Source organism: Abramis brama (genome assembly GCF_963993115.1).
Source record: "Abramis brama genome assembly, chromosome: 14".
Classification (NCBI taxonomy): Eukaryota; Metazoa; Chordata; class Actinopteri; order Cypriniformes; family Leuciscidae; genus Abramis; species Abramis brama.
The window spans coordinates 15,071,586-15,139,970 of NC_139976.1; the positions used below are offsets into that span (position 1 = coordinate 15,071,586).

At 37.7% G+C, this 68,385-nt stretch overlaps 5 protein-coding genes across 5 annotated transcripts in view; 3 read left to right on the top strand and 2 right to left on the bottom strand.

Annotated features, from left to right (window-relative positions):
• The window catches only part of calm2b (calmodulin 2b, (phosphorylase kinase, delta)), a 3,865-nt gene extending 307 nt beyond the window's left edge, over positions 1-3,558 (bottom strand). Inside the window, exons 1-6 of the mRNA XM_084134882.1 lie at positions 3,427-3,558; positions 2,367-2,397; positions 1,033-1,176; positions 748-854; positions 499-634; positions 1-382 (exon numbers count right to left, since the gene is read on the bottom strand). The exon at positions 1-382 is cut by the window's left edge and continues 307 nt beyond it. Coding sequence (XP_083991008.1) covers positions 354-382; positions 499-634; positions 748-854; positions 1,033-1,176; positions 2,367-2,397; positions 3,427-3,429 — 450 coding nt within the window. The 5' untranslated portion in view covers positions 3,430-3,558 and the 3' untranslated portion in view covers positions 1-353. The remainder of the gene's footprint in view (positions 383-498; positions 635-747; positions 855-1,032; positions 1,177-2,366; positions 2,398-3,426) is intronic.
• Positions 3,559-13,520: 9,962 nt separating this feature from the next.
• On the top strand, positions 13,521-24,383 carry msh2 (mutS homolog 2 (E. coli)). The gene is made up of 16 exons (XM_084135139.1): positions 13,521-13,755; positions 13,930-14,078; positions 14,163-14,450; positions 16,307-16,453; positions 16,534-16,683; positions 16,778-16,911; positions 18,134-18,333; positions 19,069-19,178; positions 19,291-19,414; positions 19,498-19,648; positions 19,734-19,831; positions 20,835-21,080; positions 21,218-21,422; positions 23,351-23,598; positions 23,721-23,890; positions 23,993-24,383. The coding sequence occupies exons 1-16, from the start codon at positions 13,548-13,550 to the stop codon at positions 24,173-24,175; spliced, it is 2,811 nt and encodes a 936-aa protein (XP_083991265.1). The 5' UTR covers positions 13,521-13,547; the 3' UTR covers positions 24,176-24,383.
• A 1,203-nt stretch (positions 24,384-25,586) lies between these two features.
• fbxo11b (F-box protein 11b) lies at positions 25,587-38,602 on the top strand. The gene is made up of 22 exons (XM_084135208.1): positions 25,587-25,884; positions 28,025-28,152; positions 28,275-28,356; positions 28,501-28,645; positions 29,571-29,700; positions 29,957-30,040; positions 30,163-30,295; positions 30,422-30,528; positions 30,688-30,799; positions 32,651-32,757; positions 34,000-34,137; positions 34,229-34,446; positions 34,619-34,799; positions 35,540-35,662; positions 35,758-35,843; positions 36,014-36,090; positions 36,281-36,424; positions 36,716-36,826; positions 37,089-37,196; positions 37,303-37,411; positions 37,501-37,599; positions 37,852-38,602. Exons 1-22 carry the CDS (start codon positions 25,797-25,799, stop codon positions 37,979-37,981), a joined length of 2,640 nt encoding a protein of 879 aa, XP_083991334.1. The 5' UTR covers positions 25,587-25,796; the 3' UTR covers positions 37,982-38,602.
• A 2,972-nt stretch (positions 38,603-41,574) lies between these two features.
• foxn2b (forkhead box N2b) lies at positions 41,575-60,114 on the top strand. The gene is made up of 6 exons (XM_084135209.1): positions 41,575-41,954; positions 51,768-52,351; positions 54,948-55,072; positions 56,801-56,856; positions 57,189-57,257; positions 57,779-60,114. Exons 1-6 carry the CDS (start codon positions 41,945-41,947, stop codon positions 58,138-58,140), a joined length of 1,206 nt encoding a protein of 401 aa, XP_083991335.1. The 5' UTR covers positions 41,575-41,944; the 3' UTR covers positions 58,141-60,114.
• A 4,408-nt stretch (positions 60,115-64,522) lies between these two features.
• The window catches only part of fshr (follicle stimulating hormone receptor), a gene marked incomplete at both ends in the record, with an annotated part of 9,065 nt that continues 5,202 nt past the window's right edge, over positions 64,523-68,385 (bottom strand). Inside the window, 2 exons of the mRNA XM_084135868.1 lie at positions 64,523-65,645; positions 68,039-68,224. Coding sequence (XP_083991994.1) covers positions 64,523-65,645; positions 68,039-68,224 — 1,309 coding nt within the window. The remainder of the gene's footprint in view (positions 65,646-68,038; positions 68,225-68,385) is intronic.

The window sequence follows — 68,385 nt, forward strand, 5'->3', positions numbered from 1 at the left end:
AAAAAAGTCATGCCAAAATTGTTGAAAAGACGCCACACTGTCAGTCAGCTGGACCCTTGATGTCACCGTTCGTCAGGTGGGCAGGCAGACAGAGCAACAGAAGGGGAAAGGGGCCTGTGCGCAGTCAGTATCTGTTGCCTATACGCATCACCTGGTCCCATAACTGCTCCTTCTAACAGATTGTTTACAACGGTTAGGAGTTTGGGGGAGGCATGAGCACTCAAATCTTATAGTATACATGCAAATCCTTTGGACAGCAGGAGAGGATGGGGGAAATTAAAATGAAACATTTTACAGAAATTAAAAACAAGAAAAGGCATATAATTTTATACAAGAAATTCTGTACAAGGCCTTCACTTCGCTGTCATCATCTGTACAAATTCTGCAAAGAAAGAGAAAAGGGGGAGTTTTAAGAGTCACCACAAACAAACAAAACAAAACTCCAAATCAAGTGCAATTCAAAAAATGGATGCAGACTATTTGAATTACAACTTTTACCTTCATAATTGACCTGACCATCTCCATCAATGTCTGCTTCTCTAATCATTTCATCCACCTCCTCATCTGTTAATTTCTCCCCCAAGTTTGTCATCACGTGGCGCAGCTCAGCAGCACTGATATATCCGTTCCCATCCTGACAAAGACCAGTGAACAATGATCCATCCAAATTATTTTAAGTCTAGGAATGTTACCAGCAAAGCCTTAATAGCAGGTTAAATGAATGCAACAGTTCTTCAGAAGCCTTACCTTATCAAAGACACGGAAAGCTTCTCTGATCTCCTCCTCGCTGTCGGTGTCCTTCATCTTTCTTGCCATCATCGTCAGGAACTCAGGAAAGTCTATTGTTCCATTACCTAATTAAAGGGCAAAGTACACAAGCAGATAAGCAACACAGCACTTTAAGTGAATATAATTTCGAATCGTGATAAAATACTTCAGGGAAATGGTTTCAAGTAATATGCAAATTGGACCCTACTCGCAAGAGTTAACATCATGCTGATGGCTAATGTAGCAGCAAAAATGTGTCCTCACCATCTGCATCCACCTCATTGATCATATCCTGCAGCTCCGCCTCTGTAGGGTTCTGGCCAAGAGAGCGCATGACAGTGCCCAGCTCTTTCGTGGTGATGGTACCATCCCCATCTTTGTCAAATAGCGAGAACGCCTCTTTGAACTCTGTGAGAATTAACAGTGGAGACAACTCAGTTTGAGTCCCATAACCACATTTTTATAAACATGTCAATCACTTGTGAGCATTATGATTCCACATAGCTTAAGGCATTTTGTAGATCCTATATGCAATGTACTACATGTCAGAAAAGGCTCAAACTTTAAAACAAGTCCCCAAAGCTAAAAGTAGCATAGTCGTCTATAGCCAAGACCAGTAACAACAAACGCCTTCATAGATAAATGACTAAGATGACAGGGTGCCGAGGAAAACACACAAACACCCCAGAGCCATGGCAACAACTGACCACTAGTACTAGTGTTAGGCCTTTGAGTTTAACCTGACCCGCCGAGCACCAGTAGTTAAATGCAGACATGCAAAACAAGATCACTTTGTGTAGATGCCTCAAGTACCATCTACACTTAATTTCACAAGATAACATTTTACAAGAAGGTCCAGCAAGAGTCAGCACTGTCACTAAATAGTTTAAATGGGGAGAATTGATCCTTTAAGGCATAGTCGGGACAAAACTATAGTGACAAGTGAGACTGTATTTCAGCAGTGCATGTTTTTGCCCAGCGTTCTGAACACTAAAGGGTAATACAAACTCCCCTCTGTGCCAACACTGTTCATTGAGTAGAGCTGATGAGACTGTTTGATACTCCCTTTGATATGACATCAGACATTACAGATGCACAATCGGCGTTCCTCTGTTACACAAAACACTGGCCCATTTCAAATGTTTTACTATAAACATGCAAAATAATACTAAAGTTTAAGGAAATGCATTAGGCTCACTTATTTCACTGTATTTTTAATGACATATATATATATATATATATATATATATATATATATATATATATATATATATATATATGTGTGTGTGTGTGTGTGTGTGTGTGTGTGTGTGTGTGTGTGAACAAAAAATGTAAAATAAGAAAATTACAGTTATACTTATTTGTACAGAATCTGTTATTGTTTAGGCTCACTTTTTTCTTGATAGAAATAGCAAAAGTTATGCACAAGAGTTTGCACATTCAAGGAGGCGATAACCCATCCATGCCCACAGATTTGACTCAGATACCACCTTAAAAGGCAAATTATAACAAACTAGAACAGCCAGGCTATTTCAAAACGCTTCAAGCCAATGCAGAAACTGAAGGGGTGTGTAAGCAAAGAAAGTAAGGGACCTTACCGGCTATCTGCTCCTCTGTGAGTTGATCGGCCTGGGGATGTGAAGAGATGCAAACATCGTATTAATAAATCATGCGTACAATATACTCACTACGAATTCGTAGTGTTTTGGTACTCTTGACATGTCTAGCAACCTGTGTGAGACCAAACGAAGACCTCAGATTCCCTCCCAGCTAAATGTTACGACATCAGCTCGAGAGAATAAAGTCTCAACACAAGACACTCCTAACAACAGCAGTTCATCCACCCACCTGATTCATTTGGTGAACTATTCTCTCGTGGCACTATAGACAGTCATTTTAAAAAGTAATGTAACCCTTTTACTGTTGTTGTAACGTTAGTCCTGTGCTATAACGCTCGAGTAACCCGAGTAACTTACTGCAGGCTATTTCACAACGAGCCAATCTGATCACTACGTTGTAACATGCATGCACTTAAAGTAAATGGATATAGGAGCAAAATGTGTGATGCTGAACATTAAGATGGTTCAGGAATTAGAAAACATAAGTCCTCCACGACTTAATGCTAAAAAGCACAATACACAAGTTTTTTTTTGTTTAGTTTTTGTTTAACGTTAACCGGCTACGCTTCCCGTTATACAGCCCACACGTGACCAGAGAGTAAAGAAAATAAGCAAATTATGTTAAAGGTTGAATAAAATGTGACTTACTGAACCCCATTACCAAGCTTTGTAATAACTAACTTACGTTACGATGTGAATAGGAAACTGAAAGTGAAGGGGCTCAAGCACACCCCTGAAGTTTAGTAATACTCCCTTCGCGGAGTATCTTAGGTTTAGCCTGTGATATTTAAAAACCCGAAGCGAAATATAGCACAAAGTACATCAAAAACTGAAGATTGCGGAGCGGCGCGTGTATTCCTTCATTCAGTCCATCCCCTGTAGTCGTAAATTTGGCGGCACATTTCTGTAAATATTTTTTTTTTAAATATTCCTTTTCTGTTGCTTGACTTCCTTACTTCCGCACAAATAGTTGTAAAGATTACATATATTTTCATTAACGCATATCCATCATTCATTAGAAATATTGGTGTGCACTCACCATTTTCTCTTTTTCTCTGTCAGTCACCCTCCGTCTCCGTGAAAGATTCACAAATGGTGGTCGGAATATTGGTATAGACCCGCCTTAACGGTCGTACATAAACACCTCCCATCTTCCTGTATTTATCCGCCAAAACGCACTGCATTCTGGCTAAGGGTGCGTCGGAAATGCCGCAATATTTGTCCACGGACATAAACAAAGCTTGAGCAAACGTTATTTATGTCATTCTTCATAAACAAAATAGTCTTTTTATTGTGCAATCGGCATATTGACGCAAAAGTACTTGAGGTACTATCTGACGGCGGAAGAATACTGTACGCGTTTCGGTTGTGCGGATGACTCTGATTGGTTCGTTTGTACCTGCAATGCGTCACTCCCTGGTCACACACTGTAGAATTTGCCCGGTCGTAAATGCCATGAGATGAAATAGGGAATCACCTGAGCCGTTGTGAATTCCACCCTTAGGGTGCCAAAATTATAGTGTTAAAATGTTAAGATTTTTTCAATTACATAACACATTTCAATTACATGTGGGCCTAATATTACAATGCATCACACAGATGATAAAACTTATTCAGTAAAGGTTTACTTTGTTGGGCTATTGCCTAATTTATGTACATATTGTGCAATTCATGGGCATTTTTAGATTCATAGAACTTTAAATGCTTTAAATGTGTATTCAAAGAAAAGTTGTACAACTTATGTGTAATTAGGCCCTATATGCACAATAAGGCCCATTCACATCAAAAACAATAACTAGCCTATATAATGATATTAACTATTAGATAAACTATATTAGCATATAAATTTATAACATTCTGTTTATTGTAAGTGCACGCTGCAGTCTGATGCTTTAAAATACCATTTGAAAATAAATTATATTACTTTGTACTTTCGATATTTCGTAGAGCTTGTAAAACGCATGGTAAAACCCATGCACATGGAATATATTGATAGAAGGGCCACTGTAAAACACAAGGATGATAACTGTAATGATAATTGTAATATTTGTTTTAAAACTATGAGAATAGGGAACAAAACAGAGGAACAATATCATTGGAATCACTTTCAGAATGATTTTTTTTCCATGAGCTAATGAACAATAAAAGCATTGACAGCCATTCAGAATCTTTAAAGCATTTCAAGTCACCATCAAAATAGTTTTTTATGGAATATTGCAGTATTTATAGTAAATGATTTATCCGTGGCCATCATTATTTTTATTTTATTTTTTTATGTGCCCCTGTAATCTTAATCTTTCCCTATAGACAAAATCAAGTCCCGCCCTACACTTTGTTCGAGAAGCCTTTCACTCGGATATATGTCAGAATAGGGAAGGAAAGACTATCACAGCTTCTGTTTCATGATGACTTTAAGACACAGCAGATTATTGCTGAAGTGAAAGCACTTCAAAAAATGAAAGTATAAAAAAGTTATGGAAGTTTACATTTACTGTAAATCAAATGTACTGTACTAAAATATTTTCATTTTATATAAAATATATATTTTACAAAATAATTTTTACTCTAAAATTACTCTAAAAACAAAGCCATATGAACCAAGTTGTCTTCCAAATTTGAAGTTGATATCACAAAAATTGAAGTTCCTATGAGATTTTGTTTACCCACATATTCCATTGAATTTTGTTTTGATGCATTCTCCTGTGAGAATTTAATAAATGTCTGTCCGAATATGACTTCTATCACAAAATATGGAACCTTGAGACTCAGACTTTTCTGACGATGTTTTGTCAAGATTAGAAAAGGTTTGATAAAGTAATCTAGTTAAAATAAGTTTTGTAATATGAAACCTGACACCACCCACTAGGGGAGGAGCCCGCTAAAATAATTTAGAGTAGCGTTTCCATGGTAACGCAACGTCCAATTTCATAACGGTTTACACAGAATGAATTTTGAGTTTGTAAGCTTTTGAATGATACCTGATTTATGATGAATACAAAAATAGAATGCCAGTTAAACAATAGGTGACAGTTAAACAGTATCTGCTTTAGTTATCATTTAACAACCAAAACAATAAGGAAAGCAAACCAAGGTCTATATCAGTGGTTCCCAAACCTGTCCTGAAGGACCCCCAACACTGCACGTTTTCTTTGTCTCCCTAATCAAACACACCTGATTCAACTCATCAGCTCATTATCACATGGGTTAATGAGCTGATGAGTTGAATCAGGTGTGTTTGATTAGGGAGACAAAGAAAATGTGCAGTGTTGGGGGTCCTTCAGGACAGGTTTGGGAACCACTGGTCTATATGATTAAGAAAGTTTGATTAATAAGATCGTAAAAAGCCAGTAATAACAACAGCACCAAAAGTAGTGATGCCGACAACCAGATCCTGCCTTGTTTCAAGGCCTATAAGCTTCTAGCCAGTTTCTCAATGCTTGACTGCCTTAGCTCCAGGCCACCTGTCTCTGGCCATGTCCCAGGTCTGTTGGATATTGAAGGGATGAGAAGACAGACTGTTGCTGAGAGGGGTTCAGGCATTTTTATACTAAAAGAGCAGCAGGAGCAACTGAGATTATCTACTATGAGTGAACAACAGTCCTCAATATTGTAAATGTGATACAATGTTGGATCATGGAGTTCACTATTTATTTTTTTCCATGTCTCTGGACCCCCTCACCCCTAACCACCACCACTCCAAAAAGGAGATGACTGAATCAAGCTTCCTTTTAAGAAAACAGTTACGTCTAAAACATGAACTTGGGTGGTTCCTGTATACTTGCCTTCCCAGAGGTTGTAAAACTAAGGGAAAGAGTGAATCATGCATTGGTTACACACAACACAGGCAACATGTGTGCTTAATGCCTCTTTCAGGTTACCAACAGTTTCCGCCCTGTCTGGAAGGGTGTCTGGTATCTTAAAACCTTATTTGTTAACTGGAATAAAGTAAGTTTAAACTGAAGTGCTAAAATTACTAAAAACAAAATATTAACTAGTACTATAATAGTATATAAATGATACTAAAATTACTCTTTTTACACATACATTCATACTGTCTTGTGCTGAGAATGTTATATGGTTTGGACAACATTGTAGTGTCATAAAATATCATGACGTTATTGTATACAGATATATGAATATGGCATTGTGAAAAATGATCATTATCATGATCATGTTCAAACGAATTAATTCACTCAGGATTTTAATCTAGTAAAATGAGTCCAGGTGAACCATGTGTATGCGTTTAACTATGCCAGGAACTTTGGTAATAAGATGCCAATGTCTGTGAATGGGTAATCGAGGACATAAAAAGCCATGTGAGACACAGATGGTTGATAATCACTGGTATAAAGAGCCCCTGACCACTCAGGTGTTTACTCGGAGTGAGGGCCATGAAACTGAAGACCTATTCATTCTTAATGCACACTGAGGCTTTGTAGCAAGCACTGGCAGACTTTGCAACACCAGGCTCCGGTTTCCCAACATAGACCTGTGTGTGCCATGCACAGCACGCGTGTCTGTGTATGTGTATGTGTGGTTGTGTTCACGAAGCTGTACATAAAGGAAAAAGAGCGTAACTGAGATTGTCTTTCCCTTTCTGAGTGTCCATCTCTTTCCCTCTCTCTTTTTTGAATGACAGCCAAAAATCATGTAGTTGAATAGTGAAGGAGCAGTTATCAATGTTAGGCAAACGATACATGGTAATTATGGTCAGGGCTTATACCAAACTGACATAGGCTGTCCATCGAGAATGGAAGGAGGATGTTTCAAATTCAATTCTGCAAATTAAATTCAGATTTTGCCACAATGGAATTCACAAAGGCTTGAATCCTGACTAATAATAGATAAGCTCTGGATCTTTGGCAGTAAAGCCGATTTAAAAAGGGGATTTACATTCATATAATCTACCACCTCTGTGAGATTTCTCAATAAGAACAATAAATAAATCAGAATTAAATGGACAGAAAAAGAGTGTTTTGTGGCAAACGCAGGCTTTTTTTTAATTAACATCAGGAGCTTTAAGAGATTAGTGGTATAAAAAAGCTTAATTATGGATGGTTTTTGGAGCTTAGTGTTCAGAGAGGTTTGGCATCTTCAATTTCAATCTTTGTAATTCAAATTATTATATGTACTGTATTACATAATGCAAAAGTTTACATTATTCTTCATGTTGACGTGATATATCTATAAAGAGGCGATATAATAAACTGCCTGAATGCATATGACAACCTTTGTGTAAACAAAACAATACATTCAATAATAAGATCAAAGAATACATATCTGCAGCACTAAATAAGATTAGATTTAGAAGCACAGATTTTCTATCTACAAAGGACATAAATTATGTCACGTCCTTCTTTATTGCCCTTTGCAGATATGCAGAGCTCCACGGTTAAAACAAACCTCAGCCATAGCTTTTATTGCCGCAAATAAAATGCACAAACACGGTGGGTTAAAGTGCAACTTAACTGATACTGCAACAAGGATTACTGTAAAACATTTCAAGTCATGTAACAATGGTAAAAAAATAAGTAGTGACCTTAAGACATGGCTTTATAAAGGGAACAAACATATGCTCAAAAAGCAAACTGAATATTTATATAATATATTTACCCTAAACTTTCTTGGTCAGCATAGTTGTGTCTCTAATACATTGTAAAATGCTACCTGTAATTCAAGTACAGCAGAGGCTTCAGTTTCACAAAAAGCATTAATATTTAACCACATATTTAGTGAGACCTATATTTGACATCACCGAACCCTCCAGATAATTAACTCTTTAAAAAGGAGCTTTATATGTATATAATATTCTGTACAATTATCCTGTTCTTTATTAGAGGCTGTATATCTGTTTATTAACATTATAAACATGCAGTTATAAGCACATTCAAAATTCAAAATGAATTCTATATTGTATTTAACCATATACTTAGATTCGCTCTCTGTCTTTTTTTTGTTGACTCCAGATGGCCCGGTTTTAGACAGCTGATAGACTTGGCTGTTCTCACACACAGACACCCTGTTCAGTACTTACTGATGGCCAAGTTACTAAGATGCCATTTAGCAGATAACAACGAGAAGACTAATATGAACATACATTGTGCTGACAAGGGCAATTACTGACATATGACCGAATGAAGTAACAACTGATAGCTTTTTTGGGCTGGTCCTCGTGTTATCCCAGAAATCATTTTTTTATTGCTTTTTGTTGCATTTTGTGCTGTATATGACCTTATGATTTACAGTTATTGATACCACAATTGCTATATATATATATATATATATATATATATATATATATATATATATGTATATACAGTATATATATCCTTTTTCAAGATACTGTATTTTAAAGGTAATTTAGTAAAATCCAAATAAGCTTTATTGGAAAGGGTTTAAACAATGTTCAATTAACCATATTTGCACACGCTCCTGTGGAACAGACCTTAACACACTAACAGATAACAGGTGGTATTAAAATCACAGTTCTTAGGACACTAAGAAAACTTAGGACACTAAAGAGACCTTTCTACTCTGAAAAACAGCAGGATGAAGATGTCCTCATGAAGATGTCATAGACCTGCTGCTGGGAGGCATGAGCACTGCAGATGTGGCCAGAGCAATAAACCGCAATGTCTGTGATGTAAAGCCAGGTGCACACGATTTATAATAAACAGTCCTTTATGACTGTTGCTTGTCAGACTGCATGAACATGATCCCTGCTGTAAGCCATGTCACACTGTGGGATCTCAGTTGTCATTAATGTCACACTGTAAGACCGATAGCAGTGGTTTGAGAGGGCTACAAACGTTATTCCCTGTTTATATATATATAGCCTACTCTTAATCTGGAATAACTTCAATTTTGTTCTTTTTTTAGTGTGCAGATTACATTTATTTCTTCAATTTATGTGTACATTGAATCAATGGCCCCAACAAATATTTGAGTGCATGAACTGGCACATTACTTGTGTATTTAAAAATTTTGACAGTATGTACAAATTTCTGTTCTATGAAGTAGAATTAAAGACTGATTTTCAATGCAACAGTGGGTACTTTAAAATATGTCTGTCCATGTCCTGGTGATTTAATCCTCTGCAGTGCTCCCAGTTCTGCCCCGTCACAGCAGTAAGAGTCAGACCATTGCATCTGGCCACAGTCCAGAGCGCTGCAGCAGGCTGCCACCCCCTTTAAAGCAGGCCATCCCACCGCGAAAGGCCACTGCAGAGAACAAACACTCTCTCACTCGGCCCATATGGAATTAACTGAGAATCAATAACACTAATGGCAATGCAACAGTCATGGGTTCTTTACATACATACTTTGGCAATACACTCCTGGGTAACAAAAATGGGCCAAGCCAAAAATGATATATATGTGCAATTCTTGCTAATTTCCTGACCAGTGATTGGAAAATGGTTCTCCAGCATTTTTGGCGAGGCCCATTTTTACAGTATACAGTAGAGTAATGTATAGCACGGAATAGCCTTCCCCAACTTGCAGACAATTTTATACAAGAAAGAAGAGTCAGTGTTGTTCCACTCAATGTTAATGGCTTCAAACTAGGGTTCTAATGGATTCATTAGAGTTCAAATCTGGACTCTGACCAGGCCAAAACATGAGCCTGATGAACTTGATCTCAAGCCACTTCTTGGTTGTCTTTGCAATTTTGGGAAGGAGCATTGTCTGTTGGAAAATAACATCTGATCATTCCTCTTTAGATAGCTTACCATTTGTAGGAAGCAAGTCAATATTCTCCTGTACTCCAAAGCATTAAATGCCTTTTCACTGTTAAGTAGCTCACCAATACCAGCAGCTAAAAAGGCTCCCCACAATGACCCTTCTTCCTACATGCTTCACTGTGGTATAAATGCATTTATTATTATATATTTCTCAGCATATTTTTGAAGACACCACTCTGAAGCATCACCATGCAACTCGTGTTTCATTGAGATTTATCACTCCACACACAACTTCCATATTCTGCCAAAAACTTCATTCTGTCTGTGATGTTTTTCTGAGACAGCAATGGCTTTTAATTTGTGGTAAAGACAATTATAAAGCTTAGGGGCCATTTAAACTTTTTATGTGTTTAGGCCGTTCATTTACATGACAACAGCATTTTGGGGGCTTGAAAACGCAAACTTTTGAAAACAATTTTCAAAGTGGAAGTTTTTGAAAATAAAACTACAAAAACATGCATTACGTGTTCAGTCTATAGGCGCATAGTGTTTCTTTACAAAGTGATATCGCCAACTACTGGCCTGGCATGCATAATACAACGCTTTTAGTCTCTTTTTGACGATTTGATAATGGCGTTGTCTGTACGTGGAAAAATACAAAGGAAAAACTTTTCAGTTTTTAGGACATTGTTGTCATTTTGGGCTTGGCCCATTTTTTTGCCCAGGAGTGTACATAGTAGCCTACTTTGTGGCAGTCCCTTTTGTATATAATACATTCATTTGTAAACATACTTAAAGGTGTAGCCAAACACAATTGTATGTACCTGATGAAATCAATTCTAGGAAAAGACTTAAGTTTAGCCAACCACCCACTATTTTTTCCACTGAACACACACCACAAGTAGTAGGCTACACATCCCAACATTTCAACTTCATTCACACAGAAGTTTGATTAAATGCAGAAGAAGTGATTTTTATTGAATGATCATTGTTGAATGTAAGAAGTGTAATCTTAAAACAGATAGTTTAACCAAAAATGTAAAAGAAATAGTTCACCCAGAAATTAAAAGTCTGTCGTCATTTATCATTTCTCAAATGATCTTCTAGGTTCCAGTCATACAGATCTGGAACGACATGCGGTTCAGTAAATGATGACAGAATATTGTTTTCTGGGTGAACTATTTATTTAAGGACGAACCCCGAACAGGACAGACGCGTAAAAATAAAGATGTGATAACAATGCCTCGGCAGCTTTAGTTTGTCCTTCAACCTGTTTTCTCAAATTTGGAAAGTGACTTTCAGTGGAAAAGGGTTGCGTGTGTGCACATATGTTGGCATAGTGCTTATACCTGTATGATGTACACATGCAAATTGTGCTTTGTAGGCTAAAATACAGTTCAAATGTTTGCCACAGCCGATTTCCAGGTCTGTTCATTCAGTGAATGAAGTAAAGACACTTTAGAGAGGCACACAGCTGAAGTAGCTGTTATGTAAGGAGTCTTTCATGTAGAATCCCTGCAGGCATGGATCACTTTTCATTCTGGCCTCACCAGCCCAGTTCTGACACCAAGTGACACTTACCTGCTATTGCAACTTCTGCACTTCTGTTGTGTTTGGCTTCCAAAGCCACATCTCTTGACTTAAAGGGATAATTTACCTGTTAAACACTTCAAGCAAGCTAAAAGCTATACTATTGTTTTTCAGCAATTTGCCATATCTTTATAAAAGCCTATTTGTTTGACTGAAGCTCAGAGTGAGGGCTCAAATTAAGACCTTTAATTACAGCTTCATACAGAATGGATGGTTATCTTGTCCAAGGGAATGAAGCAAATAACCATCATTAAATGTGACCTCGCTGATCTGTAATTAACCCGACACATGCAAAACAGCTATTTTCAATCAGATATAACTGTGATTTAGACATTCAGAACTACTATGCTGTTGATTATGACAGCTATGCTTGCATGTTAAACAATAAAAGTCCTGTGACATTAGTATCATATTATGAATAAAAGTCAATAAATAGCTGGATCAAGGACTTAATCATAGTACATTATTATTGTAACAGCATATGGATGACGTATGGATGATATTGTTCTCAGTTCTTTTTTAATAAGATGTATGTATGTATTTCCAGCTCACACTCTGGAAAAAGATGGCTTATATAATAATTATATAATATAAGAATATGAAGAGCTTTATATATGCACATATTTGCTGTGGAACATTTTTTAAGCATTATTAAAAAATGTAAAAAAATGTTTTCTAAGAGGCTAATGCATGACTCAACATTTATTAGATGTGAGCAACTGGGTGTGCAAGGTATATTATTCATATGCATATGGTGTTTACCTTTAACCAATATAATAATAATAATGATAATAATAATAGATTATTATTACATATATAAATAATTATATAACTCTACAATATGCATTTGTTTGTATTGCAAAAAAAGTCTTAAAATAAAGTAAAATAAAATAAAATAGCACATCAAATACACTAATCCTTACTAAACATCCCAGTTTTCTCCTAATATAATCTCCAAATCCTTCAAGAACTTCAAGAAATTCTGATTAGAGACAAGACAAATTATATACTTATATACTAGTTAAGACAAATAAATATACTTTCTTTTTCAAATCCACAGAATACATAAGTGCCATATAAAGAATTGCTACAACAGATATATTACAGGAGGTGGATAAAGATTTAAAGGGATAGTTCACCCCAAAAAATTAATTTTGTCATCATTTACTCACCCTCAAGTTGTTCCAAACCGGTTGGTATTTCTTTATGCTGCTGAACACAAAAGAAGTTATTTTGAAGAATATGGATAACCAAACAGTTGATGGGCCCCATTGACTAACATAGTTTTGGGGGAAAATACTATAGAAGTCAATGGTGCCCCACAACTGTTTGGTTACTGACATTCTTCAAAATATCTTCTTTTGTGTGCAGTTTTGTGTATAGCTGAAGAAAGAAACTCATACAGGTTTGTAACAACTTGAGGGTGAGTAAATGATGAAGGATTTAAAGTTTTGGGCAAACTATCCCTTTAAATCCTAATATCTTTTTGAAGGTGAGAAAATGCAAAATAAAGTAAAAAAAAAAAAAAAAAATCATATTGCTTCTCAGAAGTGATAAACCCAAAAATCATTAAAATAAAGCTCAAAGTCTTTATATTTGAAATGTACGATGAACTGGCAAATAGCCTATCCTGCAAGAGTTTTCTTGTATGATCGTAATGCCAAAAAAAAGTCTCTGGTTGTGAATCACAAAAAGCACAATTCACATCTATACTCTATTTAAATCTGGACACAATGAAGGTTTTAACAGGAAAGTAGCGATGCATACGTTTAAAAGAATTGTTACAAAATAACCGTTCTTCATTTGAAGTGTGGTTGTCGTCATTTTAGCTCCGCCCCGTTTGCCTTTGACCCTCCCGGCGCGCCTGGTCTGTGGCGGGAGATTCCAGCATGGCGGTGCAACCTAAACAAAATCTGTCTATGGACAGTGTGTCTGAACATGGATTCTTGAATTTTTATTTTTCTATGCCTGAGAAACCTGACACCACCGTTAGAGTATTTGATCGAAACGATTACTATACGGTACACGGAAAAGATGCGGTTTTTGCAGCCAAGGAGGTTTTCAAGACGAACGGAGTCATCAAAAACCTGGGAACAGGTTAGCTGTAAAGTTATGGGATTATTTAATAAAATATCAGTTCATTAAAGATATCTGGTTCTTTGTTTCTTTCTATTGTGCAGATATATGCATCTTGTCTAAACTGCATCAGTATGTTGATTATTTTATTATATCTGTAATTAGGTCTAATTAATATACTTTGAATTTACGCAGGAAACAAGAGGTTGGAGAGTGTGGTCCTCAGTAAGATGAACTTTGAGTCATTTGTGAGGGACCTGCTGCTGGTCAGGCAGTACCGGGTGGAAGTTTTCAAGAATGCCAGTAAGAGTAGCAAAGATCATGACTGGCAGATATCTTTCAAGGTATCTTACATTCTTTACTGTTTTGATAAATTTTTCTCAGTATCTCCCCTCCCAATCTCATCATGTTTGCATTTTGCGTTCCAGGCTTCCCCAGGAAACCTGACCCAGTTTGAGGAGATTTTGTTTGGCAGTGGAGCAGGACCTGGGGAGGGTGCAGCCGGTGTCGTCGGGGTTCGTCTTGGCACCGGGGCTGATGGACAGCGTGTTGTCGGTGTTGGCTATGTAGACAGCACACTCAGGAAACTCGGTGTGTGTGAATTCCCAGACAATGATCAGTTTTCCAATCTGGAGGCTCTTCTTGTGCAGATCGGGCCCAAAGAGTGTGTGCTTCCTGGAGGAGATGCAGGTGGAGACCTTGGGAAACTCAAACAGGTAACTTTCTTATAGATGCCAGTTTGTGTGTTTTGAAACAAGATAGGGATGTATATACCCGATATAAAGGGTATATTGGTGCCATGTCAGTTTTTTTAAAAGATTAAAATTAGGGTAAGCAATTTTCGGAGAGGCTAGCAATAACGAGTTAGCTTTAAAAGCATAAGATCCCACCCTTCCTTCAGAGCGTCTCCAAAGCCACATCTCCTTCAAAACACGTGAACGCGTTCAGCAGGGAGCAAACAAAAGCGTCATGAGGCGAGAGACGGTGTTGTGCCGAATTTCGACTGCCTGACAAAGTATTATCCCCCTAATTGAAGTCACTACTTGATTGCCTAATCCTAACCCCGCCCCCACAACTAATCCTAAACCTTGAAATATTATGGGGGTAATAGTTTGGCTGGGGTCAGAATTTGGTACAACAATGGCGTTAAACTACTTCATGTCTCAAATCACATAACATTACAATAATAATGAACATAAACAACTGAAAGAGCATTGACCTGTACCACCTGATTGCTGCAGATTTTGTTTCTGTGTTGATAGTGTTGTAACGCATAAATTTTAGTCAAGAACCGCTCCGAGTAGCCAATAAATTTACAGGTTTCTATCTCTTACAAATTACAGTAGTTATCGCGTGAAAGCTGGTTGTTTTGGTTCAGGAGGAACTGTAAAAGGTGACTGCTGTTTCGGTTGTGGTGCTCAGTGACTAAGGTCTGTCTAACTCTGCAAAGCATGAAATATAAATACATTTAGACCACTTAACTTAGTGATTGCTATCAGGTTGTAAAGAGACTTTCAACCAGCATAACGAGAAATGTTTCTGGAACAAAACACCTACCTGCCTTTAAATGGTATTGGTTGATATTGGGTATTTAACTGTGCATGTTAATATCCTATACATTTAGCATTCATAATTACCCACTTAAAGTTAATCTTTAAAAACATAATTAACACTGATGTTAAATGTAATCTTTTGGGAATCTCAAAATGAATATCCATTTTTTTTATTCTGCACAACATAATGCTGAGATGCCTAAATTTACTTTTACAATCTAAAATGATTTGTTTTAGTTTGTACTTTTTGACAAAACGGTACAATTTTAATATCGGCTATAAAATGAAGATGATTTGCAGCTTAAATCAGCTAGAATTTTAAAGGGGTCAGAAAATGGTAAATTGAAATAGTTACTCTACAATAAAAACAAACAAGTTTCACACCTTAAAGGTAACGCCACAGTTTAAAGTATGAGTTTTTGTTTATGAGTTTTGGCGATCTGAACCATGCCTGAGCAAGTTTGACCACCAAAGTCTGTTTAGTTTGACTAAAGTGATCGCTCCGTACCGTGTCCGCTCTGCAAATTGCTCCATCGGCGTTAGCTATTGCTGTGACGTCATGTGATTGACAGGTCATCCTGCCCTCGCACTAGTAAACGTGTCATCAGAGAAGAAATGTTGTTGCAAAAGGGGAAGTTATTTTGATAAAATATTGAGGAAATGAATAAAAAAAAAATGCATGGATAAATCGTTTATAATAAATACTGCAATATTCCATAACAAAATAAGAATTGTTCATTTGATTTCATGATGACTTCTACAACTCGTGTGTCAATATTGCTTTTGAGTAAGACCATCCAATGTTGGAAATGAGGATAGAAAATGATTTTTTTTTAATCAATATTTTAACTTTTTTTGATGAAAGAAACTTCACTAACTTCAAAGGCTATCCTCCTGAAACATTATATAAAGATCTGGAAATACATTTCATGACCCCATTAATATCACTGCATCCATAGACCAAGATTTTATAACCATAATAATTCTTTTATCAATATTGGATGCTATTTATAATTCAGGTTGTACAACGGGGTAGCATTCTGCTCACAGACAGGAAGAAATCTGAGTTCACAACCAAAGACATTGTGCAGGATCTGAATCGCCTACTGAAGGCCCGCAAGGGAGAGACGGTGTCCAGTGCGGCCCTTCCAGAGATGGAGAAGCAGGTTTGGGGCGCTGCAACAAGTTACAAGTGTGTCATTTCAGGTGGTTCGCCTGGAGATTTAACCAGGTTTTGCTTTTCCAGATTGCAATGTCTTGCTTAGAAGCAGTCATCAAATACCTGGAACTTCTCTCAGATGAGGCCAATTTCGGTTCCTTCAAAATTACCACGTTTGACCTCAACCAGTACATGCGTCTGGATAATGCTGCTGTGCAGGCCCTGAATCTCTTCCAGGTCAGGGGTTATTCAAAAACACAAAAATATGCTATTTCTTCAGTGAAGGGTTATTTTGAGTTCTGATATGTGTTCTTCCTCTATGATTTCTCAGGGTTCCTCTGATGATGCCACTGGCACACACTCCTTGGCAGGCCTTTTAAACAAATGTCGTACCCCTCAAGGACAGCGGTTGGTCAACCAGTGGATCAAACAGCCTCTCATTGACAAAAACAAGATAGAAGAAAGGTGAGACTTTTGTTTGCTATATATAAGGCCTGGGTAAAAAATATTCTTGATTCAAATTTCTATGACCTGATATCAATTCTTACATCCCAAGAATGTCGTGCTATGCTGTTTTCAGTTAAAGGGATACTCCACCGTTTTTTCATATTAAACTATGTTATTCCCTTAACTGAGACGAGTTGATACATACCTCTCTTGTCTCAGTGCGTGCACTTAATCACTCTGGAGTGCGGCAACACTTTGATAGCACTTAGCTTAGCCCAGTTCATTCAATGGTACCAAACAGAGATGAAGTTAGAAGCAACCAAACACCTCCACGTTTTCCCTATTTAAAAACAGTTACACGAGTAGTTACACGACCAAGTATGGTGACACAAAATAAAACGTGGCGCTTTTCTAAGCAGGTTAAAAAGGATAACTATAATGTATGGCGGAATAGCACTTTTGGGAGTAGTTCGACTCGGCGCAGTAAAAAGTCACGCCTGAAAAATCCTCTCCCCCTCTCCCTCTCACTTCTGTCATTAGAAGTAGAACCAACGTGACTTTTTACTGCGCCGAGTCGAACTACTCCCAAAAGTGCTTCACTCTTTTACTTTCATGCGTCACAAAACGTGCGTCACTCTTTTACTTTCATTTTCAACAACGTATATCTCTTAAGGGGAAACCAATAAAGGAAAAAAATGCCTAGAGCACCTATATCATTATACAAAACACAAAGGCAAAAAAAAAAAGACTACATTATTGCTTAATAACTTAATAGCTTTCTAAAAATACACTCAAGCTTAAAATAAATTATTCATGGGAGCGTTTTACTGAAATAGTTAACCAAGACGAATCAAGTGCTAGGAATGTGATAACGGCTGTGAAGCACTTTATGTGAATATGACAGTAAGCTCATAAAGCCTATATCTTGGGATGTACCTATATGCCTTTGCTTGGGATGAACGCATTTAATATAGTGTGTATGTGTGTTCAGGAAGTTGCAGTGACGGAAACGGTGACAATTTATGTTTGAAGGGAGTAAAGCCTGTGTTTAGGCTATTAGGAAATGCTATTTATTTTTGCCATTTTTAACTAGCATGCTTAACAATGAGTATTTTTGAATAATTGTAATGTAATTGTAATTGTAACAGTGTGTGGCGGGTGGATGATATATGAATTAAAATTAACAGCGTATTTGGTTGACGTTAGAACTGATCCATGCATTTGTGGTCATGTTGTGTAGACTGGACCTTGTGGAGACTTTTGTGGAAGACTCTGAGCTGAGGAAAAGTTGTCAAGAGGATCTTCTCCGGCGTTTTCCAGATCTGAACCGGATGGCAAAGAAGTTCCAGCGTCAGAGCTCTACTTTACAGGACTGTTATCGGGTCTATCAAGCTGTGGGGCAACTGCCGAGTCTGGTGCTGGCATTGGAGAGATACTGTGGTAAGCAGTTTTTCTTCAGTATTTATACAGATCTCTGTATTGTCTGACCTGAAAAGTATGACCCACGAGAAAAGCGCAAATCCGAGATCATAAATCGTAATTATATGATGATTGAAATCGTGAAATGGCCTTAAAAATTACTAAATAAACTGCAAAATGTTACGTTTTCTAATACATTTATTTCATGCATGGATTGCTCCTGACATCTCTACACGAGCTCGCATTGAAACAGTTACTCACAAGTTGCTGGTTAACTTTTGTATGGATTTGGACAATACATGGATGTGAAAATGTTTTATGGCTTAGTGCAGTGGTCGGGAACCTATGGCTTGCGAGCCACATCTGGCTCTTTGACAAAAATCATGTGACTCGCCAGGTCTCTCGCCCTTTACCAATAAATGATCAATAAAAAAATTAGATATATCAACAGAGATCCACTTTCTGCAGAAACAGCAGCCAATTACAATTCCTTTGTTGTACAGTTAAGTTAATGAAAAGTTTATCATGATAAATTTTAATCTATTTAAAATTGTACCGGCCAATGTGCACGTTCAGTGCTGTTCGTGTGTCACGACAGCAATCAACTACAAACCACTTATGTTTCTATGGTAACCTACGTAGCTTGTTTGTGGTAATGGCGAAATTTTTTTTAGGACAGCAGCAAAAATGTAAAGTATACAAAGTTTGTTGTGGGACACCACAATGAGTGACGGCTGTATTTTAATCTGTTAACAGGGAAACATCAGGTCCTCCTGCACGCAGCGTTCATCTCTCCTCTTAACGACCTCATCTCTGACTTCTCAAAATTTCAGGAGATGATTGAAACCACACTGGACATGAACCAGGTCTGCTCTTGTCATTTGCACTTTGTACTTTAAGCAAACTTTAAAATCATTAAGTACTCAAATTCCTTATATGTGTGTTCCTTATAACACTTGTGGGTTTTTTTTTTGTCAGGTTGAGCATCACGAGTTCCTAGTAAAACCCTCATTTGATCCCACATTGAGTGAGCTAAGGGAGAACATGGATCGTTTGGAGAAGTCCATGCAGGCCGCTTTGAGCAGTGCGGCTCGTGAGCTTGGTAAGTGATCAAAGTATGGAAATTAAATGCATTTCCCTATTAAGCATTTTGGTGTTGAACTAGTAACAAATGTTGATCTTTAGGGCTGGAAGCAGCCAAGACTGTGAAGCTCGATTCCAACGCACAGATCGGTTACTTTTTCCGAGTCACGTGCAAAGAAGAAAAGAGCCTTCGCAACAACAAGAAATTCACAACTTTAGATGTTCAGAAGAACGGAGTGCGATTCACTAACAGGCAAGGATGTTGTATGAGACGTTCAAATATTGGTGCAGCTAATGGTTGGAGTTCTTAGTAAGTGATTGTGTTGTGTGTTTCACAGTAAGCTGAGCTCTTTGAATGAAGAGTACATTAAAAGCAGAGAAGAGTATGAAGAGGCTCAGAACGCCATCGTCAAAGAGATCATCAGCATAGCCGCTGGTGAGAGTCGTTCATTTCTAAAGGGTTGTTCCCTGTGGTTTTTGAACTTTTCACTTTAGTTTGATTGTAATTCTGGATACTCTACAGGTAAGGCTCTCTCTGTACCATTAATACAGAGTATAATATCCCAAAAAAGAGACAATATTATTACCAAGTATAAAACCCCCCTCCTCAAAATAAATATAAAAATAAATAAATAAACCTGTATGAAATAAATGCCCATTCACACAAAGGACGTTACATATATCTATACTAATTGCTCGAATTCTTTGAGAATAGGGACTTCCAATCCACACCACAACTATAACAGTAATGACACAGAGGAATGATACCATTGAAATCTTTTTCGGAATGATTTTTTCCAACTGATGAACGATAAAAACATTGACAATCCAATCAGAATCCATCCAGCGTTAAAGAGCTCGAGCACTTAAAGTGGTTGGAAGTAAAACACACAAACTGTTTGAAAAACACATGATTTTATCATTTTATTAACATGGTATTTGTCAAAACAAATGTTGCAATAATACACTTCAAAAATGACAGGTTAGACAACAGCTCAAATAATGCATTTTAAGGAAGAATTGTTGTAATATAAGCATTTAAATAATGTTGGCATGATATAGACATTCTGATTTTAATTTCTTACATGGTGACATATCCGAGTGAAACAGCTTATTGAACAAGAAATATTGGGGTGACTTGATTTAGTCCTTTTCCAATTGTTTGGATCGTTGGTTAATTGGTTGTCGTTTGCTAACTGGTGCGATCTCATGTATAATTTATAATACGGCAAAGTTCCATTAAAATAATTTACATTTTAATTTCATTGTGATTTTATCCAGGTTTATAGTTTAAAATGATTTTCTGTGGTTATCAACATTAATGTATATTGAACATGTTATCCTTTAGTCATTTTGGTTATTAACATTAAGCTATTGGTTAATAATGTTGTTAGCCTGTTGAGAACGAATAGTTCAATAACCCTGTGTTTGTACCATAGGCTATGTGGATCCAGTACAGACTCTAAATGAGGTGATAGCTCAGCTGGATACCGTGGTGAGCTTTGCCGTGGTGTCCCATTCTGCCCCAGTGCCTTACATTAGGCCCAAAATACTAGAGAAAGGATCAGGGAGACTCATTGTGAAAGCGGCAAGACATCCCTGTGTCGAAGCCCAAGATGATGTGGCTTTTATTCCCAATGATGTCACCTTCACAAGGGGCGAGGAGATGTTTCATATCATCACAGGTCAGCTCTTATTTGATTGGAGGATTATAAAAATGAGCTAGTACAAGATGAGTGCTAGCATTAAATTGAAGATTCATGTACGTAAATGCATTAATCCATAATCTATATGATAAAAGGCTTTTTTCTGATATTTTTAGGTCCAAATATGGGTGGTAAATCTACATACATCCGCCAAGTGGGTGTGATCGTGCTGATGGCACAGATTGGCTGTTTTGTGCCATGTGATGCAGCAGAGCTGAGCGTGGTGGACTGTGTGCTCGCTCGAGTGGGTGCGGGGGACAGCCAAATCAAAGGAGTGTCCACCTTTATGGCTGAGATGCTGGAGACGGCTGCTATTCTTCGGTCAGAACTCACATTTGAAACATTTTGTACTCCCATTATTTTTAAAGGAATTTTCCAGGTTCCGTACAAGTTAATCTGAATCGACAGCATTTGTAGATTCAGTGGTAATCAACAATCAATTTCCACTTGTCCCTAAAAGTAAAGTCTGGGTTACAGTTGAGGCACTTACAATGGAAGTAAATGTGGCGAATCTGTAAATATTAAAATACTCACTATACCCACTTGCAGTTCAGCCACAAGATGTAAAAAATATGCATATGAACATGATTTTAGTGTGAAAAAAGATATATAACAACAAAGGTATGAACCTAAAATGGCTCTAGAAATAATTAAAATAGTTTTACCAATCAACTACACAAGTTTTACCGGAAGAATTATGTAAGTGCTTTTAGTATACATTTATACATATATATTCACTTTCATTGTAAATGCCTGATTTTTTGAGGGACTAATCTAAATTTTTTGTGGTAATCAACATTATGCCACAAATGCTGTCAGTTGAACTTAGTCGGCATGAAATGGAAGTTGCGATAGTCGTTTCTTTCCTATTGTGATGTATATCCGAGTGAAACGGCTTCTCGAACAAGAAACAATGTAGTGCGGGACTTGTTTTTGTCCATCGGGAACTGTTTGGATTGTTGTTTGCTATTGCTGTGATCTCATGTGAGTGACAGTTTGTCCCGCCCTCGTGCTGGTGAACACATTATCAGAGAAGAGATTTATTTTGATTAAAGATTACAAGGGCACATGAATTTAAAAAAAAAAAAAAACAGTTATAATGCACACAAGATTTGTCAGTTTTGATTACATAGTGACTTGTATTGAACCTGAATTTTTTTTAAACACATTTAACATTGCAAGTTTTATGATTTTTTTTTTTAATGCTTCCAGCATACATTATCATAATTGAATGCATTTGATACATTTACAAAAAGGCTGTCAATCGATTAAGAAAATTAACTTATTAAAAATAAACTGTGATTAATCACATAATATATTTTTATCTTGTAGAATTTTTTTCACATTTAATCTCCAAAATGTAGAATCAACATAAAGATGGCATATTTTTTACATTTGTTTAATGGCATCTTTTTCTTAAGCACTATGAATGAATCCCAGTATGTTACCAATAGTGCTATTGATGTCTCAATTAAATATTTTTTTGCTCAGTTTAAGCCATTAATTATAGCCATTCAACATTACACTATAATTTAAAGCCATCATTTTCAACATTTAATGGGCTTTTAAAAATATCAACTTCTTAAAATAATTTTCAGATAAACTATAAATTGTATATACATAAATACATAAACTATAAATTGAATATAGATTCATTCTTATTAAAGCTACAAAGGTTATTCATTCAAGAGCAGTGAGTGAGTTTTCTTTTCTTTCTTTTTTCTGATTAACATTGATGACAGACAGCAGCAGGTTTATTAGGCTGCTGTCACTAAGACCTGACGCACATGACTCGGATTTTCTCACATTCATTTAAGACTTAACTCATTTAAGAGTGCGCTGCTTCTGAGGATACTCACCAAATATTGTTATTTTGACATAATTTTGTGTTTTTGTCCGTTCAAGAGCAAAAGAAAACTCAATGCGGCACTGGCGCGGCTTTCTCTGCATGCATTTCCGATGAGTGAACACAGACAGCGCGCCAGTACAGAAATTAGTTCTCTTTTTCGTCTTCATTTGAATGGTTCAATAGCACTTGAATGAATGAGTGCATGATCATATGGATGGATGGCAGGAGAAAAAAAACAATGCTGTGTAAATTGCGTTAAATATTTAACATGTTAAACTATTAAAAGTGAAACGTAAAATTAACGCGTTGATTTTGACGGCCCTATTTTACAATGTGCAGTTTGCCTTCAGTGCTTTTTTGTGATAAATGTATGTCATGTTTTGTATTTTTGTTTTTTTAGATCAGCCACAGAGGATTCCCTCATCATTATTGATGAATTAGGCAGAGGCACATCCACATACGATGGCTTTGGTCTGGCCTGGGCAATCTCCGAGTACATCGCTACCCGCCTCAAGTCCTTCTGCCTGTTTGCCACTCACTTCCATGAGCTGACGGCGCTGGCGCAGCAGGTGCCCACTGTCCGTAACCTCCACGTCACTGCCCTGACCACAGACAGCACTCTCACAATGCTCTACAAGGTGAAAAAGGGTATGTGGCTTTCCAGCAAAGCAAAGAAATGCATACTACACTCTTTAATCATTTTGAAAACTTGGATTGGGTTGTATATTTCCATTGTGCTTGGTGAATGATATGTGCTTGATTTGACTTAGGCGTGTGTGACCAGAGCTTTGGGATTCATGTGGCAGAGCTTGCTAACTTCCCCAAGCATGTGATTGCTAATGCAAGGGAGAAGGCTTTGGAGCTTGAGGAGTTCCAGGATATTTCCGGAGCCGGGGAAGATGCTGGGCCTGAAGCCAAAAAACGCTGCCTGGAGAAACAGGTGAGATGTGTTATTAAAAGAAATGTTTGCATTTGCAAAGCTCAGTGCATTAAAATATTACAGTTAATAAACTGCTGTGCCGTCTTGGGAATTTATCCATAGGAGGGGGAGAAGATCATCGAGGCTTTCCTGGCTAAGGTGAAATCAATGCCTGTTGAAGGCATGTCTGACGAGGCTGTCAAAGAGGAGCTGCGCAAACTCAAGGCAGAGGTCATCGGCCAAAACAATGGCTTCATCAATGAGATAGTGTCACGCTCTGCCAAAGTCAAACTGACTTCAGCCTGAGGGCTTCAGGATGAGCATTGTCTTAGTGGATGAAAGTTCAACATTTCAGTAAATTTGTTTATGGTATAATGGAAATTGATATAATCTATAGTAGATTAGAAAAAAAAAAATCCATTTTAGCACCATCGCTTTCTTTTCAGATGTTTTTTTCTTGTTATATGCATTCTGTAGCCATTAATCCTCTCTCAGAGTAAAAAATTTCTAAATATTTTGTTTGTTTGTTTGTGTGTGCACTGTCAGTTAAAATTACAACTTGAATTTTGGTTAGTGGCAATGTCGCCATCTTATGGATAAATTGGGGAACGTTTACATTTTTATGTTTCATTTTACCTCATTTCAAAGATAATTGTTTATTATTATAATTATAAACTCTTTTAGTTCAGACATACCTTGTTTGTACACTTAACTTTACATTTAAATTTCGATTCAAACCCAAAAGCAACTCTAAAGAAACCAAGAGTCAATTAAATGTTTTTCTTTGAATTGTGCTTTTATAAATGTACTAAATGTTCATGTTGCCATAGTTCCGGGGATTTCAAATTGAGGTCTGGGAAAAGTGTAACAAATGTATAAATTATTAAATGATAAAATAAGATTAAACAAAAATATTATTTTAATTAAAAAAAATGCAAATAGATTAAAATAAAGATTAAAATAAATAAAAATATTTATTCTATAATAGTATAAGTACTATAAGTAACAGTACTATAATGATTAGAAAGAAAACGTAATATAAACTAAATATTATCCACATAATGTTACACGAATTCATATATTTTTTCACAGTATAAATTGGGTGTTTGCACATTAAAATATATACAGAGCTGCCTTTTACATTTTTAGGATGGGCTCTCTCATGAGGGTGATCATATTTGGAAGTCTGGAATTGAAAATCCATGCTAGTTTACCTGGTAATTGAAGCTAAGCAGAATAAAGTATACATTTCATTCAGTTCTAAGACAGTTTAATTTTTTAATTAATCAGGTTTATAAGAGTAATGCTGCATTCAGGCGAGTTTGTCTAACGCAAACATCTTAAACCAGAATACGATAATTTGCTGGTTTAAGCAGCCTGACCAAACTGGTGCTCAACTAGTAAAGCCAGAACCACCCATAACCCACTTTTTGCTATCTTGACCAGCCTTGGAGACCAGTTCTGGCTGGTTTAAGCTGTTTTTTATTTATTTTGTTTTTTAATCATCAGGGAAAGCTTTTACACAGTTATAATCTCAGCGTCATGGCACCAGGGCTGTTAACACTTTGAATATGAACCTCCAAAATTGGAGAATCAATATTTAAAAGCAATTACTCAATGTTACTCTTGCTGAATATCAGTGGTGCCCCCTTGTGCACGTTCACCATGTCCATGTTAATGGCTCCTCCTGCTAGAGAGAGAGAGAGCGAGAGAGAGAGAGACACGGAGCTCAGCACAGGGGGGAGCTGTCCGAAAAAACACACACCAACAACACCCCGAATAAGAAAAACTGTCTAGGGTTGGTGTCCTTTTTCGCCGTAGACGGGTGATTTGACTTGTTTCAGACCAGAGATTTGTGTAAATGCTAATAACACCAGAATAAGGTTCGAGGGAAGCGTATTTTTTCTGGGTAAAGTCACCTCGCCAAATGAACTCCGTCAGAGCGAGCAGCAGGAGACCCAGGCGAGTGTCGAGGCCGCGCCCGGTGCAGCCGGAAAGAAACAACGCAGAAAGAGGTAAGACGGGGACCTTTTATTCAACAACGCTTCAATGTTGTGCCGTGTCGTATACAGTATTTAATCTATCTGACCCGACACGGCCACTCCGAAGCCGCACGGCCTGATTAAAAGGGCTTGTGTGCAGAGCGTCGAGGCGCATATATATATAGGCCAGGCCGCGCTTTGTTTGGGCTTCACGAGCCCGAATCGTAAACGGCTAGCTTTCAACGCACTCGTCATCTTTCCTGGTTAACTTTAAACCTAGAAACAAGATACCAAGGTAAATGTTGATTTATGTCTGGTATAAGTTATCTGTCGTGGGTTATAGGTGGAAGAGAGACATGAGAAGTGGATTTAAGCAGGAAAATCTGCGCTGCGTAGCTGTAGTATTCAGTGTTGAGCTGCCGTTGATAGCATTGCCAATTTACACCAAATACTAACACAGTTGCTGCTTTCCACACCGCATTAATGTCTACAACGGCATTGTGTTTATTAGGGTTTCGTTAGCTTTGAATGCAGTGGCTGTGAAGTTAACTGTTTACACTGCTAGGTAGCACGCTAGCTAACGTAAGTAGCTGCGCACTTGAGCTCACAGCGAGAAAACGGGGTAAGATAAAGGCTCTCTTTGCTCTTTTGTTGGGGATATGTGCATGGTGGAACATTTATCATACGGATAGTTATTTTTGTTGGTTTGGTTTGTAGATGCTATGCACATAGCCCTGGGTTCTGCTGATGAAGGTGCTTCTGCGATGATCAATCAGAAACCTTTGTTTCCACGTTTAGCTGGGTTACAGACCCCCCACTGACAGGCTTTCTGGTCTTCTTTAAAAAAAATCCATTGATAAAGTGTTAATGGGTTAGGTTTTCATGCTCTTTAAGCATGTATTAGGGTTTATTGGTTCATTTTAGACCAATAGTGATCAGTGCATTTTGACTACCTCAATGTTTACATTTGTTCTGATGTTTGCAGTTACGGTCTTTTTCAGTTAGAACATCAGCCTAAGCAATGCATTGACTTGAGTGTACAGACCATTCATATTCTCAAAGTTAATATTAATATAACCTTTACACTAAAAAGAACCCAATGTTTTTTAGTTTTTTTTTTAACACACACCATAGTAATACTAGGATATTACCACCTGATAGCATCAACATATCACTGTCAACATATTCCTTAGTTAGGGTAGTTGGGCTTTTAGAAAGGAGAATGATGTAATATCTGTGTATTTGTATTACATAAGGGTGTGATGTTATGCTCTTAAGTTCTTATTTGGGTACACATTTTGTTAAAATCTGTGCATGCTGTTTTTGGTGAAAAGGAAGAGCATCTTCTCCACACTGCTTTGTTTTTCGACATTTTGGATGTGGACACTGACTAGATGCATATGTAGGCACAAGGCAGGCAGAGAGACTGACCAGATCCATGGCTGAACAGATAAGGATTTCCTTTTGTGTTGATATTTTGCCCTGATGTACTTTTTGTTGCCTTGCCGTCTTGTCTGTGAAGTCTGCTACCGATGGACCAGTCAGCTGTGAGTTGCCATAAAATTCGTGACAGTTTAGAGAGTCAAGCTTTAGCTGCTCTTCTCATCTTTCACTTTTGGATGTTGTCTCCAGGTACCAATTGTGCTGTAGGGAAGGACAGACCGTAAGGCTCTCAGGTGATCAGTACACCAGGTATTGACAGGTAGGTAGGTAAGTCATTTGCAGCTGAATAAAGATTAGCAGTCGTTTTTGCCGTAGTTTTCTTGGTTTATGGATAACATATAATGGTGTTTACATTTGCAAAACCAACTGTATGAAGAAGGTTAAGGCATTTAGGATTTTTACTCCTTAAATGCGTTAAGATATGGAAAAGCAAGCCTTCTGGAAGTATGGAAATTCAGAGTTTTGCACCGATGTGTGATGTTCTTACCAACTGATGGGCAAAGGTCTTGTCTGCACTGCTATGCTTTTGGAGAAAGCCAGCAATTTTATTTGACTCTTTTCCTTGAGAGAATGGGTCTGTTTTGTTCCTGCAGGCACATTTTGCAATGTTCACTGCAAACATGGAAATCAGGAGTTTGTGGTGGAACTTGGGCTCTGAGCTTGTGCAGGGCAGGTTGAGATATGTTTTGCTGAATGGATTGTTTTCTTTTTCTTTCTATGCCCTCTGTAGATGAGGACATCCCTGCAGATATGGTTGCAGAAGAATCTGGTCCAGGAGCTCAAAACAGTCCATACCAACTCCGTAGAAAGTCCCTGTTGCCTAAACGAACCGTGTGCCCCACAAAAAACAGTATGGAGGTAAAGATTTTGCACTTTTGAGATAAAACTAACCCTGTTTAGTTTGCACTTTTGACAGAGATAGCCCTACTAAAGTTGTTTTAATCAGTTTAAAAAGTCAATGTCTGATTTGTGCGATACAGGGAGCCTCCACTTCAGCCACAGAAAATTTCGGTCACAGAGCTAAACGTGCAAGAGTGTCGGGAAAATCCCAGGACCTGCCAGGTGAGTGAAGAGTTGCGGTCTCGATCATTAAGTGCATCATTATTAAAAGTTTTGTTGCTTATCAAAGGACTATTGCTATTAATTACGTGTGCTTTGCAAGCAGTTTGCTTTATATATTTTTTTTCTCTGTTGTCAATGTTTCAGCTGCCCCTGCGGAGCAGTATCTCCAAGAGAAGCTTCCGGATGAGGTCGTTCTGAAGATCTTTTCCTACCTGCTGGAGCAGGACTTGTGCCAGGCTGCCTGCGTATGCAAGCGTTTCAGTGAGCTTGCAAATGACCCCATTCTCTGGTGAGAATTTACATACTGACAATAGAATGATTTGCAGAAGTACATTAATTACTTTCATTGGAGTATGGAAGAAAATGTTAAGGGCAGTGTCATGCTGCAAGTGGGATACTAATGATCCAGTAGATTGAGACAACCAGCGCATTGTCGCAATGTCCTTAAAAAGTTATGTTATGATGATCATGACAGGGAAACTGCACTAATAGAGATGGTTTGCAAAAAATATAAGAATATAAGAGTGTAATGCTGTTACACCGGACATTTCTAACGTCTAATCTTGACAGAATTGTCTCTTGAGGTCTTGTTTGCAGCTTACACAATAGAACAGTATAAACTACCGTTCAAATGTTTGAGGTCTGTACGATTTTTTTTTTAATGTCTTTGAAAAAAGTCTCTTATGATCACCAAGGCTGCATTATTTGATCATTGTGAAATATTTTTTACAGGTTAGAATAATTTTCTATTTTAATATATTTTTAAACATAATATATTTCTGTGATGGCAAAGCTGATTTTCCCACAGTCATTATTCCAGTCTTCAGTGTCACATGATCCTTCAGAAATCATTCTAATTTGTTGATTTTGTTCTTGAGAAACATTTCTTATCAACGTTGACATCAGTTGTGGAAACCGTAATCTCTTTTTCAGGATATTTTGATCAATAGAAAATTATTTTTTTTGAAACCATGAGATTTGTGTTAGAGTTTTACTCTCACTTTTTATAAATTTAATGCATCCTTGCTAAATAAAATATTTTTTTTGGAAAATAAATTGAACAGTAGTGTTTAAGCTCAGCACTGACCTGAAATTGCTATCAAAATGCTTATCAGCCACCATAATGTTTTGTTAGTGGGGGATTGGTTCAGATATTACCTTTTCCATAAGGTTATATCTTTAGTGATTGTTTTGTCTGTTTGTGCGTTTTACAGGAAAAGACTATACATGGAGGTGTTTGAGTACACACGGCCCATGATGCATCCAGAGCCGGGGAAGTTCTACCAGATCAACCCGGAAGAATATGAGCAACCAAACCCATGGAAAGAGAGCTTTCAGCAGTTGGTATGAGAGCTTGCGTTTCTATTTTCCTCTTTAAATCAGGATGGATGTGAATGCTTAGATGATTTTTCCAGTCTGATGCATTTTGTTTGTGATTTGTCAGAGTAATAATGATATTCACTCTTCGAAAGTTAATAAAGTGACTAAGGTCACATTTGCACCATGTTAACTGTCCATCTTGGGTAAACCAATCAAAAATGTTAAATACAGGTGCAAAAAATGAAGTATTCATTAAGTCTTTGCTTTTTCTTTTCCACAGTATAAAGGAGCACATGTAAAGCCTGGTTTTGCAGAACACTTTTATAGTAATCCAGCCAGATACAAAGGCAGAGAGAATATGTTGGTATGGATCGTTGGCTTCAGCAATTACATTTTTTTTTTATTTTATTTTTTTTAAGAAAGTTCAATAAACGCACTGAGGCATTTTCAGCTTCATTGTAATGACAGCGCTTTTCTGGTTTTCAGTATTATGACACCATTGAGGATGCACTTGGAGGGGTGCAAGAGGCTCATTTTGATGGCCTGATATTTGTGCATTCTGGCATTTACACAGATGAATGGATCTACATCGAATCCCCCATCACAATGATTGGCGCAGGTGAATCTGATGACCCTGTTTTTGTTACCTATATCCTTTAACTTTAAATCTTGAAAATAACATCAAATGTTTAACCTTGCATACTTTGACTAAAGTCACTAACACCCCTGTTTTCTTTCCTTTCAGCCTCAGGGAAGGTAGCTGACAAGGTTGTCATTGAAAACACTAGAGATTCAACGTTTGTGTTTATGGAGGGATCTGAAGATGCATATGTGGGCTACATGACCATCAGGGTGAGTGACAGTTTTTACAGCTTTTTCTCTTTAGCTCATTGCATGGTGTCTTTTAGATAATAATGCTGGCTCATTTCTAATTCACCCTTAATGCTTTTGATCAGAGGTTGCAGCAAATCATGTTTTTTAAATGATTGTAATATTGCTTTTTTGCTTCAGTTCAACCCTGATGATAAGTCAGCACAGCACCATAATGCTCACCACTGTTTGGAGATCACGGTTAACTGCAGCCCCAATATCGACCACTGCGTTATCCGCAGCACCTGCACAGGTAAGCTTCATTTACACTTCCATCTGCTTCCCTAGCATAATGCACTTCTGTTCAAAAGTTTGGTGTCCGTAATATTTTAAAATGTTTTTAGAAGAAATTTCTTGCGCTCACTTAGGCTGTTTTTATTTGAACAGAAAAACTAATATTAATGTTATATAAATGTAATATTGTGAAAAAATATTATTTAGTTTTCTATTTTAAACGTATATTTATGTTATTTATTTCTATGAAATCAAAGCTGAATTTTCAGCAGTCATCACTACAGTCTTCAGTGACACATGATCCTTAAAACCATTCTAAATATGCTGATAAGAAATGAATGCTGACATTTCCTTCAATTATGAAAACTAGGGCTGTCATGATTCCTCGATTAAATTCAAGTACTTGATTTTTAAAAATCCTTGATTGCAATTTACCCGTGTCAAGTTACCGCCAAAATACCAATAACATGCATTTTGTAATGCACATGAAGTCGGACTCGCTTTGTGTTTCATAGCGTTTTTGTTGCACTGTTGTCATTTACATGCGTGGAGCGCGTCTCAAACTCAATCTCTGCAAATGCTGTGAGTTTGGGTCTCTTATAACAATGCAATATGCGCCATTTCATCAGATTTGTAAGGTAAATCATTTATAAACCTACGCCATCACAGGAGAATACATCAACATCTTTCTAAGTTTGCTAATTGGTCATCGCAATTATATACGTTTAAAGCCTCGCTTTGAGTTTGCATGTTTTAATGTCCACATATTCTTAAAGAAATTGCAGTGACTGTAGCATTTCTATCATAAAGAAGTGGCTCAATATTAAATATTAAGTGGACATTTTAATGGCAATATTAAACTAGGATTTGACACATGCTCTAAAGTGTGACAACAACGATCACCAGGCCTTTAGCGCCCTCTTCAGTCATTTGTTATAATACATAATGCATTATGAAGATAGCAATGTGCTGAAACGTTTGTTCCTGTTCATTTGTTTTTAATTAACTTTGCACTTTTTGCACTGTGCAATCCAGAAAAAAAAAAAAAAAGTTTTGATAGACTTCTGTAGTCTGTACTGAATCTCTGTGTGGCCAGCCACCTTCTTGCTTGTTTTTTTATAATACATAATGGACATAGGTTGATTGCTAAAATAATGTAATATACAAACGTATTAAGTGTTGTTCAACAAAACATTTGATTATTTTTTTTTATACTTTATTTGAAGCAATTATAATTGCTTAATTGTTATTATATGTATTTTAAGTAATTTTAAAGGTTACTGTTTGCCTTAGGTCTATTTTTACTACTGCAAAAAAGTTAATTGTTAGTGACAGCCCTAATGAAAACAGTGGTGCTGCTCAATATTTTTGTGGAAACCGTTATACTTTTTTTCAGGATACTGTTCTTTTGAACTTTCTTTTCATCAGTGTTTATTTGAAATAGAAATCTAGAAATGTCTTTTTTGTCCATCCTTGCTGAATAAAATGTATTAATTTAAAAGAAAAAAATAGTACTGACCCTAATCAATTGAACGGTACTATATAGCCTGTCTATTCTGTGTAACTAGGCATCATGGATGGATGCTTACTTCATATCTAAATGCTTTGTGGCATGATTGTTTTGCTCCTCAGCCTAATGTTTGTTTCATTAACATGACGCATTAAGAGGGAGAAGTCCTTTTTACATGCACTCAGTTAATTTGGCAGAAATTCATTTGACTTGAAATGCATTCAAACTTAGTATACATTTTATCAGTATATGTGTTCTCTGAGAATTGATTTCATGACCTTGCTGTTAGTGGCATATTTTAGCAGTTGATGTATGAGAAATTTTATCTGTGTGATTGAGGTCCTTTCTCTGTCTGCGCAGTGGGATCAGCAGTGTGTGTAAGTGGTCAGGGTGCCGGACCTACCATTAAACACTGCAACATCAGCGATTGTGAAAACGTTGGACTGTACATCACTGATCATGCACAGGTAGGAACCTGCATTAAATGAACTGTTCAAAATGGAAATTGTCATTGTTTACTCATCCTCATGTCATTTTAAGATTGTATGCTGTTAAGTTTCTCACACAACTGTTTTCCATACAAAAGGATCACAGTGACCTTTCAGTCAAGCCACAAACAGGGAAGAAAAAAACATTTAAAGCTTCTTAAAAGTGATTCATATGACTTGTGCACCATATTATAACAGAGCTGCCAACTCTCACGCATTCACCGTGAGACTCACGCAATTGTCACTTTTCACACGCTCTCACGCCACACATCCATTTTCTCACGCACAGAAAAATAGCGAAGCAAAGAGGACTTTTTTTTTAACCTTATTTTTTTTACTACCAGCTGATAGTGCTCACTGTATGTTTACAGCATTTTTTTCTTGAGAAATTAACGCCTATCTTGTGTACCTAATATTTATCTAAATGAGTCAATATTAAATCAAATCACAAGAATTGAATTGAATTGAAATCGTGAAATTTGTGTCAAGCAATAATAAAAAAAGTAGCTTACCAGAAATTGTACCATCGTCCCCTTGGAATTAAAAGGATCTATCTGACATTTTTGTCAATTTAGTTATTCACATATTCTTATTCTGTGACCACTTCTTTACATTGTGATGTTGTGTACATTTTGGAACTTTTTATTTAGAAAATAAAAAGGTTCTTTCTACACAGTCGAATGGAATGCAAAAACTTTAAAGCTCAATATCTCAAAACTGCTCAGAACGCAGATAGAACCTTATAATTCCAAGGGGACGCCATGTAAACATTGTAACATGTTGTCCCTAATCCTAATAAAACTCAGTTTAGTTACTAAAATGTTTTGACAATCACAATACACTTATTGTGATGCAAGATTTTTTTCCCCACATAATTCTTCCATAATTCTCACTCCAAGCTAAACTCAAAAGTTGGCAGCTATGTTATAAGTCTTCTGAAGCCATATGATACATTTTTATTTTGGCTTGAACTTTTCCTTTTATCTATAGTTACATAGTGGTTAAATTACAAGGCTTAGGGTGTTGTGATTTATACCCAAATGGATTATTGTCATCCTGTTTTGGCAAAATCATCTGGTAAAAATGATGCATTTTTGAATATCTGCTTTATCTCAGTGTTGATACGGTTGCAGACAAGACTATTGCCTGCTTTACTGAAAAAAAATAATTAATCACAATAACTGTATTGTTTTGTTTTTTTACCTGTGTGCTGTGTTACAGGGTATTTATGAAGATAACGAAATCTCAAACAATGCTCTTGCGGGTATCTGGGTAAAAAACCATGGCAATCCTATCATCAGACGTAATCATATCCACCATGGCAGAGACGTAGGAGTGTTTACCTTTGACCATGGCATGGTAATTGCACCTAATTTTTGTTCAATCAGAGATTTCATCTGTTTTTGGCAGCAGCCAGTGAGCTGATTTATGTCTCTGTCTCCCTCTGCAGGGCTACTTTGAGAGCTGTAATATCCATAGGAACAGGATTGCAGGGTTTGAGGTGAAAGCGTATGCCAACCCGACTGTGGTACGCTGTGAGATCCACCATGGCCAAACGGGGGGCATCTATGTTCACGAGAAAGGCCGAGGCCAGTTCATAGAAAACAAAATCTATGCCAATAACTTTGCTGGCGTGTGGATCACCTCCAACAGTGATCCGACAATAAGGTCAGTCTCCCTTGTCCTCACTACCCTATTAGTATAAATCTATATTGCTATTTTTAGACTTGAAAATAATTTTGGGTATCGATTGTACTGAGCTAAGCACTCGGCACACTGTCAATTGATTGATCCATCTTGTTGATTTATCTATAAAATGAGCTGTCTGCTTTTAATCTAGGGGAAATGCCATCTTCAATGGAAACCAAGGAGGCGTTTACATATTTGGTGATGGGAGGGGCCTCATTGAGGGAAATGATATTTATGGAAATGCCCTGGCTGGCATTCAGATCAGAACGAACAGCTGTCCTATAGTAAGGCACAACAAGATCCATGACGGGCAGCATGGAGGAATCTATGTGGTGAGTGAGCATGCACATGATCTGACTGGCAGTGGTGTAAAGAGTACCTGAAAACCATACCACCAAAAAAAAAGTCACATGGTGAATCAAAGTTCATCAGCCGCTTTTCCACATGCTGAGAAAGTTAATACTAATATATAAAAGGTGCACAGTGTCATTCACACAAAACACTATCATGGTAACACACAACACTAAAGTAATGCAATAAATATTAATTTAACAATATTAGATGTAACAAAACCCTAATGTACATAACTGATCAGAAAAGAAAAAGAAACTGTTATTTCAACAAAAATGCATCAAATGTGAAGTTTACATTTAAATGTAAGGTTAGATCTAAGGTTATGGAATCTTACCGTTTTTTTATCTTAGTATTTTTACAGTATTTTACCGTTAATAACACAATTATTTTTATTTCAGACATAAACTGCAGCCAAAAAACAGTTAGGTGCCATGCAAAATGTAACAAGTAATTGCATTACTCATCACAAATGTATTGGAGTAAAGAGTACATACACTTATTAAACAATGTTGTCAAGTAGAGAGTAAAAGTTGCTAATATCTTTGATATATACCAGTAAAACTACAGAGTAGCCAAAAAGTTACTCAAGTACAGTAACTAATTACATTTACTCAAATACTTTACACCACTGCTGACTGGAATACATTACGGGCTGCTAACAAAAAAAATATGCACAGTATGCATTGGTCATAGCATGACTGTCTGTTTCTATTTGTAGCATGAGAAGGGCCAGGGTGTAATAGAAGAGAATGAGGTATACAGCAACACACTGGCCGGAGTGTGGGTGACCACAGGAAGCACGCCAGTACTCCGAAGGAACAGGATACACAGCGGAAAACAGGTATGGAACTTCAAAACTTCTTTTGATATAATCTAGACTTCATTCTTCCCTGTTAATATTATTTTTTTTGTTTTGTTTTTGTTTTTTCTGAAAAGGTTGGGGTTTATTTTTATGACAATGGACATGGTGTACTGGAAGATAATGATATCTACAATCATATGTACTCTGGAGTCCAGATCAGGTAGGGAGGAAGTAATTGAATTTTGGCTTCTTTGGGAAGTATCAGGGGTACAAATAGGTTTTCAAGATTCTTGGTTGTAAAAAAAGTCTACTGAATTTGTGCATTGATACCTTTTGGACGCATTGTACAAGATTGATGGTTTTGTTTTTTATTTTTTGTTTTTTAAACAGAACTGGAAGCAATCCGAAAATCAGAAGAAACAAAATTTGGGGTGGACAAAATGGAGGCATCCTTGTTTACAACTCTGGTAAGTTCTTTATCTACTTCCTCTATTTGTATTTTTACTCATTATGAAGCTTGTTTATGAGCAAGTTCTTTCCTTAGCCGTAATGCTGTAAATTGTGAAAACAGTTCTCAGCTGTCATATTGGGGTGGCCAGTTGTAAGAGAGGTTTCTGCTTGATGTTTGTTTAACATAATTTGTTTGTCTATTCGTAGGGCTGGGTTTTATCGAGGACAATGAGATCTTTGATAATGCCATGGCGGGGGTGTGGATTAAGACGGACAGCAACCCCACGCTGCGCAGGAATAAGATCCATGATGGACGGGATGGGGGTATTTGCATATTCAATGGCGGGAGGGGTAAGAATGGATTGGAAAATTTCTTTCTGCTTATGAGTACAGTGCAGGAAATGCTACGCCAGCTGATGGAGACTTAAAGTAGAAAAATGTAAACAGAACAGATTCCTAGACACGGATCAAGGTTCTCTTGCGCTAAATCACACAATTAGTGATTTAATCCCCCAATGAAAGCCCTTGTGATTTAAAACTGAGCTTAATCTGTCAAAAAAGCTACCCAATTAATATAATGGATGTACCATGTTTAATCATTATCATAGAAACTAATAGCAATGTCTTTATATGCATATTCAGGGTTGTTGGAAGAGAATGACATCTTCAGGAACGCACAGGCTGGTGTTCTCATCAGCACAAACAGCCACCCGGTGCTGCGGAAGAACCGGATATTTGACGGCTTTGCTGCAGGTCGGTAGAAGGTTTAAGGTCAGAAGTGCGTACATGCTGCCACTGTAGTGGTCTTAAGTCTTATGTAATGGTTATTTTGGTGTGAAATAATTAAAAAGCAGTGCTATTATAATGATTGTGAATAAAACGCATTCTGGACATTCTGGAGTTCTTGGAATTTGTGTGTAGTTTTTGTGCCATTTTTCTAATATTTAGCCCAAATAACTTGTGCCATTTTTCTAATATTTAGCTCAGATAACACTCTCTCTGTCCCCCACTTTAGGCATTGAAATCACAAACCATGCAACGGCGACTCTGGAAGGCAATCAAATATTCAACAACAGATTTGGAGGCTTATTTCTAGCCTCTGGTGTCAATGTTACAATGAAAGGTAAACGTTATCTTATAAACTCATAGCCGACTATCTTTCTCATTTTACCTCAATAATATATATGTATATAGATATGTTAATATAAATCTTGTCCATAACTTTCTAGATAATAAAATCATGAACAATCAGGATGCCATAGAAAAGGCAGTGAGCAGAGGTCAGTGCCTGTACAAGATTTCCAGTTACACCAGCTACCCCATGCACGATTTCTACAGGTAATCAGAAGGCAGGCAACTTGAAGCAGTCTGCTTTGAAAACCAACAGTAATGGTTGTATTTCACCATGTTCCTTTCTCTTCCATTAGGTGTCACACCTGTAACACAACAGACCGTAATGCAATTTGTGTGAATTGTATTAAGAAGTGCCACCAAGGGCATGATGTGGAGTTTATACGGCATGATAGGTCAGTGCAATATATACACTACTGTGTACCGTGTATTCTCTTATGCTCTCCAAAAATACAGTAAAAACAATAATAATGTGAAATATTACAATTTCAAGAATAGAACTTGTAACACTGTAAATGCATTTAACTTTTTCCAAAAAGTATTAGTTTAAGTAAAAGCTATAGTTCCTGGTGAATTGCAGAATTACAGTTTTTCTGCAACTTTCAGTGGATTCTGCTCTAATCCGTTTTATAATCTCTTCCATATAGGTTTTTTTGTGACTGTGGCGCGGGTACATTGTCCAATCCTTGCACATTGGCCGGAGAGCCGACCCATGACACGGACACTCTGTATGACTCGGCACCTCCCATAGAATCCAACACATTACAGCACAACTGAGAGCGAGCTCATCCTTCATCACAGCACCCTGGTCTTTATCTTACCTGCCTACAAATCCAGAGCGCCTGCCATTTCTGGGCCAGAGAGACCTGGTGTGCAAAGTGTGTGTGGATAACAAAAGACGTCAGATGTCAGACTTTGAATTAATCATTTTAAAAGAAACTATCTTTGGAAAGGTGAAATGCAGAACTCTGAAACCGTGTAAAGCTGCCTCAGTACTGTGTGCAGATACTCCTGTATATTGCTAACTGAGAATGCAAGGAGTTCTCTCCACTTCTGCTTGGGAGCGTGATGGATGATTTGGAAGAGTGAAATATTGTGAAGCAATATGTTGACTCAGGATTATGGAGATTATGGAGGTGGGTGCCACAGTGGTGGTGTTTGGGAAGGGAGTAGACTTATTTGGTCCTTCCAATCGCATAGCCCTACGCTGTGCGCCCTGCCCTGTGCAACTTCAGTTCTATGTGGAGATTCAAGACAAGTTCTGCTGCAGTTTATGTACAGATCTGACCGCGACCGGAGCCACTAGGAGCTACAGATTGCGGTTTCTCAGATTAGAGGCAGAGCCATACCATTATGGCTCCCCGGCGACTGTTTTTTTTTTTTTTTTTTTTTTTTTTTTTTGACAGCAGATGTGCTGAAATATATATGTATGATATAAAAAATTAACAAACCAACAAAAAAACCAACAAAAAAAAAAAAAACCAATGTGATTAGCACTTGCTTTTTTATTTTAAATATGTTAATATGTTATTCTGATCTACAAATATGATTTTAATGCTTTCTCATGTAGTTTTATATTTTCAGGCAAAAAAAAAATCTTACTGTATTTGAATGTCTTTTATTTTATTATATTATTATTATTATTATTGTTGTTATTAATATTTTTTTTGTTAGCACACATTAGGCTTGCTGTAATCATACACCTGTCTCAGCATATAAGTTCTTTCTGTGAAAGAGGAATAACAAAGAAAAGATCAGAAAACTAACACTAAATTGTCCTCCAGCATTTTTTTTTTTCATTTTTTTTTTTCTTTCATTTTAATGAGATGACTTCTTTAAAGTTACAATTCTTTTATGTGAGTGATTGATTTGTGGAACTTACGGTTGTGCATTTTCAGAAATGTTTGCAACACCTTTGTTGCTGCCATTATTAGAAAAGGGTTATTTTTGCCTATTGTATATAACTTTCTCATTCTCAAGTTCCCTTTCTTAGTATTTGGAGCTTTCATCTCCAAGCGGTTTGAAGTGTTAACTAAGGGCCCAAAGAATTCTGAAACATGTTTGACCATTAATCTTACAGAATGTAAAGAAAAGATTTCTATTAAAAAACAATCCCTGAGCATTTTCATTCAGTTAATTTTTGTTCATGTGGTCATAGCATCACTGTTAAAAGTGCATCCTGACTATTTTATTGCATTCTTTTGGGCCCATGGCCTGACTTGTGCCTGTTTTAAGTACGATGCTGATTTTGAAAAGCCTTGCTGGAGTTTGTTATATCAGAGGCCTCTGGCCTCTTTAAAGCTGAGACAAGTATCTCTACAGCCCCATTGTCTTTTTGCCCCTGAAACTCCATCTATGTGTAATGTGGTGACTGTGGCTTCTCATGCAGCCTGAATTTTATGCATGTGTACCATAACATCTAGACTTAATATATTGTGAAGTCTTCAATAACCATTATGTAGATGCTAGTATGAATTTTAAAATGGTTTAATTTCCTAGAAAAGAACAGAAACTGGTCATTTTTAAGAAAATAAACTTTATTAGATCAACTCTGGTTGTGTTTGTTTTTGTTGAATCCTAACAGTACATTCGACATGCACTACTATCTGATAAAAGTGTAGCCTGTCTTCCTGTCCATAAAACCATGAAAACATCTGTCACTACGGTTGAACAGAATAGTATACTGCCTTCAAGAGCTTGTTAAATATGATTCGATTACAGTTATTATAAGACGATACCACCCTGATTGCAGGTGTCACCTTCCTGTAATATTATAATGCATATACTCGACTTGTGCAAATAACGGAAGCAAGCTCCTCGCTGTAGGAGACTTTTATAGCGCTGTGCTTTATCTAGTCTGATAAGAATAACTCATGAAATCATAAACCCTTCTCTTTCCACTATTCCTAGGTAAATATGCACCATCATTACAGGCAAACAACCTGAACCGCATTGACTTTTAGACATTCTGTGGCATACTGACACACTCTTGGTTCAAGTATTTGTATTTTTATGCTTCATTCTGTGTTTTTTATACGAAATAATCCATATCGCAATAATCTATGTTCAAAGGTTGTCTGTTGTCTAAATCTATTAAATAGACATGCTTAGATTTCAGGCTTCAAAGAAACAACTCTTCCTTGGATTGTACTCCTCAAAAAAGCCTATAATATGGATACAATTTTGAGAGAGTACTTCTGTAGTTAATATTCCACACTTTTAAGTTTGTGTCAGAGTAACTTGAGGTTTTATGTCATTGACAAATTGGCTGCTTTGCATCTAATACTATCCATACACGTAAAAAATTGTGCTTGCATTATTCAGAGAAACTAAAAACTTGAATTAATGATAAAGTCATTTCAGATACATGACTGTTACGTAGTTCAGACTTTTAAGGCCAAATAAATGGAGACGTAGTGTTTGAACACACATGGCCGTGAACTGCTTATCGACGGAAATGAGTGGAACTGAATTGTATATTAAACTGGATGACTGCAATGTCTGCAATAAAAAGCCAAGTGGTTTCTATAAACGTTAACGTAAAAATACATGAATAAATACTTAAACTAAATGGTATTGGTCATGTTTTATAGCAAAATGAAAATATTCAATTTAATTAACCTGTGAGATTCCTGTTGAGTGTGTCACGTGTGATGACCTTTGAGAATGAAGTCAATAAGCTGTATCTCCTCTAAACTTTGTCCTCTGCTGAAGACAGGCCCCTTATTCGGCCCACTTCAATGCCATAAATCAATCATGTGATCACCCAACATGCATGGGGGTTGCATAAACAGCTCCTATAATGAGGCTACAGTTAACTCACTTTTACTTCTTTCTAATTGTTTAATAAGATAATGCAGGCCTTTACAATTAACCCACTTAGAGATATTTACTCTGCGCTACTGCAAACTTTTAGATGTGAGTACCGATTTTATTTGGTATTAAAACTGTCAGTCAGAACTGATACATTGCACATTAGAAATAACTATTAAAATGTTGACTGGTTATGGCTGCAGACATTTTTGTCTCTCTAACATAATTTCAGCCAGAAAGGGTTAATATTTACCAGAGGGGAAAACAAAGTAGGCTACAATAAAACTCTTATGGTCATAGTCCTTACTTTCCAAAGAGATAAAAAAAAAAAATATTTCTGGAGCACAATACTTACATAAGTTTGCCTGGTAAGTTTTGTTAAGCACTTCTCTACCTCACATCGTGCAATAGCCTGCGATTGGACGACGAGCCTCCAGGTCTCCCCCGCGAAATGACGCAACAGCATCTGACCTCGTTTCCAACGTAAGCTGGTTGGTGGTCATACGCCATCTAAGTTAGTAAAGCCTTTAAATATAAAGCATATTCTCAATGAGAATGTGACGTCAAAAACATCTGAATCTACACCGACTGGTTTGAAATAACACCGAGATTTTTCCTCACAAACCTCGAATGAATAACGTGGTGCAACGCGGAGCGCGTGCTGAACGCAATTGCTTAGGTTTGCTAAAAAAGTGCTACTGCGATGCGGCAGTTGTCAGGGGGATATCGGAGAGGAGGGGGTGTGATTGGCTGAAGTGGCCCTGTTGCCTTGGCGACGGCAGGGGGGGTACGGAAGCGTTGCCGTGCGGCGTGATCTCCGCGCTGCTGCGTGGATGGAGGAAGCAGCTGCTGATCTTTTGACACAGCGCGAGCGAAAGGCTACTGCATGAAAGCACGGCAGCTTTTGTCGTCGGACGCGACAGTAGAATGCACGAATGTAAGTAAACGCTTTTCAGTGGATTTATAATGCTGTTTATTTAAAGGGGAATCGTATATGCCATCGCGTTTTAAATCAGATGACAAGTATGAAACGTGTCTAGTGAAAAAAAAAAAAAAAAAAATTCTAGTCAATAACAAGCCATTGACCTCCCTTATTTCGGTGTTTATGTTGATTTTTGTTGTTGAACGAATCAATTATTTATTCTTTCACCTTTCGTATTGAAATGTACACTCGTCCGTTCTATTCCCAGAATCATTTTAGAAACATTTTAGACCATGTGATCTTGCTAGCTAACTTAGTTGAGTGAAATGCATGCGTTTGCCGTCGAGCCGATACGAGACATTAAACCAACCACATACCAGTCATATTCGTCTACTTTTCCTGAATGAATACTCGAAAACAATAAGTATATCCCAGGACTTAGCTGTTTTATTTCGCGTGGTGTTCGGAAGCTCTCCGCGAATCTCCACGCATTAGCTTGACGCTAACTGAAGATCCTCATTTTAAAGAAGACTGGCCAGCATTCTTGTGACATTATCTGCGGAAGTTTCAGAACGCACGACAGATATGCAGTCATAAAATATTTTAAGATAAAATTACAATTCAAAACGTCAATTTTCGCGAAAGCGCCTTTTAAATTTGAATGCTCAAATATCAGAGAGAACGTTCGAATAGAACGCTAATCGAACTCGCCTGATTGTCGCCTGTAATGCTAAAGGTTACAGTTGAAGGTTACAAATAAATATTCAGTTTGTAGCGAGTAGTGAGAATCTAGGGCAACTATGTAACACGAGAAGTGAGGGAGGGGGCTGTTATTTTCTTGTTTTGTTTGGCTTATTACATGTGTTGGTTGGACATAAACTTTCGTTGAGATCGAAAGCAAAGGACTGATAGTTTTGCTCGTGACTTGTTGATGAAATGCGATGTTCTGACGCAGACGTGCACTCATTATTTCCGGCTGCAGATAACGCCTGAGTGACATTGACACGTGGTCAGAGTGAACGCATAGCTGTGCTTAGGGAAGAGCTGGAGAGACGAGTACACAACTCTAGCTGCGTGTCACATGAGCACATTATTTAGTTCTGCTGTCTACTTTTGCACTTTAGACTGTAGACTCATTCAGGTCATGTTGCGTAGGCAGTGAAAAGGGTGTCTGTGTTGTTAACAGGGTTGTCATGTATTGGCTTTTATATGCAGTATGACCACATTAGCTGTACTCCCAGTGTACAGAATTCAGATGCATGGCTGGCTGTATCAGAAAGGGCGCAATTGCCTTAAGAGACTTCATTAGTACCGAATCCTGCGCTAATGTAGAGAATGGCAATAGTGTCTGTGCAGTGCTGTTTTCTCTGGAGGGCTTTTGTAGGACACAGCAAATGATCCCTTGCTTATTGCTTCTCTCTTGGCATTAAACGGGAAATTAATTAGTCTCATTATGACTCTCACAATGATAGATAAGATCTGGCTCTTGGCTGCATGCACGTTGCTGTCCCAAAAATGCAGAGTGTACGAGTTTAAATCATTGTTTTTGCTGCAAGGTTCAACCAGGTTTGCGTGTCTTTATAAAGAAAGAATAATACTAAAAAAAAAAAAAAAAGTGTGTGTATATAGACATCCAAAGCTGGCTGAATCTTTCAGTCAAAACAAAATTAAACAACTTTCATTTTGATGAGTTTGAGTGCATGACAATAAAGTGTCGAGCAGTCAACAACAGTTTAAAACAATAGGCAGAAACATATGCATTACAGTAAATGCTTCATTCTCTCTTCAAGAGGGGTGTAAAAAAACAACAACAAGCTTTGACCACAAATTTATATTTGGCAACTCTTCCTGGTTAAGTGGCAAAACATTTAAACGAACATACAGTTGTTTTCCTCCAAAGATTATCAGACTTTATAATTGTTTTTGTAGTAAAACCCGTCAGCTTTTCCAAGCTCAATTGAAAAGCAAATCAAACTTATGTCCGAGCTTTTATGCGGCCTGTAACGACAATGCCTTTGTTTGCTGACCCCTCCTCCTACCATCCTCTCATTATACCTCCAGCTGCACATATTTCTCATCTGCTGTTAGCCTCTTTTTGTTCCTCGATGCCCTCAACGTTAGACCAGAAGGCGCAACTCACATCCCCAGGAGGCTATAACGCTGTGGTTGCCATGGCTACATGGTGACACCGGGGCGTGGTAATCAAATATAGGCGACTGCTCTGGATTTCAGTTGCAAATGTGTGCTTTTTTTCCCCCTGCATTTGCCTGGACCGTGTCACACCTCACACCTCACGCCCACTCCAACCCCCTACTCAACCTTGGGTTCTTAGACTTGGTCTGTCACACTCCTCGTTTAGTTCTTCGTCTCCTTTCTGAAGGATTTAAGTCCGTCGAGCAGCCGGCAGGCAGTTAGGGCCCCTCTGTCCATTGACAGTGATGCTAATGTCAGGCAGTGCCTTGATGAGAAGAGCTTGCCCCCCAGTACCATAGCCTGTGTCATTGTGATCACAATAGCCTCCATTGTGTTGGTCACTCCTGTGTGAATAAACAGGGTGTGTTTAATTGAGACTGTAGGGTGTGACAATGACACGGGACGAAGTCCAGACAGCATGCTGTGAAGATTGTGTGGAGGCTTGTATGGGTGAAGGTTTGTATGCCACCACCATGGAAAAAAATGAGAAACTAGTGTGACATAATTCCGAACAAAGTCAGGCTAAAACGAAGAAAAGTTCTCTTCGGCTGGTAAACGGCTTCAAACTACCATTGGTCCAATGCAATTACGTAAATGAGTGGTGCAGGTGTGACGTCACTTTATAGGTCAACCGACAGTTAAAATGCACACTGGTTCCCTCGACAAAAACCCAATAGGATTTTTCCATAGGCTTTTGGATTATCGCAAAAAAAACAAGCTCTTTGATTAGTTAAAGTTTATGATACTTGCACGTTTTGTCCATCAAGATAATTACCACAGATAAACACAACTTTTTATGCAGTCGCCAGAATTAAAAAGCTAAAGGTAGGCTATAAACAAACTACCATGATCGCTAGAATTCAACGCCACCATCACTAAGCTTCTGAAAACTACAAAGTGATGTCATACCTGCACCAATCTAAAGGTGGGCGTGCTTTTTTGAGGCTTCACCTTCTTTTGCTTAATTTCTACTAGAGCTGCCCCCTAATAGTTCGACTGAACGTTAGCTGACGAGAAGAGTTTTCTTCAACCAAGTTTTAATTAGTTAGTCGCAGAAAAAAATAACCTCAACAGTCATGCAGTGTGACAGACAGATTGTTAACATGGCTTGATTCAATCATATTTTTGCATGCAGTGCAGTGTGTAAAACTTAACATTTAATTGTTGAAGTGTTCATTCACAGATTAATTCTCAAAATTCAAGTCATGTTTTTGTAATATTTGTGTATATATGCAAAAACTGTCATTGATTGGCACTTAGTGACACAGTTCAAACTGCGTGCTTTCCATTTAGCTAGCAAATTTTGTGATAAAAGCACCAAAATGTTGATAGCCTGAATGGTTGGTGGGGACAGACAATTTAACGCCAAATGGACTTGTTTATAAAACTCTGCATCTATTAGAGATAAATTACAGGCTTTACGGATTAATTATTGTGAATTTGTTTTGGAATATTATATGTTTTACATAAAGTAAAGTTGTTAAGTTAACAAATAGGAAGCATTTATGAAATTAAGGAACTCATTTGTATGTAAATAAGATTTAAATTCATTTTAATTAGGCCTACATTGTTTAATTGAAAATAAAAACATTTCTGACACAAGTTTTGAAATGTTCAATTTTAAAAACAAACTCAGGCATTGTTCATGTGGTGTCTTTACAGCTGTGGATTACGGCTTTCGAGCTTCTAGAATCCTTGCAGAATATGAATGTTTAAGAAGCTTTAGCTTTTAAATGTGATTCAGAGTTGTGGAGAAAACTAGCCCTGAACTAACTAACAACAACAGGGTCTTTGTACTGTATGATTTGTTAGAGTTTCTTAGAGCTTATTGTGACTGGAAGTAAATCCATTAGTCTCTGTCAGATGTCTCCTCGACATCAAGGAAAATACCTGAATTCTGGATTATACAGAGAAAAATAAAAAAGTAGTTAATCTCCAGTAGTTTTCTAATAGGGGTTAGGTGACCTTCCTGCTGGGCTTTTAGATCAGCTCTCTCACACAGCGACAGAGATGCGCTGTGAGCCCTTGAGTCAGGACTGATACTTGACAGACCAATACCAACCGCTACAGGAATCAAGGCAGAACAGCTCTTATACCTCAGCAGAGACGTCCAATTGAAACGGGCTGTTTAAGCATGCTTAAACACGTAGAAGACCCCTTGATCTCCATCTCCAACTGTTTTATTACAGATGCACATGCTCGTCCCAGTACTCTGTTCTGCAAACATCAGCGGTTCAGTACTGAATAAATCCTCCTTCTAACTGATGGAATTTAGATAGAGGGAATGAAAAGGAAAAACAGGTTGTTCTTTGTAAAATCCATTAGATAATTTCACTCTTTTTTTTTCTTTTTTTTTTTTGAGGAAAATAAATGGTGCTTGCAAAAGTTGAATTTTTTTTTCTTTTTCTTTTTCAGTAATCTGTTACATTCAGATTTATCTTACAATACTGAAGAAAAGGTTTGTCTTTACATTGTTTCATTGCGACTTTAACATTAGAGTGTACATAAACTATTCTGGATAATTATCAGTGACATTAAATAAATGGCATAGCTTTCCCAGAGAGCCTAGGAATTAAAACGGTAATTAGTTGTGTTTCTCAGCTGCCCCTCCCATTGACCAAAGTTTACGCATTGTGGGTTTGTTTGGCCGTATTTCTGTTTGAAGTAGTTAACCGTGGTAAGATTGTCACCATTAGCATTGTCTGTATGTGTGGATGGAGGGTTTGGTAATGGGCTGATGAGTTTGTTGAAGGGAGGTAGATTTGTCTTGCTAATGAGAGCCACCATGAGAGCAGAGATCAAGTCTCCTCCTGGGGCAGAAGGGAAAGTAGACGGTACTAAATGTTCTATGAAGGACATACTGCTGTCGTCCCTGCCCTTGAGTGACCATGAAGAAAGACATCCAAAGAGAATGGCACTGGAAAACAAAACGGCATGTGGAAATTGTCAATTCCTGCTTGTAAAAGCGAATCAACATATTATATTTTTCAAAAGTCCAAATGATCGGCCACTGATTGGAACCAGCTGATAATCACTTTCTTGGATTCGTATGTCTCAACTTGACGCTTGCATAAACTGATCACATTTTATTGATGCAAAAGACACGCTGTGAGAGCCGAGCGGCTGAGCGGTGACAGTTTCTCAGTCTCCACCAGGCTAGAGTAAAATAATAACATGGTTGCAAGGTGTGTATATTTTAAACTACTTTATTAGATAACTCCTGACCAATTGGCACTAGCTGCTTTTCGGTATACACACTGCTGCCCTCCTTCTACTCTCTTCTGAACTCTTCACCCTCTTCATTAAAGCTCCGGTTGAAGGGTTGCCAGATATCACAAAAAGAGTTAAACAAGCCCTTTAAAAATGCAATGTAAGAAGCAGACAAGACAAAACTGTACCGGGGAACAAATATCAACAATATAACTAGTATTACCCATATCCTACAGATTTAAAAGGCAGGAAATGTAATTGACTGATAAAACAATAACATGAGATCATTTAATTTTTACTTAATTTTTTCCCTGTTCATATTATTTTGAGTTCAAATATAATTATAATAAAAATTAAAGTTTGAAATCAAATCTATGCATTAGGGCTGCACGATTAATCCGCACTCAATTTGGCAAAGGCTGCGATTATTTTATGCACAGTAGGCTTGCTACGATAGTCGGTGTTGACGGTGTTACCAGTGTTCAGAGGCAACACCGGTTACATCACTTGCCCACCGCGGCACCGCCCCCTAGTGTCGATTTATTTTTATTTTTTTTATAAAATCATTTAGATCAGTTAGAGAACAGACACTACAGTTAAAAAATGAACGTGTCTGCGTCAAAATTAATTGTGAGCCGAATCGTGATACCGGAATATTTGGTGTAAAAAATGCGAAATGTAAAAGCGCCTATTTTAGCGAATTTGTCATTGTACTGTTTTGTTGTTGTGTTCTTCATTAAGAATAATAGGCTAATGAACTCACCATTCAAGCAATCCGCCCCCGAATTGGCGCTAATTTGAAAGATGCCCGTGCGGACGACGTGCATATTTTAGTTTCGCTTTAAAAGCCCCCGCCGGTGATACCGGTATTACAGTGTGTTGTGACATTTCAATTAACCGGTGGGAAAATATCCTCACCGTCACATCCCTAATGCGCAGCTTGTAAGTGCAGCAGGCCTCTGTGATCAGTAGTAAATGCTGCTCCTTCTGAATGCCAGAGGGCGCTCTTGTGCAGAAACTCTAAATATGCCCCGCCGCAGAAGTAGATAGCGTGTCATTCCAGGAAATCCCTATGGGCATCAAACTATTGCTGTAGCTGTATAAACAAAAGATTGAAACGCTTTGATAGATTCATGAAATGTTGTCTTATGTTGGACAAGAGGTTCATAAATGTTTGGAAAGATGTTTGACGTGTTTTAAGCGACTCAAACTCGTAGTGCTTTCACATGGAGCAGAATTTACTACTGATCACAGAGCTGTACCTCACTGACAAGCTGTGCATAAAAAAATAATCACAGCCTTTGCGATGTTTATTTTATTTCATTTTTATTTTATTTTTTTTAATCGCAATAAGCCAAACCGGTTAATTGCGATTAATCGTGCAGCCCTACATTGCATTAATCCGTAATGCGAAAGCTATTTTATTCTGAGTAGCCTAATCATGCGGAATTTAAAATAGTCGCTTATTCACCACCTTGTCTTTCAAAACACGAATGATTTACTTGCTTCAGTGGAACATAGTAAAACTAAATGGTGATCACAAATGTAAAGCATTTTCAGTGAACAATTGCTTAATTGTCAGTCTGCTGTTACACAAAGCTGTCATGTAGCATTGGAACACTTGAAATATATCTCAGCTATCACAAGGACTACTTTTATGGTGCATGTTTTTCCTTTTTGGAGTTGGACGGTCCCTAGTTTCCATCCATTTTCATTGTATGGGAAAAAAGCAGCATGCACATTCTTTAAAACATCTCTTTTTGTATTTCACTGATAAAAGAAAGTCATATAGGTTCATAATGACATGAACATGAGTAAATGATGACATAATTGTCATTTTGGGATAAACCATCTCTTTAACTTAGTGTAAAAGCTATTGTTTAGCACCTTATATTACTGTACTTATGTGAAAGGGATGATGTTTATTTGTGTCTGGTGTTTTGAACGGTCTGAAAGAGGAAGTGGAACCCCCCTCCCTGTGCCCTCCACTCTATTCTCCAGAGTGGGAGAGAGAGTGATTCAGAGCAGCACTTTATGTGATTATTTATTTATTGATGTGCTGTATGGTTTCCATGGCAGTGGGTATAATAGTGGGCAGAGAAACGTTCACTCTCCCAGTCACTCAGCCCTCTTTTACTTGAGCTGATGATTTATTTATAAATATTCTGTGTGCTTTCCATGGATGTCCATTAAAGCCATTTGCTTAGTCTGTGGCAGGTAGATTTCTGATTGGTCTTTGTGAGTTTTTCTCTTGTGTGTGTTTCTTCAGGCTGTGTGGGGCCACCATGCAGGCCACTGGTTGGAACTGAATATCACTTATCCTCTCCATCCTTGTCTTTGTCTTATTATATGGCGCTGATAACAGACCTGCACGTCTTCAGTGGTTGTCTAAGAACCCTCTAATCTTGAATCTCCTCTAAGAACCCTAGAGTACACACTTTAGTTGTTCTGGTGTGGTATCGTCTTGAAGATGAGGGTCATGACTCACTCAGACACTTGAGTAGATGCCTAAGAGGCCCTTAACTTTGTCCTAAAGGGCCTCTTAATTCCCTCAAGAGAAAAGGTACAGGCAGAGATGACAATGAGATCACAATGTTTTAGGGATAAAATAAAGTGGAAAAAAACTCAAGATATCTTGTACTGTTCACATTTTGAAATTATGAATGTTAAAATTTTAACCAATATATTACATAATTCTCTCATTGACTTCTGTTATGCTAGTACATTAATCAATTGTGGTCATATTCTAGAATCCTCCAGCAAAAATTACACACATTACCTTTGCACCAAAATTTTATAACCAAAATGTTTGGCTGAATTTTTTTTTTTTGCAAAATCATTTAGGAGAAATTAAATCATTGATAAAAAGGTTTAGCACTTCTCCAAAGAAGCCTTTTGACTATGTCAGCATATTTTGTGCACACAATGTTAATAAGCTACAACAGATGAACATGTCAGCAAATTAGCAATTATTGCCCAACGAGTGAAAAGAGTAGCAAAAGAGTTTGACTGCAATATTGAGAAAAGCATTACTGAAGGACTTTACAACCCTCTACAATCCGAGTTAATCACTCGCATATGCAGTTAGCCAATGGCTAGTAAATTGTATGATTACAGACGCCTGTAATTGAGTTAGACGCAAAAAAAGTTTAGCGCAGATATAATTTCATTGCCTGCTGAGCTTTACGCACTGTGGCTTGGCTGAGGCCCCATCCACACTACTGCGTTTTCGTTTAGAAACGGAGAATTAAAACGAATACGATCTCCGTCCACACCAGCGTTTTAGCTGCGTATTAGAATTGATCTCCGTCCACATTAAAACGACTGAAAACGCGGATCACGTAACCATTCACCAACACTGGGCATGCGCGTGCCGGTGTAAACACAACTTCATTGATAAAATTATCCCACCTTGCGCTGGTTCTTCCCGGGTTAAACCGACGCTCCATGTACGGTCGATACCGCCGCTGCACACGGGAATTGTCACAAATCGCTCAAATAATAGCTTGCCTCCAGCGCATGTAGGCAGTTATAGCATTGTAAAATGCAGAATTTACTTGCACAACAGCTGCTAGCAAAGATATACGCCATGACTGATGACACCCAATCATAGAGCCGAGCGTGAGCCTCTACTACGTCATCGTTTCTAAAGTCCTCCGTTTTGACCCGTCTTCAATAAAACGCCCTCCGGAGATTCAAAACGAAAAAAGGGTTGGCAGCGTTTCTAAACTTCTCCGTTTTTGCCGTTTTAGTCTGGACGGGAGGTGCAAACGTAGCAAAAGGTCTACGTTTTTAAACGAAAACGCAGTAGTGTGGATGGGGCCTGAGAGCGCTCTCTGTCGCTTTCTCTTACACACACACAGTGAGAAAAGAGAGTATATACAGGGCTCATTGACAGGACTGTCGGACCAGCGCTGCGTCGTCATGAAAGTTTTAGCATTTGCACGCGTTTTTAAGCCTTGCCAATTTAAACATTCAAGCGCAAGAAAACGCGAAAGATAACTTGCGGAAGCATGTGCCCAGAAAGCCATGTCTGACAGCACGTGAATACTGAATTGAGCTCTCTTTCACGTCGTCTTGAGCTTGAACTGACAATTTCACACAAAATGATTTATGAGTATCTTTGTAAACAGTGTCTTAAGTGAACGTAAACGGTTGAGAGAGAAAACGCATGTGTAACAGTATCAGTATATTGGATCCGTGCATTTGATCTTAAAGTGTGTGTCTGTGTTTTTAATGTTAATCAAACAACAGACAGACTCACTGCAAAGAATCACTCAATGCTTTCCAAATTTAATTACTCAAACTTCATTTTCGGTTTTGGCTAAATGAAAATTGTGTTTTGGTAAATAAATAAAACCAAATATATTTGTGATTGACTGTTGTAGTAATCAGTGTTCTCTCCAATGCCCTTCACTTCCACAGACCCTCCTGGTTTGATGTGTCCGATAATAGGGATGTCTCCAGATAAGAAAGCTGAATCTCCTGGAGCGCAGGGCGTGTGTGGAGCTGGAACTCTCCCTGAAGCAGAGAGTGCTTCCAGTCCCATGGCTACCAGTCTGGACCAGATTGTTCGTACTGGAGCATTGAGTGTGGTAGCAGGCGAGTCTGAAGATGACGAGCTAACCAACCTGAACTGGCTTCATGAGAACTTGCTGCAGAACTTCACACTCGGTGGACCCGAGGCACAACCCATCAACAGCCCGTTGTTTGACATCGAGGGTGGCGGTGGATCGCCACACAGTAACACCGCCTCGTCTGCCTCCTCTGTCTCTGCGGGAAGTGAAAGAGATCCTTACAAGTCAAAGCCTCCCTTCTCTTTCTCCTTACTGATATACATGGCTATTGAGCAGTCGCCCAGCAAATCTCTCCCAGTAAAGGACATCTACGGTTGGATCCTCAAGCATTTTCCATATTTCTCCAGTGCCCCTACTGGCTGGAAGAACTCAGTGCGCCACAACCTGTCCCTCAACAAGTGCTTCCGTAAAGTAGAGCGAAGCATAGGAAAGGTAAGAACTCAAGAAAACGGAACATTCCCATGTCGTGTATGCAAGGGATAGACAGACAGACAGTTAGTCAGTCAGTCATTAACATCAGGTCTTCTATCATGTTGAAGTAGGGATGCACAATATTGTTATTTGTATATTGTTATGACCAATGTTGTTATTATTAACTAAAAGTAAAACTATTAAAAATTAAACTGAAAAAAAAAAAAATGAAATTAATGAAAGTATGTTCCCTTGACAACTAAGTGAAATAATATATATATATTACTTTTGCTTTTTGTTAAATGTTGTTTTTAGCTAATCTCAAAAAAACGTATATTCATGTTTTGTATTGGACTTTATAATGCCGTGAGGCCTAAATTCACTGGTACAATTTGAAATTAGTAATTTTAGTGTTAGTGTTTTTAATTTTGAATATATTTAGACAAAATAGTATAAGATTTTATTATGAGCAATTTATTGATTATCGGCCATGATCGATAAATGGCATTAAATGATTTTCATCTTGCCAGTATCTGCCAGAATTTTAATATTGATGCATCCCTATTACGAAGGGGATTATTTAGCAATAATGATTGTCTTACTGCACATTATTTCCAAAATTATTAAATGAATGGGCTTAAAATTAGGGCTGTCAAGCGATTCATTTTTTTTTTAATCTAATTAATTACAAGATGTGCTGATTATCTAATTAATTACAAATTAATCACACATCAAATTTGTCTGAGAAATTACCCCCAAAAGATTGTTGTTAAATTTGAAAAGCATTAAATAGACAAAAAGTGGTTTTAGAAATAAATATTTTATTAGATATTTATTAGAATTTATTACACATAAACCTTTAGACTACAAGGGCTATGTTTTCTGTCAAAAGCTGCATCTGAATTGGTATTTAGATATACAGACCAAAACAGTTTGGTTACCAACATTCTTCAAAATGTCTTCTATGGTACACAAAAGAAAAAGTAATGCAGGTTTAACACCATGAGAGTGAGTAAATGTAAATAAACTGAATTTTCATGTTTGGGCAAATTATCCCCAAAATATGTTTTTTTTTTTTTTTTTAAGTGATACTCAAAATAAGAAACTAAAACTGCCAGTAGGTATGTCTAAATGAGTAAGTCATTGAGTCATTCATTCATTGGATTCGTTCAAACGGCTGATTCATTCAGGAGGAATTAAGTGGCTCTCTTTATGAATGGGCCATTGAATTATTGGTTCACCCGATTTATTCGCTCAATACGTGAATTCATTCAGAAACGAAACACCAGGTGTGTTCGACTTGAAGCGGTGCTGCGCAGACCGATAGGTATATGTCCTCAATGTATCACAAGAGCGATTCTATCTGCTCTCTAAGCGATCTCACTGTACTTTGTCATATCATAAAATTGAGCAAAAGCAGAAAATATTGTCTAAAATATACCACAATGTTAACTTACTATTTATTGAACTTTTGTAAATCAGTATCACATTTGCATTTGTGTGTTATTGCGCTCGTTACTCGTGTGATATTGCTTAACTATATCATACAAATTCATACAGGGGCATTTTGCCCCAATATCTTGCATTATAGGGGCATTCTTCTAACTGCATTCTATAGGCTCCATCACGCATTGAGCTGTTGCACTACTTCCTGTTCGTCACCAATCAGCCTATGAAATGTGAGATGACCTATGTAGTTCTAGGGCAGGGTGGGTAGGTTAATTGTGTTCTTTTTCCATACCTAATTAATTAAATTAACACGTTAAATCGACAGCCATACTTAAAATATTAATGAGGGTTGAAATTATTTTTAATATGCATGAACACAATGTGCTGTAAGAGACATGAAATCAGCAGAGTGGCCTCATTGACCTCAGAATGCTGCGACTGACCAATCACAATCAAGTATTCCAGAGAGCCTTGTAATAAATTAGAATAACATCTTTTTCTCAAGACTGATTCACACAACATTGCTGCAGAGAACTCGCTCAGATGTTAACTAACTGGGTCAGTGTATAAAGTAGTGCAGGGCTGACTGCAGTGTGCTAACAGGCTTGTCAAGAGGGATATTGGTTTAGGGCTTTTTGAAAACCAATGTGTTCAAAGCAGGGCACGCAGCCAGTTAAATGAAGTGAGGCAGATGTTTTCATTTCTTCTATGTGAACCGTAGATGGCGAAATGATTTATGGAACGGTGAGGACAGTATGTTTCATTAACACGAATCTGTGGGTTTCATATGTCTCAGCCTGGTGTCTGTTGCCATGGCAATGTTTCCTCTTTCCTGTTTATGAACACGGCTAGTGAAGTGAGTCAAGGTCATATTCCCCCTGCAGGACCACACCTCAGACAAAGGGTGATGAGTCCTTTATTCAAACACACACAAAACCCCCCATGCAAACACAGTAGAAGCCACCATTCCACATCCTTCCCATATGGTCATTATAGTTTCATGATGATTCAAAATGATAGTTTTGCATTCATGATGTGTTCATGAATGTATAGTGTAGGATCAGACAGACAGATGGTCCTGTTGTCATTTAACCTGAGCCGTTTCCTCACACCACCATGCTGAAATCATTCTTGCGCTTCTGACTCCTCCCCTCTCTGTTCCTTCTAGACCAATGGGAAAGGCTCTCTGTGGTGCGTTCACCCCGAGTTCCGGCCCATGCTGATGCAAGCCCTGAAGAAGCAGCACTTCCCAAATGCACATGCCTTCTGCACCCCTCCTGCCTCCCCTCCTAGGTATAAACACTGGCCCGATTATACAACAAATTGATAATTCTGACATTTATCAACAATGCTTGTATAGTGCTTACTAAGATTTCAGAAGTATACTCTGCAAACTGTCACAGACAAGCACTTCCAGTGTAGACAGCTTTTTTTAATTTAATGGTAGTGATTAAGTTTTTATCTGTCATGATGCTCTGCTCATGTTTGGTGTTGACCAAAATTTAGGTTGTTTACCAAAAAACACCACAGCTTGCTGCATTAGTATAAAATGTCTATTCAGCTGCAGTCACAGACTTACAGATGCGAGTATATTGGTGGTTAGAAATGTTGTTCATTGAGTTGTATTTATAATATAGTGGTTCAAATCTTGATTCACTGGTATTTAATTCTAGCTTTTTTTTGCAGATTTGATACTCCGTTTGATTAACACCCATTTTAAAATGCATTTTTAAATAACTTGTATCTTAGGTAGGAAAAATAAAGCACTTCAGACAGTTTTTTTGCGGCAAAACTAGCTTTTAAGTTAAGTGTATTTTGTTGCCATTCATTTGCACATAATGTAATTTAATATTTATTTTAAATATGGTACACAAATCTTTTGCATTCTAAATCAATTACCCAGCCTGGCATCTTAAAACAAATCAATATAAACTTTCCATCTTGTAGTTTTTTTCCACAAAAGGAGATTTTTTAAATTATATATCATGTATTAGCTTTAATGCAGTTATCAAAATAAGTTAACAAAAGCAGTTATACGTCAAAAGTTTTTATTGACTTTTAAAATGTCATTTAACTTGCATTCTGCAAAGGATTGGAAAAATGCTCAAATAATCTATCCACAAATAATAACAATTTTATAATAAGAACAAGTTTATAAATAAATCAGCTTTTTTCATAAAATCTGAAATTAATTTTTTTTTTCTCAATATGTTTTATTAGAATAATATATACATGCACAAATAAACTTAGCAGAGATCAAAGCAAAAGATCCTTCATATTTTTCTTTTACACACCACAATCCAACAAATATTAAAGTTACAGTTTAATATGTACAATTATACAATCTATAATTTTCTGTAGCTGTTTGGATGTAGTAAAACACCCACAGACGTAGCAGAAAACATCTGAGTCATGCTTGCTTTTTCTTTTGTCACCGTCCATAATTCTAACCTTAAAATCAGGAATTAAGCATAAAATAATTTAATTCATGTGAAAATAGGATGGAGAATTGAACAAAGTTGTAACCTGGCTCAGAGAAAGATAGGAATCATGTCTTGTTTGTGGCAGTTTTTCTGGTGAATAAAGAAAAAGACTTCCTAACCTTACAAAACGAAAGCAGAAATGCTACGAAAAGCACATCATATTTTGTGAGAAAGTGTGACATGGTAGAGCAAAACTGAAACTATTTTTGGAACCAGCAAGAGTTAGAAACTAGTATTGGAATTCAATTGCGGTGTTATTAGGCAACACAAGTGATTCATGAGATCAAATTGTTTCAAGATTGATACATTCAGGATTTGTACACATGCATCAAGAAAACTAGTGAATTGTTACACCCCATTATAATATTTTACTGTTTTGAGTCTTATTCAATTAAATTTAATTGAATTTTTATATATATATATAATATATATATACATGCACACGCGCACACACGGTTGTATTGTATTACTATAGAGGTGTAGAGAATATCCAACAGGTGTGTTTAATATCTTCTCACTCTTTCTCTTTACTCTGCAGTGCCTCGTCTCCTCCTCATCACCTTTTCACTTCAGAGCAGGGCTGTGCCCTAAAAGGTTAGTAGACTTCATCAGGTCTGTTCAGAAAATCCATGACCTGGTCACATTTTACACACCATTATCTGACATATCATCACACATTGAAGCTTATCACTCATCTCCGCTCTTTTCGTTCCGCTCACCCTGTACTTGAAGTCTACACCGTCCTCATAGATGCCATCTCTTTCCTGTATTTGGTAACCTTGACAACCAAGGCACTGGTACTTTGAAATTAGAAAGAGACTGTTTCGCTCCTGGGTGGAAGTGACTCATTCATTTAAACACACACACACACATACACATCACATAGTCAATATCTGTGTGCATCAAAGATTTCTTTCTCTTTACAGAATGTGATTTTGATGCTGCCACTGCCATGATGCTGTTAAAGTCTGCCTCTGAGCAGAACATTGACTCATGTAAGAGACCACCATTACATACACCAACACCTCATTTTTTCATCCTCTGCTTCTTTTTATTCATGTTTTACATCTGGTTTATTTCAATCAAGACATGCACATATTTAACTGTTCACATAATCACAGCAATCATGTATGTGTGGTAATGTATATTGGCTGTTATGTTATTGGTTTCAAATGAGGATCATCCAATCAAAAATTAGCGTTAGAACAATCAATTTATAATGTTACAAATGATTTATATTTCAAATGAAGGCTGTTCTTTTGAACTTTCCATTCATCAAATAATCCTGAAACAATTGCAGCACATCTGTTTGTTTTTTTCAACATTGATTATAATTCAAATGTTTCTTGAGCAGCAAATCTGCACATTTTAATGATTTCAGAAAGAATCATGTAACAGAAGATTGCAGTAATGGCAGCTGAAAATTCAGCTTTGCCATCAAAATAATAAATTTGATCTTACAGTAATTCATAATACTGTCTAATCATCAGTTATCACTCTGTTTATGATTTCTCAGACCCAGACCAAGAAGGACCCATAGATCTCTCTCGAAGGGACTTGGTGGTTGTGAGTCGGGATCCGAAGCAGGATCACAACTACAGCAGCACCCCTGTCCCGCCCTGTCCTCGCCAGATGCCTCTTTCACAGCCAGTCAACTTCAGCCTGGGTTTGCACCATGATCAGGAGAGGGAAGGCCGGGCTCGATGGCCACGCAACCCGCTGCAGGGCCAGCATTTAGGGAAGAGGAGCAGGAGAGATTCTCGGTCTGACGTGGACGAGGAGCTCAAGGAGGCGGCCGGCTCGCTTCTACACCTGGCCGGTATTCGCACCAGTTTAGTCGCCTCAAGACACAAGAGCAGGAAACTCAGTAGAAAATGAACCCAATTCCCAACTCCAACTCCATCCTGTGGCCTGCCCAACCTCTCTCTTCTGGTTTGGTGTATCTTCCTTCTTGTTTGTAGTTGTTGGGGTGTTTTCTTTCCTTTGGTCTTTTAACTGGGATAACATCCCGGTCCACTCATCAAACATGGCAATACAAACACAGGAGAGAAAAGCCATACTGACATGTTATATGTACAGAAAAGAATCCGATTTGAATGAACAGCCCACATCAGCTAGTTTATAACTGGAGGGTTTGAAGTGAATCATTAAAAAAAAAAAAGAGAGAGAGAGACACTGTCAAAAAGCTTCAAACTTAGAAGATTTGCATGCTTCCACCTCTAAATCAACAAACTTATTTATACGGAAAATGAATGCATGGATTTTCAAGCTCCCAAGACCTCTCACGCTTCACCAGAGCGGGGGGGAAAAAAAAGCGAAAAAAAAAAAAGAAAAAAGAATTTTGAAAGTGCCATTGATTTTGAATCATAATATAAACATGATACAAAGAAGAAATGCAATAATTAGTTGACCTAAATACCTGTAGTTATTTTATTTTTGTACTGCTGGTTTATATATCGTGTGGTGGTGGTGGTGACGGCATGCCCCTGGGAGCCTTTTGCTGCCGCAGTTATGATGTCAAAACCATGTGACTCCTCCCGTGCATCCTGATTGGATCAGTTTTGCATCCCCATCCTGACCACTATGACTGGAGAACAGCTTGAAAGAAACAGCTTTTTGTTGCATGCCCATCAGCCTCAGTGTTTCTCAGAAGCTAGCGATCTGTATAATCAGGTGTTGTGCTCCACGTGCACTCACTGACTTGATTAAATCATTGCCCATGCGCATACTGCCTGCTTTTGGAGCGTACGAAATAGCGGCCAATCAAAACAAGAACCTCTTTACCTCTATTATAACACTCTCCCCTCTTCCTGCTCCTTGACTTTTTGTTGGCAAGAGCATCACCTCTACCTGAATCGGGTCTTTATCATCTTTTTCTTGGTTCAAAATGTGTGACGAATCCTCCAGTAGGGGGTGCTGTGTGGACCGCCTCTTTCCACTGCTGCTTTTGAGACCTCCAGAGAGTTCCCAGGGCATGAGAGGAAACCAGAGACAATGTGAACTGCACAATAAACACGCCTGCAAGCTGAGACAAAGACATTCTCCCATCACTGCGGCTCGCGGATGGTGCTGATCATGGGAGAAAGGATGACAGGAACTGAAGCTGGGGAGAGTGGACATTATATTTAATGAGCTAAAGGTGATAGGATATCCAACCGGATGTGAAGTGAGAACTGTGCTACTCTGGACTCCTGGCCGTACTTTTTTTTTTTTTTTTCGTCCCCTTTGAGATCGCCAAAGTTGCTGCTCACAAAACTCGCCTGGCTGTGTGTACCCTGTGGTCCCGGACCTTTAGGTTGTTTGTTTATGATTGGGTTTTTAAGTGTTTGTTTGAGGCTACATTAGGATTTTATATACCCAAGCATGTGAAATTGTGAACTATAACTGCCACTTGCCCCCTTACACTGGCAAACCAGAACTTCTTGTTTGAGTTGATTATTATAAAACTGCCTATCCTTGTGAAGCTCTTTCCCTGTCACTTTAACCATGGTTGCCAATTCCTCTCCTCCCAGCTGTACATAGTGCTACCACAGAATGCAAGTATTAATGCAGGGAGGGGGACCGAGCAGTAGTTTTAGAATTTGATGCCAATTCTGAAAACAGCTGCCTATTAATTATTATTGTTATTAATATTAATTATTATTATTAAGATATGGTCCACTAACTGAGTTGCCACTTCCCATCAATTTTGTCATGTTCGTCTGCCATGTATGTGGCAGTCTGAACCTGATTTTTGATTTTGTAAGCTAACCTCTGTTAATAAAAGGTTTATAAAGTTTATTTTTGCCAAAGATATGCAATTGTTGCATTATATATGGTATTAAAGAATAAAAGAGTTTTTTCTTTTACTGATTTATTGTTTGTTGTTTGTGATCTTTCTGGATTCTGAAAGGAATTCCAACGATATCTTTCCTCTGTGTCATTATCGTTATATCTGTGGTGTGGTCTTCCCTATTATTATCATAGAATTAAAATGATTATTAATTCCATGCCTTAAGGCCCTTACTGAATACTGCGGACACAGTGTTCTGATTTATATTTTTTGAAAAATATTAACTGAAAAGTATTGTCACCAAGTAGGGATAATTCCCAAACAGCATGCAACATTGTTGTCAAATAACCTTATGAATTTGCACGTTTTATTCAGCAAGTAGCCTAACCAGTTGTAATCTAAGAAATTAAAATGTATTGATCCCGATTGTGTAAAAATGCCTTAACATTTGGCGGTCCAAAGAAACATCGAGTCAAGAAAGACATGCTAATCACGGCTGATATTATTCCAGAAACATCCATCACACTGGAACTGAAAGGTCGTGTCTTGTGTGGATACATTATTCCACGCAGTAAACTGTTCATTTTGAGTAATTATACATACAGAATAAACAGTGCACAGAAAATATTCTATATTTTGCAGCAACTGTGAGAGTATGCAAGTATACAATGTTTGTTGTTGTGTTTGTGACCTGCTTCTTGCTTTTGGTGGATTACAGCGCCATCCAGTGTTCAGTGGAAGTCACAGACTCTTGAAATTCCCAGGAAACCTGGCCTGTTTTTAAACACTGTCTTATGTTTATGTGTACAGAATTAGCCGTAATAATATAATCATGATTAATTATATAACCATGTGCCTTATGTAGAAACGTGGTCATCATTGAAATGTGGAATTGAATGGAGCACATGCAGCACAGGCATTGCTTTTTTAAAAGTAATGATTAAAAATAGATTTTTAAAAATGATTTTAAAGCTATAAAAGTTGAAGTATCTGCTCTCTGCCTTCTCCGTGTGTGGCTCTCTCGCTGTCCACTGTTCCCTTGACTTGTGGCATTGAACCCCTGGCCTTGATACATGAGCCATATCTTCATAACAGATTCCTCTTCTTTGTGGACTTCCTAAGCCCATTTGAGGTTTGAGGTTTGAGTTCAGGGTGCCATGTAGCGCAGCTGCTGTATCTGCCACACACTCCCACCGCTCACAAACACTTCTGCCTAAAAAAACCCCAGCAGAACCACAGCTCTCTGTATCAGAACTTAAACATTATTGCAGGTGCAAAGATAAGAACAGAGGCAGGACTTGGACAGGGTGAAACTCACTCCTAACTTGTCATGTGCCTCAGTTTGTGTAAAGCAGCCTGCTGCGCTTTACTTTAGTGTGGATGTCCAGCGAAGGATTTATTAATGTACCGTAAGCCTATTCGACTTAAAACTCCCATACTCTCAGACATCCTCTCTCATACTGTGGGTGGCCAGTGAGGTTACTGTGACCTTGAACAAACCATTCCAGTGCTAAAGTACTGGAATATTTGCGATAAGAGGGGATGATGGCAAGGGCTATAAATGTCTTCTCAGTTTCAACACGCATGAGAAATGAAATAATACAACAGACAAAGGAAAACTATTTGAATGGACCTGGAGTTTTTTTTTTAATATTGTGTAATTACATTTATATGATGGTTGTTCTTATTTAAAAAATGAACAAATATACAAAACACACTCCTCAGTTCTCAAAATCTCCTCAGTTTCATTTTTAGCATATTTCTCTGTCAGCAGTATGAGCACAAATCCTTAATGGGATAGTTCACCCAAAAAGTGAAAATTAAATGTTGTTCCAATCTTGTATGCCTTACTTTCTTCCATGGATCACAAAAAAGTTATTCTGTTTCAATTACTTTTGTTATCTTTCATTGTATGGAAAGGCCAGCAAACATTTTACAAAATATGTGACCCTGGATCACAAAACCAGTCATAAGTCGCACAGGTATATTTGTGGCAATAGCAAACAATAGATTATATGGGTCAAAATGATCATTATGGATATTAATCATTAGGATATTAAATAAAGATAATGTTCCATGAAGATATTTTGTAAATTTCCTACCGTAAATATATCAAAAATGTATTTTTGTGAGTGAATGCAGCACAATTGAGGACTTCATTTGGACAAATTTAAATGCGATTTTCTCAATGTTTCGATTTTTTTTTTGCACCCTCAGATTCCAGATTTTCAAGTAGTTGTACCTCAGCCAAATATTGTCCAATCCTAACAAACCATATGGAAAGCTTATTTATTCAGCTTTCAGATGATGTATAAATCTCAATTGAATAAAAATGACCCTTGTGGCTGGTTTTGTGGTCCAGGGTCACATATCTCAAAGAAAAAAAAGTCATACAATTTTGAAACATGAGGGTGAAATGATGTGATGCCAGAATTTTGTTGAAAGATTAAGAGATCTACATTATTCACACTAAAGATATCACCTAATCTCAATTTTTTAACACTAGTGCGTGCAGGGTATGTCAAAAGTAAATCAAGCAGCATCTTGTGAATGGTTTAACCCTCTGGGCTTCTTCGGGTCAAAAATGACCCGCAACTTTTATGTTTTGAATTTATTTATGTTTTTGCTTCATCGGAATGGGATGACACTTGGTAACTTTTGTCGTATTAGCTATGTGAAGAAAAATTTTTTTATTTGTCGTAAAAAAAATAGTCACACTTAGCTTCCTCCGGGTCAAAAATGACCGACATAGGAAATGAATGGGAAATATGAAAAAACACTAAAACTCAGAGAAAGTTTTGGTGGTACAAACTACAAATCAGCCACTGTGCAGAAAAAATGTGCACAGCAATAAAGGGGTGACACATCAAGAGTGCAAATATGAACCCCCCCACACACCCCACCCCCCACACACACCCACACCCACACACACAACAAATTTTGCACCAAACTATATAAAAAGTATATAATCATAACTCCAAAACTGTAGCAAGGAGAGTCAAAAGGTAGGTATCGTTTGAAAGAACTCTTTTTACATTTTTTGAAAATATAAATTAGATTACATTTGGACATTGTCCTGCCGAGAAACGGCTGATAAAAGACAAATATATATATATAATTTTTACTATGATTTTGCATATCTTTCTTATTTGTCATGGAATAACTCAGGAAGGAAATAAGGTAGGAGGAAAATTCTTTTTTAGTAAAGTCCCCCTACATGTTAGCTGCATCTGGATAATTTTTTATTTTTTTTTGGATAAAGGAATCAAAAGTTACAGCATTTGGAAAAGAGATAGCCTTTTTGTACAGTCTTTGACACCCCCTCATGGGCAATTTTTTCTCCATGAAGAATATCTCGTCATAAAAGCAATAGATTATGTTAATTTTGGGCTCATTTTAATTGTAATAATATGCTGTAAAAAATGAAGTGCCATTTTCAATGATCTGTGAATGTTTCATGAGCTGTATGATGTTTTTGACACATTGCAGTACATTATTTTATAGATTATGAAAAAAATAAATTCTATTTATCAGCATATAACTCAGCAATACTTAAGAATTTTTCAAAGTGGATACATTCACTGTAAAGTTCAGACTCTAAGCTTTCAAATTACATCAACTTTGTGTTAATCAAGGCAAAAAATTTAAAAAATATGGTAATGAATATTTTTGCAGCTAGGTGGCGCCTGCTGGCGGTACACTCGGTTTTAGAGGGATTACTCAGCACTCGTTAGGAGTTAATAAATGTGCATTAAAAAGCTGAGATCCTAAGCTTTAAAATGATATATAATTTGTGTTGTTCCATTCAGTGGTTGCTTAGTAATTAATTTATTTCTTTCCGAATGGGAATCAAAAAAAATAATAAAAAAAATATATAAAAAAGCTATAGGCAGCCTATAGGCGGTTATAGGACATGACACATATTTATATATTTTTAAAGCCACTAGATGGCGATCTTCTCACTTGAATTTTTTTTTATGCCTGCACTCTATTTTGATGTGAAATGGTGCATTTATTGAAAATAAATAAAAATAAAAATAAAATAAAAATATATATTTTAATTCTAATGGAAAAAATAGCTCATAAAAATTATATAATTAATGCAAAGTATCATAAAAATCTTTACAAATTCTAAATAATATTAAAAAAATATTATTGAACAAAAATATATTTGATTGGTTTTCCTGGGGAAAAAAAAAGTTACATTTTAAGGCTTCAGTCTTTTTTGACCCGGAGGAAGCTAAGTGTAACCCATTTACGAAGAAGCTCAGAGGGTTAAGTACTTCTACAGACATCTGAATCAGTTGACCTGAGAGGTCAAGCACTATAATATCATTATGGGACGCCTTCACCCTATTTAATGCCATAGAAACCTTCAAGAATTCTATATCCATATTCCAAATTTTCCTTATTTATCCTCATTTTTGCCACAAAGCAGCATACGGTTTCAGCTGGTCACACCTGTGTTATGGTGGATTGAGCTGGTGGTCAGTGCACTTTGGCGATGTGCACCAGGGAGTACAGTGTTCCATCACTAGTCTTTGGCGAAGGCACCATGGCTCCGTTTTGCCCCGAAGAGATCTCTGTGCGGTAAATGTGCGCACGCGTTTTAAAGCAGCCGAACCGGCTAGTCAGAATAAAGAAATCCCTCTTGAAGGTTTTAGTGAAGAAGGCGTAGAGAAATGGGTTTGAGCAGGAATTTATGGGGTAAAAAAGCACCAGCAAGACTTTAGCATGAGAAACTGTGATCAGTGGTACTTTTAAGGCAGCGGAGATGGCGAAAAACGAGATGGGCGCCATACACAGGAAGTCTGTGAAGATGAGCACGGCCATGCGCTTGGCTATACGCATGTCTGCGTTGGCAGGAACGAAGGTAGGGTTGCGGACGGTCAGGTAGATGCGCATATAACAGACACACACAACCAGAAAAGCGACTACGTTGAGTATGAGCAACAGCACCACGTATCCTTGTGAAAGCACCGTTTCTACATCCATGGGCAGGCAGATGCTGGTCTTCCTGTAGCTGCTCACTCCCAACATGGGCATCAGAGCAGTCAGCAGGGCGAAAAGCCACCCCGCTGACATCACTGCACAGGCATGGCGCAGGCGCAGCTGGCGTTCCAGCTCCATGGCATAAGTGATGGTGTGCCAGCGCTCCAGGGTGATGGCAGTCAGGGTGTAGACGGACAGCTCGCTGGAGAAGACCGTGAAGAAGCCGGCCACATGGCACCCTGCTCCCATCTGCCAGTCGATGCCATAGTTGTAGTAGTGGGACTGAGTGTAAATATCCACGCTGGCGATGAGCAACAGGTAAATTCCCATGCAAAGGTCCGCGAAAGCCAAGTGGCACATTAGAAACCTGGGAACGGTCAGTTTGTAGCGACTGGTGAGGAGCACCAGGAGAACAACTAAATTTCCCACGATGGCCAGTATGCAGATGAACCAGATCAGAACACGTAGGAACATAAAACCCATGATGTCTTCGCAAGGGTTGAATGCATCTGGTGTAGGGTAGCAGGTCACTTCTATCACATCCTTACAGTAGTCTTTGAAAAAATCTGGCTCCAGGCTGAGGGCACCGGGGTCGTTACACATTTGATTCTTTACAGATCTGTGTGAAACACAAAAATATCTCAGTGTACAGTAGGCTTTCAGTGTTAAAAGAAGAAAATGAAAAATTCTGTCACCATTTACTCACCCTTATGTTGTTTCAAACCTGTATGACTTTTTTCTACCATGGAACAGAAAAGGATATGTTTAGCAGAATGTTCATGCTGCTCTTTTCCATACAATGAAAGTGTATGGTGACCAGCTCTTAAAATGACAAAAAGGATCATAAAAGTAGTCCATAAGACATATTGGTCTTACAATATTCCAAGTCTTCTGTATGCTTCTATATGAGCGCTTTGTGTGAAGAAAAGTCAGTTTGTGTATATTTAAATGTGTTCAGTCAATATCTTTTACAGCATTTTGGTATCAGTAAGGCCTAAACATCGCTTATTCTTGTTTTTCTTGTAACCTTGTAACCAGATTGTACGGAAATGTAAGAATGAAATTGTAAGAATTCATACGAATTATCCACGAATTCGGCAAAAGGTAAAATATTTCAAACTAGATGTACCGCATGGCGGTACAAAATATGACCGCCGCTCAGGCCTGCACTGGCTTTCCACAAAAAGAAATGACGTGGAGCAATTTGGCTGTATTGCGTGTTTATGTATATACCTAAAAAAAGTAGTAGTATGTGCATGTCTGTCTGTGTGTGTGTGTATGTGTGTGTGTTTGTGTATGTGTGTGTCTGTGTGTGTGTGTGTCTGTGCGTGTATGTATGCGTGCGTACATGTGTGTGCGCGTGTGTGTTTGTGTGTGTGTCTGTGCATGTGGATTTGTATGTGTGTGTGTATGGGTGGGTGTCTGTGCGTGTGGATGTCAGTGTGTGTGCATGCTTGCGTTTGTTTGTATTCCTGCATGTGTGTGTGTGACAGTTAGGGTTGCCAACTTCAGAAAAGGAAAATGCGGGACAATCGTGGTTATTTATAGGAAAATGAGGGACACTCAAAATATTTGTACTGTATCACACAGTGTACGTCATTTCAGTGTCTGCAGTTAAGTTTGTGTTTAAAAGGTTATCAGACATAAACACATTTTTATTGCTTAACCTATTTATGTATTTAATTCTAAAAAATAATTTTAATGTCATACATGAAAAAAGTCACATTACAAACAAACCATAGTTCAAAATAACAGCATTTATCTAAAATAGAAAGCTTTTTTAACATTATACACTAGGCTTACAGTTCAAAAGTTTGGGGTTAGTAAGATTATTTTTTGGGAAAAAAAATAAAGAAAGTAATGGCCTACTTTTATTCAGCAAGGATGCATTACATTAATCAAAAGTGACAGTTAAGATAATGTTACAAAAGCTTTCTATGTACTTTCTAAAAGCTTTAAAACATTAATAATAATCAGAAATGCTTTTTGAGCATATTATTCCCTCAGGTAGATTACATGTTTTCTTGCGTGGCTGGATGTTAGACTCATGAACAATAATCACGTTGTTTGCATTCGCCAAAATTGATTAGCCGAAATCAAAACGTGGACAGTGAAAGGAAATTACCGTTAGCGCGAGACGAGTCCGGCTTGAAGCGGAAGCGACCAGACGGCAGAAGATGTTCGCAAATCAAACAATGATTTGTCTCAAAACAGTGATTAAAAAAAGCTGTGATTGGATGATGACAGGTGTCGGTGATCATTCTCAAGTGTCGTGGTCAGCACTGCTGCTGTTGCTGTTGTATCAGTCAGTGGTTTATCAGCTTGTCAAAAAACGGGACACGGGAGGTCACGCAAGGGACAAATAAATTAGGCCCAAAATGCGGGACGTCCCGCCTAATTCGGGACAGTTGGCAACCTTAGTGACAGTATCATCCTAAACCAGCAACCCTTCGCTCAACACCACCATCTACAGGCCGATGAGTGTACAGTCACTAAATGTGCACATAAATGAATTTATTTTATACCCCAGATTTAACTGATAACCCCAGTTATCAGATTTCTGTATTAGCCATAGGCTACTGTTTATCCATCAACATCAAATACAAGAGTACAGAAACTAAAGAGCCGGTTCCAGATGTCGGGCAGCAAAATACCAAATCCTAGTTTTATGTAACAGCAGTGAATCTGGACATGAGACCAAAAGTGCATATTTTATTGGTTGGCCAGCTTTATTCGCTATGCGATGGAAAAACAATACACGAATATCTGTGTCAGTCATAACGGACTCACAGCCGAACAGACCTTTATGGTGCTTTTTTGTCATTTTTGTCAGCTTTTGCGCTTTTTGGGACCATCTATTTACAGTGTATGGAAAAGAGCAGCGTACACATCCTGTCTAATAACTCATTTTGTAAAGGAAAGAAACCACATAGGTCTGGAACAATATGAGGATGAGTAACTCATAACAGATTAAACAGATGTGATGTAATTGAATGTAATTTTGTAACTGACTTGTGCTTCTTGAAGTTTTTGAAGGCGCAGCAGTGGCTGGGGTATGTCAGATTGGCTTGCGTGAGCTCAGTAAACAGCTCAAGGCTTGGAAGCCTCCTTAGAGAGTAGACCGAGATGGCTGTCAGAAGCTTAAGGGTCCTCAGCATGCTTTCTGGTAGCGTGTGGACGGCAGTACGTGAGATGTCCCTGTAATGACAGCAGCCATTTCAGTGTCTAATGCAGGATTTGATGTGCGTAGATTGTTGTTGAACTATATGCACACACTAATTGTGTACAAACCAGGTAACAGGTTCATGTGAGTGTAATAGGAATTGCTGTGAGAGCTTGTCCTGAGGACATAGAGTGGG

What these genes read in the sequence shown, in the direction of transcription:
- fbxo11b (XM_084135208.1), top strand. Translation starts at nt 25,797, where the DNA reads ATGAACTCCGTCAGAGCGAGCAGCAGGAGACCCAGGCGAGTGTCGAGG. An exon ending in CATCACAATGATTGGCGCAG is followed by an intron (nt 30,296 to 30,421) that starts GTGAATCTGATG and finishes CTTTCCTTTCAG; the next exon opens with CCTCAGGGAAGGTAGCTGAC. An exon ending in ACATCACTGATCATGCACAG is followed by an intron (nt 32,758 to 33,999) that starts GTAGGAACCTGC and finishes GCTGTGTTACAG; the next exon opens with GGTATTTATGAAGATAACGA.
- msh2 (XM_084135139.1), top strand. Translation starts at nt 13,548, where the DNA reads ATGGCGGTGCAACCTAAACAAAATCTGTCTATGGACAGTGTGTCTGAA. An exon ending in GATCATCAGCATAGCCGCTG is followed by an intron (nt 19,832 to 20,834) that starts GTGAGAGTCGTT and finishes TTTGTACCATAG; the next exon opens with GCTATGTGGATCCAGTACAG. An exon ending in GAGACGGCTGCTATTCTTCG is followed by an intron (nt 21,423 to 23,350) that starts GTCAGAACTCAC and finishes TTGTTTTTTTAG; the next exon opens with ATCAGCCACAGAGGATTCCC.
- foxn2b (XM_084135209.1), top strand. An exon ending in TAGAGCGAAGCATAGGAAAG is followed by an intron (nt 52,352 to 54,947) that starts GTAAGAACTCAA and finishes TGTTCCTTCTAG; the next exon opens with ACCAATGGGAAAGGCTCTCT. An exon ending in CCTCCTGCCTCCCCTCCTAG is followed by an intron (nt 55,073 to 56,800) that starts GTATAAACACTG and finishes TTTACTCTGCAG; the next exon opens with TGCCTCGTCTCCTCCTCATC.